The following is a 72089-nucleotide window of genomic DNA, read 5'->3' as shown; positions in this document are numbered from 1 at the left end:
GAAGTCTACAGAGAGCAAAGGCAGCAGAGTAAGTCAGTGATGAACTATGGAAATCAAGTGACATTTTTGAATGCCAAGTTCTATCCTTTCCGAGGCTGCCAAATTTCTCTGAGCTTTTCAGTTCTTAGAACAAATAAATTTCTCTTAGCTGCTCTGCGTTGAGTTGTGTTGATTGCAGTGGAAAGAACTGAAAGTTACTAATCAACAAATGAGAAATAGTTATCTAGTTATCTCAACATTTTGGCTTCTGTGACCTTAAACAAGCCCTGTTTTTCGCTTATTCAGTCATTTAGTGTGTGTGTGTGTGTGTGTGTGTGTGTGTGTGTGTGTGTGTGTGTGTAAAATTGTGTGCATGAGTTTATGTGAGTATGGTGAGTTTATGGATGTGTATATGTGTGGACAGAATTTCTTTTTTATTTTTTTATTTTATATGTAGGAGTGTTTTGACTGCATGTATATCTGTACACCATGTGTGTGCTTGTTGCCCATAGAGACCAGAAGATGGCATAAGATTCCCTGGAACTGGAATTACAGATGTTTGTGAACTGCAACATTAGTTCGGGGCATTAAAACCCAAGAACTCTGGAACAGCAACCAGTGCTCATAATCACTGAGCCATCTCTCCATCTCTACTTTTAATTTTTGAAATAACATTTCAAAGTTAGAAAAGTTACATATAAGTAGTAGAGAGAATTTAGACCCATACCCAAACAGACAGCTTCATGTTGGTGGAGTCTCTGGTTTTTTTTTTTTTTTTTTTCATCTTGACCATTCTGAGAGGCAGTGGTCAGGTACTTCCGTGGAATGTCCATTGTTTGGACTTTATCGTGTTTGCTGTAATTAGAATGCAATTGCTGGTTTAGGGAAAAGAGACACTCTTCAAGTTCAGTATTTTTCAGAATCTATCAGTGTTGCCAGAAAGCCTTGGCAACCAATGATTTCCTTAACGTCTCGATAGCTTTGCTTTTTACAGTACATATGTGAATGAAATAACACGGTACATAACCTTTTAAAAATTCTCTTTGCAAAGCATCACAAAATTAAAAGGGAGACAGAAATTTTCCACATGATCTTTCCTTTCTACATGTTTAGCTTTCCCATGTTTAACATCAGGTTAGTAAGTTCAATGGTACAATTGTTAAGCGTCTGCTGACCTACCATAACCATCAATGTTCTATCATTTACATTATGGTAACTATTGGTCTTGGGCATTCTATGACTTTGGAAAACTATAGTGTCATGTGAGCAGTATCAAACAGCTTTTTACTGCCTCAAACAATACTCTATGCTCTGCCTACATACCTGTTCTTCATGTCCTAACCTGTAAAAATCACTATTTTTTATTATCTTTACAATTTTACATTGTTGGAATATCATATATTTAAATCAATCAAGTATGTGATCATTCCATATTGGCTTGTTTTATCTAGTAGCATCAATTTAAGGTTCCTCCATGCCTTCCCATAACTTGTTAGGAGATTTCTTTCTACTGATGAATGTTGTGTTGTCTGGATATCACACACACACACACACACACACACACACACACACACACACACACAATCTCTAAATCCTTTCACCTATTGAATGGAATTTTAGTTGCTTCTGCACTTTGGAAATCATTGAGATGGCTAATAAAAACATCTTTCTGTGGGTTTTCAATTTCAATTTCAGTTCCTCTGGATAAATATCAAGCGGCATGATTATTGGAATGTATGGACAGGGTGTCTATGGATTTATAAAAAAACTACTAGACTATGCTGAAAATTCCCACCAGTAAGGAGTGAGTCTATTGCTCTGTTTTCTCCCCAGCATTCAGAGTTTCCAGGGTTCTGACCTTGCGCCGTTTTGAATAGGTGTGCAGTAGCATTCAGTGTTGCTTTCACTTGCATCTCTTGATGATTCTTGATAAGGAATGTGCTTGTTATCTACCACATTTTTTGCTTGGAGAAGTGACTATTGAAATCTACATATCTGTGTATGTAACAATAATCAATGGAAAAAGAAGACAAGAATTTGAAAGAGAAAGCAGGGATATGGGAAAGGGAGGGGAAGTGATGTAATTATATTATAGCCTCAAAAATTAAAGTAAATATTTTGTGAAAAATTTTTGGATCATGTTCAAGCATAGTTTTGGTCATATAAAATTTTAAGAGTGGCATGCATATTTAACAACTATTTACTAAATGTTTAGTTTGTGAATATTTTCTCTAAATATATATAGCTTGTTTTCTGATTCTCTTAATGTTATCTTTCACAGAGCATGAAAAATGTTGTCTTTAATGAATTCTAGTTCATCCATTATTTCTTTCATTGATCATGCACTTGATGTACATCTAATCTTTTTTTTTTTTTTTTTTTTTTTTTTTTTGGAGCTAAGGACTGAGCCCAGGGCCTTGCGCTTGCTAGACAAGCTCTCTACCACTGAACTAAATCCCCAACCTTGATGTACATCTAAGATACTATGGTATGCTCTTCTCCCATGTGCTTACAGGCCCTTGATAATGTTGTTGGTTTTCAGGTCTCTTCTTGGTTTTTTTTTTTTTTTTTAATAAAATTTGTTTTTCCTGTTATAGTTTGGTTTTAAGAGCTTTTCATATAATTAATCTAGTATGAGTTGGCAAAAGGTTTTGTATTCACCCTCTCAGTGGTATTTTGTTTATAGCACACTCTTTCATTTTTGAGGAAAAAATTCTAGGAATAATTCATAGGTCAGTAATTTATTCATAACTGTAGATAGAGGAAGCATGGCTGGAAAGATGAGCAGAGTCTAGTCTCACTGGCTTGCAGGATCCAGAGTTGTTCTTCACCAAGAAATAGACTCAGAAATATTCACAAACTAAACATTTAGTAAACAGTTGTTAAATATGCATGCCACTCTTAAAATTCTATATGACCAAAACTAAACTAAGTATGACCTGTACTTAAAAAGCTTTGTGGCTTAGCATTTAAATATATGACACAGTCTTGTACAGTTTGGGGTACAAGGTTCTTTTTTTATTATTAAGAAATTTTCTGGGGCTGGAGAGATGGCTCAGAGGTTAAGAGCACTGCTTGTTCTTCCTAAAGGTCCTGAGTTCAATTCCCAGCAACCACATGGTGGCTCACAACCATCTGTAATGAGATCTGGTGCCCTCTTCTGGCTTGCAGGGATATGTGCAGACAGAACACTGTATACATAATAAATAAATAGATTTAAAAAAAATTGAAAAAAAAAAAAAAAGAAATTTTCTATTCATTTTACATACCAACCACAGATTTCCCTCTTCTCCCTCCTCCCACCCCTGACAAGGTTCATTGTTAAATGAATTTTCCATTGATTGTATTGCACATATCACAAAAGACATCATTGATATTTGAAATAAGTCAGTTGTATACATCTGTAGGTTGCATCTGGATTCCCTATGCTCTCTGTTCTTGCTACAATTACTTGTACAGCTCTACCACAATGCATATCTTTTGCTTCATAGTATATGCATGAATATATTTGTATGGTTGATGAATTCAGTACTTCTGTGTTCTTCAGGATTCTTTTTACCTTACTATGAATTTTTCTGCTAAGTTTTAGAATCAGCAGCTTGATAACTTCAACAAGAGAAAAAGCTTTCAGGTGGTAATGTATTGATGTACACATCTATTTGTAAAGTCTTAGTCGTCATAATCCTAAGTCTTATAATTTATAAAATTGATATAATTTTCCATTTATTTGAGTTCTATTTAACTTCTCGCATATATATTTTAACTTTTGTGTAAAAATATTAGATTTGTTCCAGGAATTTAATTTCAATACATTTCTAAATATATTGACTAGAAACTGTCCACTGTTAACATTTCATTATTATATTCATTAATATACATTGAGAGATAGCTGGTATTGTTATTTTTAGCTTTTACTCTGCTTTCTTCTGAAAATCATGTATTATTTGAATTTATTGGCAGAAATACAAATGCATAATTATTTATTTTCTTTGTCTTGGGAAAGTTTCCAATATTTCTCAACTGAAGAAAATGTGAAATTTTTGTAAGCTTATGAAAATTTTCTTTTATTTCTAGTTAGCAGAGAGGGTGTTTGAAATTACAAATTGGTAATGATCATTATCACGTGTCTTTTGTGTTCATTAAACAGTACTGTGATCTTTCTACTTTGTTTTATAAATGGAATTGATTATTTTGTATTTGCAAAAGTTTGAATTTTTGCATGAATTTCAGTGCATTGTGATACATTTTCCTTTTTATATATTGCTGAAATTTATTTGCTGTTACTTTATTTTTTTCTTCAGTTTTTTATGTTCCTGAACTTCTGTGAGATCAAATATCACCATTATATCAAATCTAATGTTATCCTAAAAAAATAAGATTTCAACCTCCTTCATCCTTATAGACGCAAATCCTTCTCCAAATCCTCTCAGACTAAATCTAGTAGCACGTAAAAACTATTGTACACCATGACCAATGAGATTTATCCTGGAAATGCAAGATTAATTAGCTTTTTATAAAAAATGATCAGCAAATTTTCCACACTTATTAACTCAATAAAGGACAAATTCTACATAACCACTTCAGTAGGTGCTGGAAGTATGTTTGACAAATTCTAATATACTTTTAGAGTAAAAAGTAGACAAAATAGGATTTAAAAGGAACTGCCTCACTTGATGTGAGGCAGCTAGAAAACCCCATGGATAATATAATTGATAGTGAAAGACTAAATTCTCCCTCAGAGATCAGAGGAACAAGAAAGGATTGTCTGTTCTTGGCATTCTTTTTACTATTATAGAGGTGGTTTTCATGAGTGCAATTAGACAAGAAAAATTGGTAAGAAGTTGAACCTTAGAAAAACATGAGTAAAACTGTCTCTTTGAAAATGATGAGAGCTTTATCATATAAAATCCCAAGGATGCCATATAAAGCTGTCATAAATAATAATAGAGATCAGGAAGATCAAGGGATACAGCATAAATGCACAATCTACTGAACTTGTATAAGCTAGCAACAAACTTTCTGTTCCTATAACTATCCATAAACTGTAGTTGTAATCAGGAATTTATAAGCTTACTTAAATTATATAATACATACACATAGTTTAAATAGAATTAATCTACATGAAGTGATAATCCTGCCCCTCAGGATCCATGCACTACTTAATAGAAATTGCAGTGTCAACAAGGGATGCCTCTTTTTGAGTTGTTAGTCAGGGGTTCAGTCATCCCCCAAGACAGTATAGTCTATTGTCATTGTTCTTGGTTATATCATATAACTTGAAGGTAAGAACTTATTGCAGAAGATACTATATTGGTGAAATTATTTTGGCCACTCCACGTAGTTAAAAGGATATTTATTTAATGGCGTAACTCACAAATTAAGTAATGGGTAGGTCGCAGGGTCTGGGGAAGGTGAATTGAAATCCAGCAGTGTTCTCCGGAGCTCTGCACAGTCCACCTTTCACCGTTCAGCGTCCCGGCACCGAGAGAGCGCACAGAGAGAGTGCTGGCCCATCCAGCTCTCGGGTCCCCAGGCGCCTCCCCTCACCCCGCCTCGTAGGCGTGACAGTTGCCAGAGTGTCAATGGGGGTTGGAACTTCCAGATCCAAGCTGGAATGGCTACCCACTACATCTCCCCCTTTTTGTCTAAATAAGAAGGTTCTAAACTAATACAAGACTATATACAAAGGAATGGTTATCAAATATTGTCCAGAAATAATGAGGGATAATGACCTAGATAAGATGTAACTACAACCAATGCAAACAATATCAAGCAAGAAACACATATTAAAATCCAGAGAAGTATAGAGCATAGGTAAACGGCATGTTATAAAGATCATTCAAAGGTGTCCTATCCTAACGAACCTGAATCCAATACTTAATATGTTCTATCTAAGATATTATATATACTAAGTTGTAACTATAACTGCTAGTCTTCAATCCCATCAAAGACCTGAGAAGGAACATAATGGTCCCTGAGAAATGGTAGATGGATGCAAGCAACTTTCGGGAATCTTGCAAGAGTAGACCAAGACAGCTGGCAGCCTGGACAGTCACCTAATGTTTCTCAGCATTGTTGGTGCATTCAAATTGGCTACAGGCCTAGAGTATCTGACAGACCATTTTCAGAAGCAGGATTTCTGAAAGACCATCTTACCCTGTCTTGGCAGAGTACAGTGGTCGCTTTCCTTGTGTCCCGCTTGTCCAGAAAGGACAGCATTGCATTTGTACTGTCAGCCATCAAGGCAAGGGCAGTTCTTTGCCCAGTAGGCCATTTTGTGCCAAAAAGACAAACTTCCAAATGGAAATGTCTTAGAAGCCCAACATTCTCTCGGGATCAATTGGTGCAGCCAGGAGCAATTGTGTCTCACGTCAACAGAATTCTAAGTTATTTAAATGCCATATTCTCTAGGTCTATGAAGTGTTTGAAGATTACCTGCCCATCTGACCTATGTATCTGTAAATCTGGATAACCTAACTAACGTAACTATAGAGATGACAGGCATAGGCGACTATAAATCTATAAATCTTATCTATCGAAATAACTTAAGGACTAAGACTTCATGTAAATAAGGTAAACAGTCTATAAGCAAATGTATGGTGAAGAACGATGACTTCAAAATTGTGACAATACACAAGATATTTATAACAGAGATAGGAATATATAGTGCGATATGCAATATGACAATAATCTTAAATATATATCAATATACCGAATATCCTAAACAGAAGTAGAACATATATAAAGTATGACAGATATAAATTTACATTTGTATCAATATAAAAATGCCTAGTACTGTAAACACAACCAAATCTTACCCATGTTTGTTGAGGCCATGAACCATAGTGGAGAATTTATTATTACCACTTTCTTAAATCAGTATAATTCTTTTTTTTAAAGATTTATTTATTTATTATATATACAGTGTTCTGCCTGCATGTATGTCTGCACACCAGAAGGGGATGCCAGACCTCATTAGAGATGGTTGTGAGCCACCGTGTCGTTGCTGGGAACTGAACTCAGGACTGGAAGAGCAGCTGGTATTTAACCTCTCAGTCATTCCTGTTAATTGCATTATAAATTCTCATCTTCCTATCCGTAAATTTGGGAAGCTTTTACCCATCATCAAAGAAACTTGTTTTTGGAGCAGATATGTAGACTACTGCCAAAATCCATATCTGATCAAAATGCAGAGCACACATACCCACACATAACTGTGGGACGCCCACCTCCATTTGACACATCTACAACACAACCTTACACTTAAGGCTTGCAGAATACCACAAAAGATGGGCTAAAAAGATTTTAAGAGTCAGAAGACCAGAATATCTGATGCAAGATAGTGTATGTTATGATATATGGCATGGGAGTGCCACCCATGAAATCTCAACAATATGGTTGCCTCAGCAAGATGTTAACAATGATAGCACCAGTTGACCACATTAATGTCAATTTGAAAAGGGGACATCTCACAAGGCCTCACCCCTAAATGAAGAGCTACCAGCAATTAATAAGTTCTTTATTCATTAAGAATGTTTTTTATTCATTTTACATTCCAACCAAAAAGCCCCCTCTCTTCCCTCTTCTTGTTCCCCCCCAACACACAGCCTTCCCCCTCCAACCCACCTCCCCAGTCCCTCCTCCAAAAAGGTAAGGCCTCCCATAGGGAGTCAGTAAAGCCTGGTACATTCAGTTGAGGCAGGACCAAGCCTCTCCTCCTGCATCAAGCCTATGCAAGGTATCCCACCATGGGTGGCTCCAAAAAAAGCTAGCTCATGCACCAGGGGTAGATCCTGATCCTACTGCCAGGGGGCCCCTTAAACAGACCAAGCTACACAACTGTCTTGCTTATGCAGAGGGTCTAATCTAGTCCCATGAAGGCTCCATAGCTGTTGGTCTAAAGTTTATGAGTTTCCACTATCTTGGTTTGGTTGTCTCTGTAGGTTTAGAGAGGAAGAATCAGTGTTCTGAGAGATGACCCACCTAAGTGAGTGGTTATCCAATATAAGTGGTAAGTCCTATACACACACACATACACACACAATATATATATGCTACACTAAATCGACTGAACAGGTTGTATTTATATACATCATACATACATGCATACATACATATATACATCCATGTCAAAATAATAATAAGAATAGGTCATGAATTTGAGAAGGAGTTAGGGGACATGGAAGATGTCAAGAGGGAGGATATGGAGGGAGAATTATGTAAATAGAATATTACTATTTGAAATTCTAAAAATGAAAATGGTGGATACAGTAGTGTGCATCTGTGATCACAGCACTTACATGGTAAAATGGGAGGCAGAGACAAGAGAATTTCCTGGGAGCTAAAAGACCAGCTATCCTGGAAGACACAACACAGTAACAGAAACAGGGAGGTGGTTTCTCAAAACAATGTTGAAGGGAAGATTTGAGTCCTGAAAGTTTTCTTCTGCCCTTCACACATGGGCTTTGGCATGCATTCTTTTTTCCTTTCTTTCTTCCTCCCTCCCTCCCTCCCTTCCTGTCTGACACACTCTCTATCCCCCCTCTGTCTCTCTCTCTGTCTCTCTCTCTCTGTTCTCTTTCTCTGTCTCACACTCTCACTCATTATGAGTAAATAAATAAAATAAAATTCAGTTGAAAATTTTAATAACATCAGATCAAGAAGAAACAATGTCAATGTTTGAAGGAGGTCTTTTAAAATGTAACATTTATGCAATAGTAAAATAATACAAAATAACAAAGTAAACAAAATATTTGTGTCTTTGGCACATCTGAAGGCGAGAAAATGAAGGTGAATGCCATAGAAAAACTATTCAATAATATAAAATCAGGAACCACTCTAATTTGTGGGGTAAAGGAACTTCCATGTGCTAGAGGCTCATAGAAACAAAAATAGAACAGAACAGATTCTCACCATAGCATATTATAATCAAATCATTAAAAACAGGACAATTTCCAAACCTGACAGAGAAGCATCAACTAATATCTAAGGGGCATTCCATCAGATTAGTAGCAGATTACTCAGTAAAACCCTAGATGCATAGCAGGAATGAAATACCATATTTTAATCTGTGAAATAATAACTGAAAGACGAGATCACTATGTGTAGCAAGGGGATTCTTCAAAAGCAAAGGACAGATAGGACCAACCTTACAAAAGATACATACATACATTCATATATGAAGGAGAGAGAACTACCATTATAATAGCATATGAAACCACAGATCTTGGTTAAAGAGTAGACGCTTCAAGAGAAACAGGCTTCATACAGCAATCATCCAATTTTAAAGCAAGTATTTCTGATTACGTTCTGTTTTTGAGGAATGGCATGATTCCTTGAGCTTTTGGAACCCTAACTCAGATGACTGGTATGCAAAGTAGTGGGGTTATCTGCAACAGTCATATGCTACTGAAAAATCACAGATATGTTTTCAATTTTTTTTTCAAAAAATCCATGTTTTTTAAATAAACATATAACTTGGAAGTGTAGCCCACTAGATTTGATCCTGAAGTTAACTTTTCTAAGACAAATGTGTTTGTCCAGTAACTGCCAAGGGAGACTTGTTCATGGATTTTTAAGTAGCTTCTGTGATGAGAGAAGCTTTCACATGAAGCTTCATTTGACTACATACTTAGGTCTTTTCTTAGTGTATAGAAAACCTTCCTATTCAAGACAAATACAAGCCTATGTGCCCACAAAGTGGGAAACCTGTAAGAGGAGGTGTAGGATTTCAGCACCCTAACACTGTGAAGCTGGGAAGAAAGTTTTTTTCAGTGTGCTTACTGCTGAATTTTGAATGAACTGATTTTAATGTAGAGTATCATAAATAATTCATATTTGGGTGAGGTGTTGTGAAGAGAAAAATTAGTTCAATAAATTAATTATGACAGCCTCATTGAAGATATCAAAATTCTGAGAATTTTATACTGAGTGATGTTTGGTCCAGAAACACTATGTTTAGCTATTCCCCTTAAAATAATATCTGGGAGAAGAAGAAATATCAAAGAACCAAATATAATTAATCTAATAAACAAATTATAAGAGTCTATAATTATAAGTCTAAACAATTATAAGAAAATGACAGGCAATAGTCTTATAATGCCTGTAAATATAAATGAGTTAAATTATCTACTTAAAATACATAAATTGGATGAATGCATTAAAATCCTAACAATACACTGCTTACAAGACAATGTGACTCACCAGTAAACATACACACAAGCTGTAAGTGACATTGGGAAAACTAATTCACAATGAAACACACTTCTAAACCTTGAGAACCAGCTATACTTTTATCAATGAACAGAAAGTATAAGGAAAAAACTCTAAGGAGATACAATTTACCACAATCAAGAGATCAACTCATATAAGAGACACAAAGGCTATAAAACGAAATGTAGACAGTGTTGGAACCCATTTTTATTTTACCTTTTTTCATATTTGCTTGTTTGTTTATTCATTTGCCCCATGAGTGACAAGTGAGTCTGACTAATTTGCCTGCCCTTGGGACCCCTGTCGTCCTACTGCGTTGCTCTGTCCAGCCTTGATATGAAGATTTGTGTCTAGTCTTATTGTAACCTGTTATGCCATATTCAGTTGATTTCCTGGGAGGCCTGCTCTTTTCTGAAAGAAAAAAGAGAATAAGTGGATCTGGGGGATGTGAGATGGGAGGAATGGAAGGAGGGGAAACTGTCATCTGGATGTAATGTATGAGAGAAGAATTTTAAAAAGTTAGATTTTCTCATCCTGATTAGTTTCCTCTCCTTCTATTCTGCCCAGTTTCTCCCCACCTTCCCTATCATCTCGATCTACTATCTTTCTATCTCTCATTAGAAAAGAACAGACTTTTATGAGGTAACAACAAAAATGCAACAAAATGAAAGATAATAATGCACTATGAAAACCGTCACATTAAAGTTAGACAAGGCAAAACAACAGAAGGAAAAGAAGCCCCAGAGAAGGGACCAGAGTCAGAGACACAAACACTCTGGAGACACATAAACACACTAAACTGAAAGATAAAATATATATGCTAAGGACCTGGTGGAGACCAATGTAGGCCCTGTACTCCCTGTACTTTACTCAGTTTATTTAAAGGGGCTTGTTCTACTGGTGTGCTCCATCAACTCTGGCTCTTACACTCTTTTTACCTCATCTATCCCTGGGTTTTCTAAGCTTGAGGGGAGAAATTTGATATAGATATCCTATTTAGAGTTGTATGTTCCAAGGTATCTCTCTCCATGTAATGTTTGACTGTGGGTCTCTGTGGTGATATTTTATTTGTGCTGAAATGTGGTGATATTTTATTTGTATGTTAATAAAAGAAAGATTGCCTGGAGATCAGAGGAAATAGCAAGCCATTTTAAGTAAAAACAGAAGTCAGGCAATGGTAGCACATGCCCTTAATCCGATCACTTGGCAGGCAGGGTCTCTGTGTGTACAAGGCCATACTAGGGAACAGAGCCAAGCATGGTGACACACGCCTCTAATTCCAGTACCAACTATAGAGACCTGGAGGTCTGTACAGACAGGCAGAGACAAGGAAATGAGATAGCTGGGCTAAGAGCCAATGAGTGGACAGAATAGCAAGGCAATAAAAGCCAGGGTAGATAGGAAGTCATAGTATTTTGGAAGTTGTAGAGCTGGTGAGGTAATGTTGTTTGGTGGCTCTCACTGTTTCCCTGATCTCTAAGGATTTCACCCCTATGTTTGGCTCCATGTTTTTTATTTAATAAGACCGCTTAGAAATTTGGCTACAGGTCTCTGTATTTTTCCCATCTGCTATAGGAGGAAACTTCTCTGATGTTGACTGAATAAGGCACTGATCTATGAGTATAGCACAGTATCATTAGGACCCATTTTATTGTTATTTATTTATTTATTTATTTATTTGTAGACCATTAGTATTTGGTTTTACCCTAGGTCTTTGAGATATTAGTCTCTGGTTCTTGGTCACCAAAGCAGTGTCAGGTGTGGGTTCCAACTCCTGGAGTGGGCCTTAAGTAAAATCAGACATTGTTTGGTTGCTTTTATAAGCTTTGTGCCATCATTACTCCAGCATATTTTCCAGGCAGGACAGATTATAGATCAAAAGGTTTTGTGGCTGGGCTGGTGTTTATGTTGCTCTTTTGGTAGACTGCAGAATACCTTCCCATATCAAAAACACTAGGAGAGAAGGTTCTACGTAGGCACTAGCTTGATTTCTACATGTTCAATGAATTGTATGGGTGTTGTCTTCTGCAACTGGGGCCTTGCTGTCTGTCAGTTTGTGGAGAGCAGCCTATTCTCTTGGCAAAAGCCTGGTTTGGGATTTCCATGGAACCCCTCTGGCCAACAACTCAAATGGATGCAACCTAGTCCCACTACTGGAAGCTTAGCTTGGCGACAATAGATGGCCAATTGGGGTTCTGTTTCCCTCATTATTTGTTGACTTCATTAGGATCGCCTTCTGGTTTTAGGAAGTTACCACTGCACCAGGTTTCTGTACTACCTCTCAAGTGCCACTTGATTTTTTTTAAATAGTCTTTCCTCGCATTCCCTGCCTCAACTCCATTCCCCTTCTTTTTCCCACCTGATTGTCTTGTTCCTGTCCCCAACTACCCACTCCCAATCCAACCATAAAATCTATTCAATTTCCCCCTCCCAGGGAGATCCATGTGTCGCTCCTCCCCAGTCCCTTCCTCTATACCTAACATTTCTGAGTCTAAGAATTATAGCTTGGTTATCATTTATTTAATTACTAATATCCAGATATAAGTGAATAGGTACTACATTTATCTTTCTGGGTCTGGGTTACCTCACTCACAATGACTTTTTTTTTTTTAGTTCTATCCATTTGCCTGAAAATTTCATAATGCTAGTTTTCTAAGAGCTGAGTAATACTCTATTATGTGAATGCATCACATTTTCTTTACTCATTCTTCTGTTGAGGGACATCTAGGTTGTTCCTAATTTCTGGTTGTTGAATATGAATAGAGCAGCAATGAACATGGTTGAGCAAGTGCCCTTATGGAAAGATGAAGTGCCCTTCAAATATATGCCTAAGAGTTGTATAGCTGGTTCTTGAGGTAGATCAATTCTTGTCTTTCTGAGGAACTGACATACTGATTTCTACAGTGGTTGTACAACTTTGCACTCCCACAAAGAATGGATGATGGTTCCCATCCATTGCCAGCACTCCAAATCCTTTCTAGCATGACTTGTTTGTACCTAGGTTTCTCCTGTCCTGCCCCACCCTGCAGTCCCACAACTGCTTATAAAATAATCACTTGGAGGCTTAATATTATTTACAAAGTATATGGCCAAATGGCTTACATTTCATGCTGGCTAGCTCTATCATCTTAAACTAACACATTTCTAATAATTTATGTTTTGCCACATGGCTATGCTGGCATGTTGCTCCTTGGGCAGCAGGTGGGTTAGGGTCTCTTCCACCACTGCCTTTCTTCTTCCTCTTAGATTTCATGCCTGGCTATAACCTGACTCGCCATAGGCCAGAGCAGCTTCTTTATTAGCAAATCAAAGCAACACATATTCACAGCATATAGAAAGACCATCTCACAGCACTTGTCACATGTGTTATTCACCTTAGCCATTTTGACAAGTGTAAGAGGAATCTCTTCCAGAAAACCCAGTTTCAATTCTTAGCACCTACATAGCATTTCATAGCCACCTGTAATGCTGGTCTCAGGGGATCTGATGCCACTTCTGACTTCTACAAGTACTTCACACACATGGTGCCCAGACAAATATGCAGTCAATATACCTATACATATAAAAATAAAGGTTACAATTTTATTTTGAATTTGTGGAAGAAAACAAATATTAAAAATTAATGCAAAAAATGCAATAGAATCTAAAGAGATTTTAAAAGGGCCAATAAGAAAAACTGTTGAATCTTTGAAAAGAGAAAGAAAATTTTTTAAAACTTTAATTAATTAAAGAGGAATGTGGATTATGAAAGGGTACCTAATCACAGAGGAAAGTCTGTTTGCAGATGATATAATTTTATACATAGAAAAACCTAAGTATTCTATACAATGATTGTTAGAACTCCTAATCTAAGACAGTAGTAATGTACACACATATTGTGTAAGAACCAGTACCTTTTCTTTTACATTTTTTTGATTTTTGGAGACAAGGTAACCCTGTGTAACCCTGGCTGCTATGAAACTTGCTCTGTAGACCAGGCTGGCCTTGAATCACAGAGACCCACCTGCTTTTGCCTCCCAAGTGCTGAGATAAATGGTGTGCTCCAACAATGCATAACTGAGCTTGTACCATTTCTATATGCCCATAATTACTTCCCCAAAATAGCTTTATGAAAAGAGTGCTATATGAATAAGAGCCAATAAAAAATAAACAACTACTGGAATGAAACACATGCATAATGAAGATGCAAAATACTAGTGAACAATATTGACAATAATGCTGAAAGGCATAAAACCCTTCCATATTCATGACTTACAAGAATTAATATCATAAAAATGTCAATACTACTCAAAACAATCCATAGATTCAGTATAATTCCCATCATGTTAATGATACTCTTCACAGAATAAGTATCCTGATATTCATGGGAATTCACAAAAGACTCCAGATAGATAAACATTTTGATTGAAAAAAAAAAAAGTAAGATGAAAGTGGCAACATGTATGGTTACAGAGCATACAACAGAGCCATGATAAACAAAGAATAACCAAAACAGCAGAGTACTAGCATAAAGACAGATATATAGAACAATGGAACAGTTACAGATACCCTATAAAATGCTCATATCTATATCCAAGTTATTGTGGAAAATCTTGCAAGAACACATTGGGAAAAGGACAGCATTTTCAACAAATGGTACTTAGAAAACATGATATTCACATGAAGAATATTAGATTTGATTTGTTGGAAAAGTAGGCTTGTCAGTGAGATAAATACACCAGCAAACTGGTCCATGGTGAAGAAATGAGGGAGGGATAATATAAACCATAGACTGATAAGACTCCATTCACCATCAGATTATTATTATATAGAACTTCTGAAGGGCTTTGCTAGCTTCTGAAGGTTTCAGACTGTGTCTTAGAAACAGCTATCTGAAATGGAATACAAAAGAACATGTCAGAAGTTAAAGAAAATCCAAGATTGGCCAGTTACATGGACAGAGAAATGTCTCATAATTATGACAGAAGATTTTATAGAGGTCAAATTTATGTAACACATTGTGAAATAGGGCCAGATGACTCATAGAAAAGTCATTGATTTTAGGCTTCCCGTTTTTTACTTTTGTTCAAATATTCAACCTTCTCTAAGTGACTTTCCATTATGACAGTCACTCATGTACTTTATCCAATATTTTTTACTCACTGTACATGATAGCCTAGCCTACTATTAAACTTATATAAGAGGGCTGGAGATATACCTCAGTAGTTAATAATGCTGACTGCTCTTGCAGAGGACGCAGGTTCTGTTCCTGGAACCTACATCAGGAAGGTAACAATCAGCCAACCTCCAGATCCAGGAGATCCAACATTTTCTGGACTCTTCAGAAACTGCAGGTATGCGTGCACATACGTGCATGCACCCACACATACACACACACACACACACACACACACACACACACACACACACACACACACACGAAAATGAATAGATAATCAATTTAAAAACAGTATATTTTACAGGCAGCCAAAGTTCATATTCATTTTGGTAGTAGTAATAGCAACTAACATACACTGGTTGATTTTTTGATTGAGTCTGCACCATGCTAAGCAATTCAAATTTTATATCATTTAAAATTTTCAATTCTAGGAAGTGGCAGTTGTTGTCTTTGATATGTATATGAAGTTAATACACACAGTATTTGTAGCCTGGAAATGGTAGCATGATATTGAACTCAGCTACTATGACAGCAGTAGCAGAAATAAAAACTGGTGAAATGGTTTTCTTTATGTGGTATGTATGAACACTTGGGGTTTCCAGATATTTGAGCCCAACTGACTTCAAAGGTGTGTACAAGGATGTTTTCATGTGAATCTAGCAGTTGAATTAACGGAACAAATAGAGCTGACAGTGTTCTTTGTTGCATGGCATCCACTCCATGTTGGATTTAAATCTAGCAAAAGAGTTGAGTAAAGCAAATTGACATTCTTTGCCTAGTGGTTTGATTTTTTTACATTTTTTAAACTATTTTTAACCAGGGATATCAGTATCTTCCTGTCTATACTTTTACATCATCAACCCTCTGAATCTCAGGTTACTATATGTGAACAGGAACTACAATACCAGCTCTTGTGAGTCTCTTCTACTGTGTTGACTGCAGGATTTGAGACATCTCTGCCGCCCACCCCACCCCAATGCCTCTCTCATCAGTTCTCTTTCTCTGAAGAACTAACACCACTTGGTATCGGAATTCAGGTGTTTTCTATTCTCTTCATCTGTAGATGTAACTGTCTTATTAAATAAGAAACACAGAGCCGATACAGAAATGAAAGCCAAGAGGTCAGAACAATAGCTAAGAGCTAAAAACCTTACCCTTCACTGTCGCTGTTGTCCTACCCTCCTCTGAAAGAGAGCTACTTCCTGTGTGTTTGTGCTTTTTATTGATTTTCTATTCTACCTTCTCATTGGTTGTAAACCCAACCACATGACCTCCTTGTCACTGCCCATCTGTACAGACCTCCAGGTCTTCTATGGTTGGTATTGAGATTAAAGGCATGTGTCTCCATGCTGGCTGTATCCTTGAACACACAGAGATCAGCCTAGCTCTGCCTCCCAAGGGCTGGGATTAAAGGCATGAGCCACCAATGCCCGGCTCTGCTATGGCTTGCTATTAGCTCTGACCCCTCCAGGCAACTTTATTTATTAACATACAAATAAAAATCACATTTCAGTACAAATAAATTATCACCATATTCATCTCTCCATTTCTGCCTTGATGCAGATTCTACAAACAGCAGCATTTAGGATTCAAGTTGGAGCCCAGAACAAAACAGAATAGAAGGAAAGTACAGAATCCAATGAGTTGTCAACCGATCTCCACATGTGTGCCAGGGTGTACATGGCCATACACATAAAACACACACACACACACACACACACACACGCACACGCACACGCACACTCACGCACGCACGCACGCGCGCACACACACACACAATGCACATATACACAAATAAATAAATGAAAAAATTTTAAAATAGTATTTTAAAAGATTATCTTTTGCATATGTTCACATACCCATATACGCATACATACAAATATATGAACATTTATACACACATGTGCATAAACATATAAATATATTTGTATGCAGATATATGTTTGTACATATATATATGGAAGGAATTGAAAAAATAAACTAATGTTTATTCTGTCAAACTAAAGTTTATTCTGTCAATGCTTACTCCAGACATTATTATGTATCATGCCTTGTGCTGTGTGATGTGGAAGCAGCTAGTGATCACACTGGGAAGGGGAGACATTAAAACACAACATAAGATTTAACTATGATTGTTCCAATATAATACCATTCTGACTTGAGAGAGAATATCTAATGAAGAATCAATATCAGCTCTTTAGGGCAGAAAACATGGCTGTGGAATTAATATGTAAACTGAAACTTTGAGTTGTAATAAATTCAGAAACAACAATTAGTAATCTTTGTATATGACACACTCCTTAGATGATAAATTCTAGACTTTCTCATGGATAGCCTCTAGTGGCAAACACTTCAATGAAGGAAGAAACGTTAGCCATTAAATCTGTGAAATACCATCTAGTACCAAAGCATGCTATTTTGCAGCCAAAGAGGGATGAAATCAGTTTTTAGAAGAACATGTTATTTCCCCATTCCTGGGTTTGTTTCCTCCATAAATTATTTTCTCATTTTGGTGACCTGAGAAAGGACTATAAAATCGTGGGAAAAGCCATAATTGAACAAAAGGCAAATAATAAACTAGAAGCTATAATAGTGTTTGGTCTCAGGAAGTTCATATGTTTAGAAATGAAGGTAGACTGGTGTTGAAATAAAGCCAAAAATTCTCAGGAACTTGTGAAACAGGTTCCCTGTCCACAAAAAAGGAATCATTTTCTTGGCTCTGGAAGAAGGGACATGGCTCTACATTGATATGTGCTTGCCATTCCCCCAGCCCCTTCTCACAAGTACCTGTAATATATTCCAAAGCCCTCCTCACCTCCCCGGGCTTCCCTCCTCACAAATATCCATTTGTTCTCTATATCAAGGCAATGATTCCCTCTGCTAGCTATCTAGATTATCTTGACATTCTCTATCCCTTGCTAGTCCCACTCTCCTCCCTCTGCTCTCTAGCCTCTCTCACATATAACCCTGGCCATGTCCAGTCTGCTGGTCACATACAGTCTACTTTTTCTTTCCTTTGGATGATTCCACATGCCTCTGGATATTTTCTCTCTCTTAATTCACAATAAAAATCTTCCCCCTAATAATGGAGCAGAAATTTCAGTACTTTCTTTGCTGGAGCCCTCTTGCATAAAAACAGTATGTTTCTTGATGATGTGAATCTCATCTAACAGGTTTTGGAATATCCTAAAGAAACCTCCATTCTTCCAAATCTCATCCAGTAATCAGATGTTAAAAGAGGAGAGGCAAGATGGCGTTTTGAGATCTAGCTATTCTCCATGGCTTCAGAGTTATTCCTGAAGGTCGCACATCTGCATACCTGTCTTCCACACCACCATTTCCATCCAGATGCTTTCAAAACCTATGAGATAGCAGGGAAGAATTATGCAGCTCCCTTGTGCCTTTCAGACCTGCATATATTTCCATGTTCCCCAACTCACCAAGCCCAGGGGGAAATACTTTGTAGCCTGCTGAATTTTTTCTTCTTTCATATTCTTCAAACTATCTTGTTTATGCCACAAGCTTAGTGTTTTGTTCTTTTTTTTTTTTTTCTGGAAACAAGCAAGACAAATGTGTATTTTCTGTTTCCTAAGTTGCCACAAATTCTCTTCAGGCAAGAGAGGATAGAATTTGTTACCTGCTTACAGAAGGGAAAGGGGCAATAAAAGAAACATGAAGTAGAGTGGCATTAGAGCTTGTTAAAAGTCTGAAATATTTGCCAAGGAAATACGGAATGGTAGTGTTTTGGCAATAGATTTAAAGAGAACCCAGAACAGAAGATCTATAGCGGCTGGGATAAAATTGAGCATTCATGTGAGTCTCCAGATTCTAAATTCCTACAGCATCTGTACCTCTGCCTCTGCCTCTGCCTCTGCCTGATAACAGCCTGATCACATTGTTACTGTACACCTGTCATACTCTGCCTAGATGCAGGTACAAAATCTTGGTTTTCTTGTTATTTTCCTTTTCAACACAAGCACTTCAGTGTTTGGCACCTAATAGCTATACCTAATACCACTGAATATTTGCTCAATCAATGAATACAGAAAATCGATATTCCAATTGTGGTATTTCAAATATATGAAGGTCAAATAGACATATTGGCATAATGGTTAAGAGAGCCTGATAAATGAACAATAAACTTTCGATGACAGCATCAGTCATTTATGTTTGTATATTTGCAATCACAAAAGAAACAGCACATAATAGATTTACATGATGGCATTTAAGAAAGTGTGGCATACATTATGTACCCTCACTCATTCTGACTCTCTCCCTACTCCATTCTTTTCCTCTTTTTTCTCCTTTCTTCTTGCTCCTTTCATCCTTTCTTATTTCCATAGCATTTTGATCTCATACAATTTTCTTCTGACTGAAACATTTCCCTCTAGGAGGAAGGGAAACACTCATGAGACCGAGGAAGTGAATCCACTTCACTTGTTTTGGAAAGCTGAAACTTGGAAGACTCCTGAGGACTCTTTGCTATTGGTTATAGAAGCACTCAGCTGTTGTCGGAAGAGATTCTGACCAGCCAAACTCAAGAGGATATTCTTGGAGCTAGAGAAATGCCTGCAAATGTGCAGGACTTTGGAGATGTAGCTTTTATGACCCGGAGCTGTCACCCATATTGTGGTGGGCTTTTCATGGATGCAGCTGTGTTTGAATCATGTCTGCTCCTGGAAGTAACCCCTCACCCACACTCCCGTTAGTAACCCAGTGAAAGTCCATTGTGTTAGTAAGTTGACTTTGGTAATGATCATTACATTGTTCTGTCATGAGTTCCCACTCTGGGCTGAGTAAACATACTTCTCCCCAGGAAAAGTTTCTCCAATAAAACTGTCAAACTCACAAATCCCCCTGCCTTGGTCTCCTGAGAGTTGACATGATAAGTGTATGCCAATATACCTGATTGGTTTTATAATATAATATTTCAAATATTCCAGTGATAATTGTGAAAGTATGTATATGACATAATTATCTGTCATACCATACCCACACACATTATTGAGAAAAGTAGCATAACACTTAGAAAACACAATACATAGAGATTAACATATTTAAAAATCTGAGCTTTAGGACTAAAGCTGCTGTGTTGTTGCTGAATCTGGATATTTTGGAGAAGAGACTTAAATAGATTTAAGAGGGAAATTAATAATGATGGTGTAGCTATAAACAAAAGAATGTCAATGTAATAGCTATAAAAGTCTAATAATGCTTTATAGCAGAGAATGGAAAACTATTAAATTGTAGAGTAGATATTATAAATCACTAGGTAATAAATAGATTTGCTATTAAAACAATTGTATCCTAGTTAGGAAAATAAAATAGGTCCCTACCATTGCTCATTTACAAAATTATATTCTGGATAACTAAGTCTTTGAAAACTGAAACTATTGGAAGAAATATAAAAGAGATTTCAGCTCTTTAAAAGAAATACTTTACTAAAATGCCAAGACTATGCTGTTAAGGTGAAACAAAAATAAATTTGACCTTATTAAAATATCTGTCTGACCAAATGTGCCATATGAAGTAACAGACTGGAAAATAAATTACTGAGCAAAGAGTTTTCTGTCTGTCTGTCTGACTGACTATCCTATCTATCTATCTATCTATCTATCTATCTATCTATCTATCTATCTATCTATCTATCTATCTATCATCTATCTGTCTATGTTTGAACAACTGAATAACAGAATACAGATAATTTTTTTAAAAATCAGTAAAAGCCATTCAAATCTGAAAAAAATATAGTCATTAAATACTAAAAATAGCTTAAGCTTAAGGAGATGCAAATTTAAGCAAAAATGAGACATTATCACACACTTTAGTCATATGACAAGGAGAAAATAAGCTAGTACTGACTTGGAAGCTTTCTCTCTCATAGTTATATTTCATAGTACCAGAAAGTGTTATATAAGCTGTCTGGGGGGTCATTGACAACAGTTTTATCTAGCTGTTAACACTATACACTATAATGATGACCTACCTAGCCAGATGTGTTCATTAGTATTGCTTTGTTTTTTTTCTAGGTCCCCATCAGTTGCTTTCCCATCTCTCTAATAGAATCACTTAGATATGAAAGGAAACCTCATGCATTCTATCCTAACAGGGAACATTTTGACATTTAAAATAATATGAGCCAAGCATGGTGGCTCATGCCTTTAATCCAGCACTTAGATGGAAAAGGCAGGTGGATCTCTGTGAGTTCAAGGCCACCCTGGTATATATAGTGAGGTTCAGGATAGTCAGGACTACATAGATAGACCCTGTCTCAAAAGACCAAAATGAAACAAAATAACAATATGGATGATGTGATCTTAAACTTTGTTTTTTACCATTGTCTCTGAGATTTTTTTCCCTTTACAGGATAGTAGGTTTGGAGTTTGTACCCTACCCAAGCCAAGCAGAATCCACATTTAATTGAATGACATTCTGCTTGCTCTTCTGTAATATTGCTCTGGAGCTCATCATTTGGCTAGAGTCCAAGATATGGTCCTCTTCTTCCTATACTTCAAGCACCGGATACATAGGCAGATTCTAGGGCATGGGTAGCACTGCCAGAAGAGGAATCTCAGTGGTCCCTTAGTAGCCCAAATGGGTTTGTGCAGTTTTCTAAAGTGCTTATTCTACTCCATGGAGGTGTGAGATTCATTAAGCAGCAAGTTCATTAAGTAACTTCCAATTAGCTAGATTTTCCCTGCTGCCAAGAAAGAAGGAAAGGAACTCTACACAATCTAGGTTTGCTCTCTAGTGTGACACACAGCTCATCCAAATGTCAACACTGTGTTGTCATAATATGAAATTTTGCTTTTGTGAGACAAAAATGAGCCATCTTAGAAATAAGACCAAAATGCTTTCACCCTAAAATTAAGGCTTAAGATTTCTCCTTTTGGGAATAGGCCATTAGTTACTAAAACCAGTCAGTTCAGATTCCAGAAACCAGGAAGTGTAAAAGTAGAGAGTCACAAGATAGTCACGAGGCAATGCCTGCCAGACTATGAAATGTCCTCTCCCTGGTTTCCAGGGCAACTGACCACAGAAATGCCCCCACCTGAGGGCAGCCAATGAGAAATGGTGGCGGGTAACCACTCCCTTAGAAGTAATTTCTAGAAGTCCCTAGAAGCGAGCCAATCAGAACTGTACCGGTACTAGCACCCCTAAATGATGTAACCTTGTGATTTTTCCCTTTAAAAGCTGAGCTTGTAGATAGGTGGGCACTTCCTCCAGCCTCCACTGCGTTGGATGTATTGGACAAAGTCCCTGCCTAGGCTTGTATATGCAGAGTTAAACCTTGCTTTTGCATTCCGGCATGCTCGTCTTTGGTGGTCTCTCTGGGGGTCACGATCTGGGCACAACAGCTTTCACTTTGGAAAATGGCCTACCCAATTGCAAAAGCTAGTGGTAGAAATCTACTCAAGTTGCCCTGGGCAAGAAACATAAATTTAAAATAAAAAATACAGGGATTTCATAGGAAAGCTAATGATAGATAAGACACCCAGATTATGAAGGAGTTAAAATTAAGGGATGCTGTCAGATATCTAGGAAGTTGCTCTTAAAAGGTTTGGGTTGCAGGGCTCATTGCTGCTGCTCTCTGAAGGACTGCTTCATTTCTGTTCCTCCCCTTTCCTCTAACAGACCTTATGGATTGCCCAGCATCCAGGGAAGACACTACTTCCAGCATGAGATACTTGAGGGAAAAAAATCTACATACACTATGCTCTTATGTGTGTTAGTCCTTCTAACAACTAAGTTCTTATGCTTCCAGCCTCATCTTTGTCCTCTGTTTCTTCGCCCTCTATCTCTACTTGCTCTCTACTCCTGACTCTGATGAACTCTACAAGAGTTCTGCCTTACCATCTACAAAACCTCTGTGTTCTTACCTTCTCCCTGGTCATGTCCTTCGGTCCCCTCTACAGAAAACACCTGTTCCTTCTTCCCCTCCTGCAGTTCTCTGCCTCCTCAGGAATGTTGCTCCACTCTACCTTCCACCTTGATATGTAAAAACCTCTTTTGTTCTTAGTCAATTGCTCTGGAGAGCCTCAAGGCAAGGGGATGGTCTGAGCTTCATTTGCACAAGAAACAAAGCTATGCATCTACCATCTGCTTGACTTTGCATACTGGGACCTTATCCAAGTATTGGCCTGAGCAGGAAGTTCACACATACGTTCTATGAGAACTGTGAGCACAAGAGATTCATAACCAGGCACAGCTGAATATTAAGCTGTGTAACACCAAATAGTCCATGCTAGATGGTTTCCCACTTAACTGACCCTTGGCCTGGTCAAGATATAGCTTTAATACACAGCTAGACTCCTTATAACATATTCGTGTGGCTCACCACAAGACCTTTTATAGCTGTTGCTTGAAATAACTTTAATCCACCCTCCCCTATCACTATAGCCTCAGTAAATGATGCAGAGTCTAGTTTCTTAGCTCCGTTTCCAAATACCTAAGAGAAAAGATTTGATTTGGCGAAAGACAATGAAAAGAAAGATGATGATTGTGACAATGGTTGTAGTATTGTGGATGGATGCTTCATTTCTTGGTTACTATGGGTATGCCTATGAGAAACAACTTCATCTGTGTTTATTCCATCCTTATCATAGCCTATACCCCCATTTTATAAATAGGGAAGGTGGCACCTAGAGGGGATAAATCATTTGATTATATGTGTAGTAATGTACAGCATTAGTCATGTTTTCTAAAGCAACAGAGCTGATAGAATAAATGCCTATATATTAAAAAATAGATTTATTAGGGTAACTCACAGGCTTTGGTCCAGCTAGTTTAACGGTGGTTGTCCCCTCAGGGAAAGTCCAAGAACCCAGTAGATGTTCAGTCCATGATGCTGGATCTCTCAGCAGTCCTAAAAGGTACTGGTGTACTGGAGGATTCTTAGAGAGCTGTTGCTCTTCAGTCTACTTGGGAATCATGAGTAATTAGTTTCTAATACCAGTGAAGGAATGGACAGGATGGATGGATATTTGGACAGGATAGATGAACTTGCCAGTGAAAGTAATGGCTAGCAGATAAAAATCCAGAAGTTCTTTCTTCCATGTTCTTTTATGTGGGCCAGAAGACGTGGCCCAGATGTAGGGTGGTGTTGTGCCCAGATCGTAACCCCCAGAGAGACCACCAAGGATGAGCATACCAGAATGCAAAAGCAAGGTTTATCTGTTACAAGTCATGAGAGGGAACTCATCTCAAGCCATCTCAAGTGAGGCAGAGAAGAGTTACTCTTTCTTGGGGAAGTTAGTTTTTATAGGCAAAACCCATAAAATTTCTTAGAGGGGAGGGGGTTAGTACCCGTCCATCCTTGATTGGTCAGGTTTTTCCCGGGCCTGGACTTTATCTTATTCTAGCTTATCTGTTTGCCCTGTCAGGAGTTTTACAACTCATCTCCCGGGTCTGGTCATGTTATCTCCAGAGAGGGGCATCTTATGGTTAATTGGTTACCATCAGACATCCTGACTCTGTTCTCTTGTTCCTGGGGCTGGTGCCATCATTTCTGGGGACTTGAAACTGGCCTGGGTCTATCTATATTGAGATATCTTTGTCTAAGGCCCCCTTTTTGAGACAATAGAGTGAGGGTCTTGTTGTGCCTAGATCACGTCCCCAAAGCCTCCACTGGAGACTTTAGGTACAGAATGCAAACGTAAGGTGTTTTCTTCTAAGTTTACAAGCCTCCAGGGAGGCTCTTCCAAATCTCTCACTCACAGCAGGGAGGTTGGAAGGAGTGCTCCCCTTTCTTTGTGAGGCTAGTTCTTAAAGGCACAGACCATATAATTTATTTTAACCCACCTCCCTTTTTAGTCTTTTGGTCAAATATCCTGACTGTGTTTTCCAAAGTCCCTGTAGCAGATACAGCCACCTGGGGAAAAGGGGTCTAAGTTCTTATCTACACTTAGGAATCCTGGTTTAAGCTTCTCTTTGTCTGTAGGGGAGAAAGTGGGGGGTTTTACTGAGGTATCACAGTGGGTCTTCCCACTTCAAATGATCCAATCAAAAAAAAAAAAAAAAAAACAAAAAACAAAACAAAAACAAACAAACAAAAAAACCCTCACAGGCATGCCCAGCCTTTTGAGTTTTAGTTGATTCCAGGTATAGACAAGTTGTTATCCAAGATTAGCCATCACAGCACCTAAATTACTTAATCCCCCAATACTCAAATCTGCTAAAGTTCAAAACAACATCATGTAGCACAAATACAGAAAGGTCCTGTTCCATGTCTAGTTCATCTGTTTCATGACTCATTCATAGGGGAACTGTCAGGCATTATTTAGACGACCCCTCTGTAGTCATCTACAGGAGCCTGTTCCTTTTCCTCAGTTATCCAGTGAAGAACTCATCCTTTTAAAGACTCAGTAATCTCTTCCAAGCTTTTCATCTACCTCATTTCTCTTTGCTTCCTATATTGTAGTTTCTCAGTTACTAATATTTTTAAATGCAAGTACTGTCTCACCTCTGAGCTCCTCACAAAGCTCAGGGAAGATTTTTCCTAATGTATATTTGACTTCAAGTCTGAACTCCAGTCTAATAGACTACATTTTCTGTTTTCTATGGATTAGCCACTAGTCCCCGTCCTCTGCCACAAATGCCCCTTTACTCTATGTCTTCATTGCACATGGTTAATAATCAGTCTTTACTACTCAATAGTTTATCCTTCTTATCTATATTATAATAACTAGAGAAGCACTAGAATGTATACATTATGAGGGAGAGTACTGTGTCATAAAATGTCTATTCTCAGCATTTTTCATGTGTTTAATAAGTAAACATTGAACAGAACTGATGATAATTGAGAAGACATGAATTTGAAAAAGTCATAAACCTCTGCAAAAATGGATTCTGGTTCCTCAGTATTTGTGTTTGAGGTTTTAAATGCCTATTTCTCTCTACATGGTTGGGAGGCAACACAGTGCCCTATAATGGACTCAACAGTCCATTCCTATCCAAGCCAAGAACAATTTAAAGTAGTAGTCCATAGGAATGTCCCTTTATTGTCCTTTGCTTCCCAGAGCAATTTTATTTTTATTGCACTACAGCCCTAATAGGTATCACATGGGGATTTTCTAGAGTGTCCACTGAGATGGTAGGTATCCCTTAATATCAATAGAGGATTCTGCTGGTCCAGGAAGTTTAAGAGCGATGACTTTAGAAAATGAGTTAGGTCTGACATGCATAAAGCACAGTATATAAAAGTGTGCACTTTGGAGCTAGAGATAATACTACTCCAAGTCCTTAGAGTAGCAACACACGTTTAGTGAGTCTGCTTTTCACCCTTTGTAAAAACAAATCTGGAAATAGCTAACTTGCAGCATAGTTGAATAGATGATTGACAGTATCTGTGCCCGTGATTACCATGTAGTAAATGTTTAATAAATGCTCACCACTATTTGGTCCAGCACTCTAGCTCCTTCCTTCAGTTCAGTGATATAGTACATCTTTCACTCCCTCTTGAGTATATTCTGCCCCCAGAACCACCCCCATTCCTCTTTCTGACATGACCTCAAAGAAACTCACAGAGCTTTTAAATTGAAATATCCACTTATGTTTCTTGTTGAACAATTATTCTTTAAAACATCCCCAGATAGCCCCAATGTCTTACAGAATAATCACAGTGATCATATTAATTGCCTCTATAACATGCAACTCATTATTGCTGCTCCTTTGAACAGGACATTCATTTTCTCCTATAGAAACTGACTCTATCTTTGTGTGACTAAAACCCGAAGTGATTCATTTAATAGAACTGACAATTTTGCTCACTTCTGCTTGCTAGTCTTGGATTATATTTGGCTGCTTTTGAGGGATAATACTTTCTTTGGTTTTAGATTCAGGTTCTGCCACTTATTAGCTTAATGAGACTGGTTACAAGGTACACATATTTCTTATCTTTCCAATGAACTGAATTATAGACAGCTCCCAGAACCAATGGATGGAACTGTTGACAACATTTTGAACACTTATGCAAGTGTTGCAAGTGAAAGCGATAGTATATCTCTAGCCACACTTCACTACACTATGTTAAGACTCATATGAAGTTTATTACTGAGTGGGACTTCTTATGCATGGAATGGAAAGTAAGGCAAGTTCTATGCTCACCCAAGTACACATTCTTCATGGAGTTGACAGCAAGCTTCTGTTTATTCTTCTCCTATGCCTCTATATGCAATTAGCACAGCAAGTGTATCAGCAAGAAGAGGGATTGTCAACTGACAGTTCTGGACATTTTCTGTTTTTGGGTGGGAGGGTAGTTTATAAGAATAGTTTATAGCATACCTCATTTCTTAGGGAGTGTATGCCTTCTTCATTTCCAGAGAAGATGTAATAGAAAACACCTCACTAAGCCACCACATTTCCCAAAAATACATGTCTTTTTTTTGTTGCTATATTTTAATGAAATCATATACTGTGTCATAGTATGTTTGTCAATATGATATATATATATATACATATATTAATATATAACATGTGTTACAATATATGTTATATATTATACACGTAGATAGGATTCATAGGAGGGTATAATATTTATATTATAGAGATACCATAGTATTCTCATGGTGTCAAAGTCATGTAATGATGCGATTGTCAGAACATATCCCCATTAGGTAAAGCAAGACTACACTTGACTCAGGATGGGGATAGATTGAAGACAGTTGTTTTGCCCAGCTACTGAAGCCTCTTTATGGGTCTGTAGATGTGGAAAGTTGACTTGCTCAAATAGCCTGTGGAGACTGAATCGTATTTTGCTTATGACTGTAAAGGCTAGGCTAGTGCAAGCATGATCTTCTCACTGTGGTCCTCAATCACTGATAATGTCTGGCATCTTTGGAACATTTAAAATATTAAGGAGTATATTTGTTTATTATCATGCAAAGATATCAATAGCCATATAGTACTATAACAAAAGATTCTAAGTATTCTGATATGTAGAATAGCCACATAAAATGAAAAATTGCCATTACCAAATTGCAAATACAATATTGCACTGAAAAGAAATGCACTGGGTATCAACATTTGATTAACTAGTGATCTACTTAATGCCAATAGATGAACTTATAAGCTGTATTTCATTTACATTTAATTTGTTATTGATGATGATGTCTGTCTTTCATTCTTCTTGACCATGTTTTTATTGAAAGTTATTAAGAATCAAATACTCATAGATCATTTTAGATTGTCTGTTATTAATTTATTAGGTATGTAACATAGTAATCAGTTTATATATATATATATTTTTTACAGAGTCTTCTATGGGTTTCTTTAGTTTCTCTCAAAATGTGTTGTGTTTTATCATTTGTTTCAGAAATATGGGTCGTATGTATCATAGGCTAGCCTCAAACCCACAATAAGATCAGGGATGCCCTTGAACTTCTGACCTTCCTTCTTCTAACTTCCCAGTGCCAGGTTTACATGTATTTATCACTATACCAGGTTTCAAGCAGTGTTGTATTCGATGTTTTGTGTATGCTAGGCAAGCACTCTAACTAAGCTACATTCCCATTTTTTTTCTTTTGTTTTGGAATGATCCATGGAAAGGTATAGATAGAAGTGTGTGTTACTGAAAATGCAGTTTTATGCAGATACTAAATATTTCATTTTTATGTATGTATGATTATATGTACATATATTCAAATACATACATACATATATATGTATATATATTGTTTTGTATCTGAGAAATGCTATTTTGTGTTCAGTACCAGGTTTTCCTTTTCTTGCAATAGTTCCTCTAATTACTAATAACTAGTTGCTCACAGTCTTTGATAGTATGTGTCATATGCACAAAGCTAGGCCAATATGGCTGTGCAGGAAGCTAAAACATTAGATGGAAAGGGGATAAATTTTTTCTTATTTTCTCTTAAAAATTCAATCACATTGATATCAATATTGTTAGGAAGGATAAGAGTTCAGATTTGTCACTAACACAGAAAACAAGTAGCTGCCAAAAGAAGAGATCAACATAGATAGTTGTAGGATATATATTCTCACACTGTCCGAAAGAAGGAAATGGTGTCTGTAGGGGAGTTCTGATGCTTGATTTACAGTCAAAATGTTAAATAAAAGCTCAAATATTTCCTGACGTCATCACCATTTTCATGTCCTTGACTTCTTTTCTCTTGCTAGACCCGTGGAAATATTTACAGTGTCATTATAGGCTGCTCATAGATCTTGTTGGCCCAGTTCTGAGAGGAATGCATGGAGGAAGGATTTCACTTCATGTAGACAGTCACACATATGGTCATCTGAATGTGTGTGGGTGAACTTCACCACATGTAGACTTTCACATATATATCCTTCTGAATGTATGAAGCATGACCTTCATTGTAGATGTAGACACTCATACAGTCCAGAACTTGAGCATCTTAAAGATGGCTTGACCTTGCATGGTCCTCTAAATATCAGGTCCATCAGTGGAATAGCTGTAATTGTTTCATATATTATAACTTGTAGATCTTGGATAGGTATTTTTGTTGTTTGTTTGTTGCTTGTATTGTTTTTGTCTCTTACTATTAAAAATAGCAAAAGGAGCTCTCTCACTATTAATCTGTTACCTGTGGAACAATTTTTCTTTACAGGGATGTCTATAGTCAACAGAGCCAATGAAAATCAAAAAGAGAATCCAGTCCTAATATTTGACTTTTCTGTCAGAGCTGTGTAGGAATCCTTCTGTGAACCATAGAAATAATAAATGCTGAGCCCATTGGAACATAATCTCAATCAGCAAGATGCCACTGCCTTCCAGATTTCCTCACAGGCTCTGTTAATTCCATGCCAAAACTAGCCATGAATTTCTTCCTTTTAATATCCCCTAATGCCTTAGTTAATTATTGTCATTGTTCTGACTCTCCATTTCTCAACTGAACCAGTTAGAGGAGGCTGAATATCTGCAGGACTTAATCTAAGACCACAGAAGACCCCAGTCCATCTGAATTGACAAAACTAAGACAAAAAGAATAAAGAGAACCCCTAATATTTTCCTGGCAACTCCTTCATCTATTGGATTGCTGACTGGGCACAGGCTGGGATGAGGGATATGAGGGGTTTAGAAGAATTCTCCAGTTGATTGTCACAGGAGAGCTGGCTGAGGGGAAGAAGAAGCTGGAGGAGGGTTACCTGGCATCTCAGTGAACCATAGGATGGTGGTGCTTCTCCCCTGGCTGTCCATGATTCTATGGTAAGAAGATTTTTCTGACTTCCCCCCTTTTTTTCTTACAGGGAAGGGAGAGCATATATCCACTGGGTATATTTTATATTGCACAGTGAAATAAAACAGGAGTGGTGTGGCCGGTATCTATGATGGGGTAAAATAGCATCCATGAAACAAGGTATTTTATCTGAGGCTAGGTGTGAGAATTTTTGACTCTCCATCTTCAGGCTAGAAAATGCCCAAGCTCAACTTGAAGATGAAGGCAATTTCTACTCTGAAAACGTCAGTCGGATTCTTGACAACTTGCTGGAAGGCTATGACAATCGTCTACGACCAGGATTTGGAGGTAAGACACTGCGTTGTGCTTAGAGCAAATACTTGAACTTTCATTCCTCATTTATAACCCTTCTAAGACCCAGAGGAGTCAGAAAAGAGGCATTGATAGAGGGAGGGGTACCAAGACTTTCACACTCCTTCCTCAGTCATTGGCCCTATGTAAGTTATTTGAACTCTATAAGCTTTACTGTCTTAAACAGAGGTGTGTGTGTGTGTGTGTGTGTGTGTGTGTGTGTGTGTGTGTGTGTTGTGTGTGTGTGTGTCTGTATGTGTGTGTATGGACATCATTGACTCACAGGATTGTGTGATTGTAGAAAGAAAGAGCTTTTCCATGTGTGACATTTTTCTTTCTATTTGTCCTTTGAAAGCTGTCAATACAGATGTTATTATCATCATCAGTAGCAGTATTAATTATTAGGGCACACAGATTTTGTCATCTTCCACCCCTTAAGAGTTTCCTACTATGAATAGAATGACTTTAAAGTAATTATTGTATGTTTTCAAAGTTTAAAAACTGAAGGACATCTACTAGAGAGGGGTGGAAACAGGAAGAGCTTTAATTTTCAGGTATGTGAAAGGTTGTGTGGAATCACTAAGCTCTGGTAACAGCACACATGTTAATAGCCTCAACCTTCTTGGCTTATTTCAGGTGCTGTCACAGAAGTCAAAACAGATATCTATGTGACCAGCTTTGGGCCTGTGTCAGATGTGGAGATGGTGAGTACATTGGATACTTTCATTTAGGAAGGAGAGCTGCAGCTTAGGACTAATGATTATAGGTCTTGCCATTCATCTCAGCACACAATATGTATATTTATTTCCAATGGGAAGATGTGTAAACTAGAACAAATTACTGGCTCTGCTTGGACACTTGAAGACAAGCTAGTTTTTTAAAAAAATAGCCTCTCTTCCATTCACATATTATACAATGACTAGTCCTACAAAGAGAAGAATTTCTCCTTTTTTGTGAGGTCCTAATAAAATTATTTGTTAAGAAATTCTTTTTTAAAGCTTCTTGCCATGTAAACGTATCCTGCTAAGTATGATGTCAAGACATACCCATTGTTTGTTGTGCACCATCCTCAGTGCATTTTATCCAAACAGTGAAGAAGTCTCTTGGATAGGTTCATGCTTTCCACCTTGTACATTGCGGATGCATCAGTGGGTGTTCTGGAGACTCTGTTCCAGGTACAGATGGCTGTAGGATTCGTAAGAGGGTATTTATGGAAAGTGGCAAAGAAAGCTGAAGTCGTCTTTCTGAACAAAGTGTATCATATTCCTTCCCTGTTTTCAGGTAGTATTTTTTTTCTCCCAAGGCTAAAATACAAGCACCAAGACTGAAACTATCATAAATGTCTTCAAAGAAGGATGCCATTGGCTTTTCTTGGGAAATTTTAATCCTGTATAAATGGTTGCTGGTAAACTTCTTTTAGAAAGGATATGAGAAGATGAAATAAGTAAAGAATAGGTGGATAAAAAGGAAAGGAAATGGTAGCTAGCAGGACAAAACAAAAGGAAGAATGGAGAAAAAGAGGGAGGGAACGAGAGAAAGAGGAAGGGAGGGAAAGATGGAGAACGGAATGGAGAAAAGGAGGGAGATACAGATGAGGGGCAGAGAGTGGGGAGGGGGCTTTTTTGAGAAATAAAAACTTTAAGATTTGGAAAAGGAGAGTGGGTACAGGATACTTGTTATTTTAGTGTCATTTTTTTTCCCCTTCGAGTTCTGCATTATTTCCAGAAACCAAGTATTGCAGAAACTTGGTGCTACAATGCTCTAGTCTAGATTTACTTTACTTTCATTTTGATCATGTGTCTTTTCTTAGAGTACTTTTGTGTAATTGCATCCTTATGTTGCATGGTTTATGATTGTATAGATTTTATACTCTGTATTAAAATTTGCTTTTAAAATTTAATCACTATTTATAGAAATAAGTATTATATGGTAGGCAAAAATCATTGGCAATACTTCAAAATAATGGTAAGGCTTTTGTCATTGACTTCTGTGATAGCCTCATAATTATCTTTTAAAAATTAACATTATCCCATAAAGTCATGGTTTAAAAATCAAAATGTGGTATTTATATCGAATATTTTATTTTCTGTTTAAAATCATCTTGGTAGCATCTGCTTGTATGTTCTCTGACAACAACATCAGAAATCCATGGTATGTGATCTTAATTTGTTAGTCAATGAAAGTTTATATTGTTGGAACTGTACTGAATGGGAGTATTGCCCTCTGAACCTACTGTGAAGGTAAGTGAGGTGCCATGAAGAATTGCTAGACTAGCTAAAGGTAGGACGTCAAGCAGAAGCTTGAACTATAAATATTTTTATGTGTGTGTGTGTGTGTGTGTGTGTGTGTGTGTGTGTGTGTGTGTGTGTGTTTTCAAGTTAAAGGGGATGGCAGAGAAAAGACCATGGCTGCAAAGTTGGCTGGATGAATAGTCATGGATGAAAAATGTTGAGCAGATTAAGGATGGAGAAGGAGTTTGGTCCAGTATATTTTTCTTTTATAATCTTACAGACCTTGTGAGTTTGAGAAAAACAAGGAGTCACCCAAATCTGTTTAGGATTGAAAATCATTTACCGATTATAATGAAATATTGATTCTAAAAAATATTATTAATTACCAAATTATTCAGCTTCATTAAGAAGTTATTGGTGTGAACTTTGCTGTCTTGATTAAATTTAGAATTATGTATAAATGATGAATAAACTATTTCACAGGACATTTTCAATTCTGTGTGAATATTTGGTTTTTCTCTTAGGAGTATACAATGGATGTTTTCTTCCGCCAGACTTGGACTGATGAGAGACTGAAGTTTAAGGGTCCCGCTGAGATTCTGAGCTTAAATAACTTGATGGTTAGTAAGATCTGGACTCCTGACACTTTTTTTAGAAATGGGAAAAAGTCAATTGCTCACAACATGACCACCCCTAACAAGCTCTTTCGATTAATGCAGAACGGAACAATTCTGTACACCATGAGGTGAGTTGCTCTTTTATTTCTGCTGCCTTGAGGATGGGTCCACCATAGTAACCAGAAGTATGTGTTTCAATGTCTCCAGACTTACCATCAATGCCGATTGTCCCATGAGGCTGGTCAACTTTCCTATGGATGGGCACGCTTGTCCACTCAAATTTGGGAGCTGTAAGTTACAAAAAGTTTCTAGAAATAAATACTTATTTGGTTTTAGCTGAAGATTGGGAAAATGAAAGAAAACATTACTAGGAAACTCTCATTGTGAGTTCAGGAATATGTTTTCTGTCAATATTAGAAGTTTCCATTATTAAGATGTTTTAAAAAGCAACAAAATGTATCTTTCTCAATCAATGAGGCAGGTAGTGTTTATTTTGAATGAAAGAAAGCTAACCAGTCTTATTTAGTGTTGTGTGTCATTTGATTAAAAAATGCAGATGCTTACCCTAAAAGTGAAATCATATATACATGGAAAAAAGGACCACTTTACTCGGTAGAAGTCCCAGAGGAATCTTCCAGCCTCCTCCAGTACGATTTGATTGGGCAAACAGTTTCTAGCGAGACAATTAAATCTAACACAGGTAAGAATATTTTTAGAAAAACATCTAATACAACTCTAGTATATATTTTCAAAATATCTAGTATTTTATTTCATTCATATGAGACGTTACAGGCTAAATTTACTATTTTGAAGTGATGTCTTAAAAAAATCTGTTTGTGCCGGGCGGTGGTGGCGCACGCCTTTAATCCCAGCACTCGGGAGGCAGAGGCAGGCGGATCTCTGTGAGTTCGAGGCCAGCCTGGGCTACCAAGTGAGTTCCAGGAAAGACGCAAAGCTACACAGAGAAACCCTGTCTCGAAAAAAAACCAAAAAAAAAAAAAAATCTATTTGCAACTGGGTAAATAGGAAAACTTGGGTAATCTTGGAATGAATTGTTGTATAAATACATGACAAAAGGTGTCATTAAAACCAATAAACTGATATGTCTCTTTGCATATGATCAAGTAGTACTTTTATATATTTTAAGACCATGTCTTTGCTTGTTCTCTTCCAGACCATGCTAACTTTAAAATTTGCACATTTTATGTTCAATGCATTCATTTTTCTGTCAACAGCAGCCTGACTAATGAGCATGTCTTCCAACAGGTGAATATGTAATTATGACAGTCTATTTCCACTTACAAAGGAAGATGGGCTACTTCATGATCCAGATATACACTCCATGCATTATGACAGTCATTCTTTCTCAGGTGTCTTTCTGGATTAATAAGGAATCGGTTCCAGCAAGAACTGTCTTTGGTATGCCTCACACTTTGTGTTCTATTTCCATTCAGTTTTCACTTCCTAATGCTTGTGCTTTTGTGGTGAATATTGATGACTGTGTGTTCTCTTAATACACAGAAGAAATGGTCATATGTCAGATAAAATGACTCTCATCTTTTTATAAGTTGTGTGGTGAATCAACAAAAAAATTGTTCCTCCCAATAATTCTGGCTCTTTCCTATGACTTAAGTGTGTCTTAGTTAGTAGTGCTCAGCATAAAGGAAAAACCTGACTGGGAGGTGGTGGCACATGCCTTTAATCACAGCACTCAGGAGGCAGAGGATCTTTGTGAGTTTGGATCCAGCCTGGTCTACAGAGTGAGTTCCAGGACAGCCAGAGCTGTTACATAGAGAAATCTTGTCTCAAAACAAACAAACAAAAACCCTGTTGTGTACATCCAGGAGAACAACTGGTTAATATAGGGAATCTACTCCTATGAAATATATCTCACTTTCATTGGGTTGAATAAAGTGAAGATGACACTTGAAGATCCCAAAGTAGATAAATATTGACAATTTCCTATAACTTAGTCAAATGTTTGCTTCCACTTTTGAAGTATAAAATCACTACTTGATGGAGAAAACTGAAATAATAAAAGCAAGATTGGTAACTAAATACTATGAGAAGCAAAACCATGTTTTTCTTGCATTTTTCATTGCTATAAATTTAATACTCCATATGAAAGATCTGAGTTGAATCAGAATCTCAGATAAATCTCATATATATATATGATTTATTATATTAGAATGGATCTACTTTTCAAATTTATGAGAAATAAAAATCTTCATATGGGTACCATCAGTATTACATATCTACAATATCTACAAATTACATAAATTCTCTGTTACAATTCAAGCAGAAAAACTTCTGCCAGGAAGATGACAGAATTCTTTTTCTTGTGGATAAATACTTTATCTTTTTTTTATTGAATAACCTAATTTCACAATAATTTTCTACTCATTTGTAGTGAAAGATTCCCTCAACTACAGAAATCAAAGATGCAAGATTCTAAAAATTTAAATCATGGCAATTTGTTACATATTCTCAGTCAGTAAACAAATAGAACTGTCCACGATTTACATTTTACTCTAGTTAATTTAGTGCAGCAAATGCTTTTATAGAAAGTTTATTTTATAGGTCACTAGGCTGAGATGATACACAGATGGTAGCACCCGTGATAATGTATTACACTAACTAAAATCACTAGGGGGTTGCCGATGAGTGAGTCTCCTTACTAACTGGCCCTTATTGGATCTCCTTACAGGATTCTTAATGCTAAATAGTGCGTTTCTCCTTTTTCATTTCAGGAATCACCACTGTTTTAACCATGACTACCTTAAGCATCAGTGCCCGGCACTCCCTGCCCAAAGTGTCCTATGCAACTGCCATGGATTGGTTCATAGCCGTGTGCTTTGCTTTTGTCTTTTCTGCTCTCATTGAGTTCGCCGCTGTCAACTACTTCACCAATCTCCAGTCACAGAAGGCTGAAAGGAAGGCACAGACTGCGGCCCCGCCCCCTGTGGCAATATCAAAAGCCACGGAACCACGGGAAGCTGAGATTGTTGTGGTAATTGTTCCCTCTTCTATTGTTACCCAGCAGATAGAGAAAGCAAGCTCTCAGTGGCAACACACATACAAATAAGCAGTCCGAAACAGGATTTGTTGAGCATAAATTATATAACTAAAGTTGCTTCCCCCTTCACAGGGTGAAGCTGAAGAAAAGCCTTCATTTATCTTTGCTCTCAAGTTTTGCTATTCTTTCATCATCCTTCCTTGTACTGGCAGACTCTAGGCTCTCAAAGGAGACTAGAAAATTCTGCTTAGCCTTTAGAAGTTTCCTTTGAACAGGTTCCCTTATAGTGACTAGGGAAAATAATTTTTTTTTTTTAAGTCCTAATGAGGCTTCCAGAGTTTGAAGGAAAACAACTCCTGTGGCATGAGTGGTTTTGTGAGGAAAGTCCATGGGCTGCTTTATTTTGTAAGACAAAGAGGTGAATTGTGAGTATAGGTTCTCTGAATGAAGGTATGACCCATATACCCCAAGTCCATTAAAACATGATCACATTTACATGTGTGTATGAAGTACATGCATATCAGTTAGCTCATACTCAAAGTTTATTAGTACTGAGAAATGCTCATAAACTGTCTTTAAATGTGCTGCATGCAAGCCTTTATCTCCAAAATTTTTCGGAATCAGATAAATGATATTATTCATATTTAAAGGGTCATAGACATACTGCCAAATTTCATTCTCATTTATGAATAAATCCCTACCCTCTTTTAAAAATAGATTATAAAATTGATTGACATAGATTTTTTTATCCTAATACAAACTTCAATGAGCAGCCCTTGACTAAGAAGGAACATTTCTTCTGTAAACTTAAGTAACACAAATAATCTGACTCTGCAAATCATTATTCATTAAATCTACTGGATAGTTTCTAATCCAAAAAACACATGTTAGTCAGGAACCCTTAGCTTGACTATGTGATGAAAACTATAACACAATGTATCTTTTACTTCCCCAAGTTGGTGGCATTTATTGTGTAAAACGGGCCACAATTTGTATTAAGCCTTTTCTGTTTCATAGGTTGAGGGTTTTTGTTTGTTTTAAAGAATTGACATTTCTCTTGGAGTAATGAAGTCATCACATTTGGTGGAAATATGTAAATTTTTTATTCCCTAGTATTAATTTACATTAGGAAAAAGAATGAACGAAAGAAAAGAATGCAGAAAGGGAATAAAAGGGAAAAATGCCATCTATTGATCCATTCGAAATTTCCTGCTTTTACAAACAGGAAAATCCTGTCTCAGAGGTCATAGCTGAGCAGGCATTCTTAAATATCATGGTGGTTGCCAGAAATATGACCTGGTGGAAAAATCAATAATTGATTCCAGAATTTCTGTTGTCTACAACATTATAGGCTAATACCATTCCCTCTCTATCAATGTCTGAAGGAAACAAATGTACCCGAGCATGTACTGGATAAAACTGATTTTTAAATGTAGATAACATCATTCCCCCAAGTCTTCTTTTGACCTAGTGATGTTCTCTGTTTATAAATATATACAGAGAGAACACATATATATGTATATATATTATGAAAGAATTTATAACAAAAATATGTTCTAGGTTTAGTCTGATATGCTTGAAAAACATTTTCAGGCAAGTTAAATTTCAAATGTTTAAAAAATATTTTATGCTTGTGGAAAAAAATGAATTCTGTATGTATGTATACACATATAATCAACATCATCCAAAAGTATAATTGAATTTAGCATATATCTTTAAATGATTATTTATCAGAATTCAAACCTGTTTAATAAGAGGTCATTGAAAAGGAAGCAGCAGAAGTAATACACAGTGAGGAGCTAAAATCTGGTCTTTGCAGAGAAAGTTGAACAAAGCGTGGTCACTTCCCACTCTTCCCAGCCCCACCCTGCTAAGGTTTTTTGTTTTTTCTTTTTGTTTGTTTGTTTTTTCCAGAGAAGATGATAAAGTCTAAGTTTGAGGAACAGGGCAGAAAAGAAAAATAAACTCATCAGAAATAAGATAAATAAAAAGCAATTAAAATGATTTTGAATATACGCATTGATTTAATTTTGGAATAAAATGAAAAAACAGAAGTCAATCCCCTTTCTTTATTTTTGCAATATATAGTACCAGGAGGCAGGGGACCTGATTTCAAATCTTTGGAAAAAAACTTAAGAGTTATCAATACCTCAGGCTATTATTTTAAAGGTATGTTTTTAAAAGGTATAATATAAGATCCCAGGTATTCATATATAAACTATCTCTTATGATGCAAAAACAATAAGATGGTGGTAGGTCATCTAGAAAGCTACATTTAAAAATGCATTTAAATCACCTCAGAAAAAATTCTATTACAAGTTCAATTTGCCCTTATGAAAAATTCTATTTTCTTGAACTTTACTTAATATATTTGAAAACAGTGAACAGGATATTTTTTGTTTCTGAAAGGCTAAAGTGCAAAAATTAAAAATAAAACTTACCAAACCAAAAATATAAATCTTAAAGGTAACAAAGATCAAAATACATGTGATTATGTAGGACATTCATATTTCATTTGTTCATGGCAAAACTTAGCAAATTACTTTGCAGACTAAGAACAAATGTAAATTGCATATTGGCTATTTATGTTATACAATGGTATATTATGATTGCAAGGTCAGTTTATTTTTTTCCCAAATACCATGACATTTAAAAATGACTATTCAGTTGTAACCAACACATTATTTTAAAGAGCTTGCCATTGAAACTACAGATTAGTATGGTAAAGTTGAAGTACATTAATTTGCTTGTTTCCTTGTTACTTTAAAGGTCTAAACCCTCTTTGCCATATTCTTGAGTGTGAATACTCTTTATACCCACCACTGTTCCCTTTAAGAGTACTTTTTCTAATATGGCATGCATTCCTTACAAGAGGTGTGACAGTTTTTGTAAATCTGCATGTAAAATCTGCACATAAAATTGATCAAAATTTCATTAGCAAGAACAGACAATAACTATATATTAAATGTCCTTTTATATACTCTTTGCCACCCACTTGTTGAGGGACTATGGTACATTTTTCATACCTTGAGTATATGTAAATATTCTTTGGCAGAATATGGAGTGTCACCATAGGATCTTTCTCCAAATGAAGCCTTTTGTGCAGCAAGAAGAGAAATTCAATGGGAGAGTTGAGCCTATGAGCAACTGTGATTAAGGCTGTAGCAACTGTGAGATACAGGGTAGCATGAAAATATCTATGTGAAAGTGTCTAATTTTGGAGGAGTCTGCATTTCTAGAAGGGTGATTTCAAAGATGAAAAGAGAGATGAGCTTGGCTTAGATAGAAGCCCTAGGCCAATTGTTAGCAACTTGGACATGGAGAAGGATATAAAACTGTTCTTTCTACCTTCCTCTTCAAGGTGAAGATATATGCCATGCCCTGAACATGCTCTAGTCAACTATGCACAGAGATGTGAAGAAGAGAATGTCAAAAGTTACTTCTGCTGTTCCAAATTTGGCTAAAATGTCTTTGAACCACATGATTACTCCCTAGAAATAAGGGTTGAATTAAGACTATGAGAGACTCTGAAAAGCAGAAAGCTCCAGGTGCCCCTTCTCCATGATTGTTTCATCCATGAATTATGGGGAGACAGGAGTGGATTAGGTGAATTGTCATTTGTGAGACTTTTCTCCACATAGTCTATCAAATCTGCACACAGTTTTCCAGTCTGCACAGTGCAAACACTAGTCTAGGTTTCTTAGCACCGCTGATACATAATACAGATGCCAAGCAGCCATTTCTCAGAGGACATTCTGGAACCCTCTATGCTTTCAATAATACCTGCTCCAATATAAACTTTAAAAAAAAAAATATTAGTGCAGTTCTAATTTTGCCATAATATTACATAATGCTTTTGAACACTGTTTAATTTACAAATACTGTTTATTTGTTTTTTAATTTTGTCTTATTTTGCTGTATACATTGACTGGTTCTATAAATAATTGTTTTGTTCATTGAGTAGTGAGACTTGATTAGAATATCTCTGTTAGATATATTTGGGGCCTTGAAAGATAGCTCACTGGTTAAGAGTACTAGCTGCTCTTGCTAAGGACCCAGGTTCAGTTACCAGCATTGACATGGGGGCTCATAACCATCTGTAATTCAAGTTCCCGGGGATTCAATGTTCTCTTCTGGCCTTCTCAGTCATAAGGCACAGCACACACATTGTGCAAAACATACACACAGGCAGAACATGCATAGAAATTAAATAAAAATAAATAACTAAAAATATTTTTAAAAGATTATACACTTTGGCCACCTTATCTAAAGTAGCAGGCTAATATAATGTATTTCCTTAATACTTTATCCCTACATCAAATAACTGATTATCATATTGTCAACTTTAACTCAAGGTACCTTTGCAATAGAACGTTACTTAAAACAAAGAGGTGCTCTAAAAATACCCAGAGCAGGATGGCACTCAGCAGCAGGGGAGCCCAGGAAAATTTCAAAACCACAGGTGTTCCACTCAAAACACTGACAGCCCCAAGCTGAGCCCTCATCTGGACTCCGACAAAAGCCTATTTTACCGTCAACCTAAGCTCGCTTATAACAGAGCAGGTAGGGTCTGATGCAAACCTGTAGCTTAAAGGGTTTGCAAAATTTGCTCTCTTTTCATTTCAGACATGTGATGCTTTTCTTCTAAGTTGGCACCTACCATATTCTGGCTGCCAATTCTTAACAATCCAGTAGCTGCTGGATTAGCCAGTGCACAGCATGAAATACAGAACCCCTGCATTCCCTTTAGAATGTTACATTTGCTTCTGTTAGAACCCCCACCCAACCCCTACCTCCACTCCAACTCTTTACCCCATGTCCAGTCACTGTTGGGCAGGGAAACAAACAGGATTCTAAAACAGCCATTCTCAAGCTACTTTCCCAGCAGGCATTTGACAGTGTCTGCACATTATCACAAATTGGAGTGAAGGTACTATTGGTAACCTATAAAAAGAGGTCTTGCCATTGACCAATAACATGGAGGGCAGTCTTCATCCAGAAATATTCATGCTTTAGAGTGTGAGAAGCCCTGGGTAATGCTGGGGGGATGCAAAGAATAAGAACTGCTAAGGGTGGGATTTCTGGCACCTGAGAATCCAAGCCTCTTCACACATGGGCCTAAGTGAGCTTCCTTATTCCAATTTTTTTACATCCAAAATGAGCTTAATATGACATTAAAGATATTTTCAATGAGTAAGTAAAATTACTTATGTAAATTTCCTCATAGTGCTTGTCAACTCCTGGAAAAATATTTACATTTTTATTCATATGTTGATTAAATGTAAGTTTTAAAAATATACTGTGTACTATATACTGGTTAGGCACTCTTGGTTTTTTTTTTTCTCTGTTTTTTTGAGACAGGGTTTCTCTGTCTAATAGCCCTGGCCATCCTGGAACTCCCTCTATAGATCAGACTGGCCTTGAACTCACAGAGATCCACCTGCCTCTGCCTCCCTAGTGCTAGGATTAAAGGCGTGCACCACCACCTCCTGGCTGGTGAGTCACTCTTGCTTAAACGTAACGTGCCCTGTATCATTAAGAAGATGTCATGATATGAAAGAAGATAAGCCTATATAGAAGTAGTTAATTCTGGTAAAAGTAATATAATCTACAGGCATTCTAAAGAGTCAGGAAAAGTGTATGAAGGTGGCATCATCAGTGGTGATATTAGATGATGCATGAGTATGAGCTTTCTATCATATTTCAAGGTATGTTCGCAGGGGAACATAGTTCCTAGCAAAGAGGAAATTTAGTTCAAGAAAATGTTAAGAAAGGGGAACAGACACATACTGCAGATAAGTGAAAGGACACAACTAAGATTTGCTAAGCAAATATTTGTAAACAACCACAGCATATATTTTGTGCAATTTCATATGAAAGTAGAAAAATATGTGTGAGAACAGGTGTAATTATCCTACACTAAGGATGAGAACTGGGGCTTAGGTAGAGTCGGATCCTTTGATGTTAATGGCACATCTAAGCCATATATCACAAGTAAGTAGTAGATGTGGGGTTGTAATATGGGGTTTCAGACTCCTCTCTCATCTCCACGGAAATGTTCCACAGAGATTGTTTGGTGCAGAAGTGATGAATGGGCTCTTTCGTTCCAGGCTAACATTATTTCACTAGTTCTGAATCATACCTATTATCTCTGGACTAAGGTCACTTGGCGATCTCTGACAATTTGGGGATGACAAGATATTCAGAAAGAGCTTTTCTGCTCCAAATTACTAAACATGATGGGAAGAAAAAGAATTACATCTTACAATTTTATGATGTACTATATTTTACGGTCATGTTTTCACTCTCAATGAATGAGGCGGATCTGACCTCTTCTACCTGAAATAGAAAGACAAATTTCAGGCAGATAGTATGTGATGTTCAGAATGAAGGTGAGTCTGGAAAGAAAGTCTCTGAGGGTTTGCACTTTTCCACTCCATCACTGGATGAAGGTATTACTAGGGTAAACGATTTTAGTGTTCTACTTATATGGAAGCTAGATGGCTCATCTGAATCTCTCTTTTTGTTTTGAGAATGAAACAGTGACATTTTATGATTTCAGATAGATGATAATTTAACAACATTTTAATATGTAAAATAAAATTAGCTAATCAAATTAGAGACTGAGAAAATGATAGAGAACATTTAGGAAACACTGCCAATTTTATCCTTTAAGATCTAGTGTGTGATATGTGAGAACCAAAATATTGTCACTCTGGTAAAAACCACATTCTAGTGATCATAGGCATGTAGTTCTTAATATTACTTAGTTTTAATGGATAATGCCACTCTTTTCATGGCCAGGATGAAAAGTAGATCCTTATCTATTTTATAGTCTCTTTCCCTTCAAATCCTGTGACTTATTAATTCTGTAAAAATGCCAGCCATAGTACCAGGCCATTAGATAAGGCAATCTTCATATGAACTTCACTATGATTATATAAAATCAGACTCATTTTTTTTATTTTTATGAAGAGACAGATTTTTTAGTGGTTTCTGAAAAGCATAGTGGGCTTCGATTCTTTAAAATGACAACAGTTATTTAGAGGACCAGATATTTCCACGGCGAATCAAACAATGAAGCCCAGGGTAAAGAGAAAAGCCAAACCGAAACAAAAAGATTCTTAGAGTTGATGTTCCTGCAGCCCAAATGTCACCACACCAGCAGGCCACTGTTGTCCTGTGGATCAGCCAACACAGGAGAGGTGGCTGTCTCATCCTGTGGCTGCAGGGTTGCTGGCTTTATCTACAGGATTCTGCCCACATGAGGAAAGTAACATGCCATGCTCCAAAGCAGTGATTTTGTTGCCATGGAAGAAACAAGGCCATTTTACAAGATCAAGCTAGCATATACAAGCAAGTGTTTGAAGGTACATTACATTACCGTCAACACTTACAACAACCTAGCCCCAGGAAAGTGATTGTTACAATATGTAGACAAGAAACAGCAGGAAACAACAGAAACATACCTGAACTCAAACAGCATGGAAGGATTCTACATTGGACAGAACCAAAGTCTCTGAACTAGGCTCAATAGTTTAGAGCAAAGATTAAAAAAAAATGTGTTGCTATGAGACAAACATTGCATTAGACCTTTACAGCCATTGTTGTTTAAAGTACAACAATAAACAACATGCCCCCACTTTTTTGATCCCCACTTTCACAAATGTTAATTAATGCACTTAATATTTCTTTCAAAATTGTTATGTCTTATGGTTTTAGTAGGAATAGAAACTCAGTGATAGAAAAGAACATGGGACAACATTCAGGTTAGTGGATGAATTATCTGGGATGATTTCAGAGGAATAGAGGCTGGTTGAGGAGAATTCACTGGGATGGTGAAGGCTTTTTGTGTCCAACTACTAGGCTTAAAGGCAGACAGATATATTTCAGAGCACAAACATTCTCCCACTTGATTTAAAGCTTTTAGTATTGCTCTTTGATATACATTGGTTTTATAGACATTGGCTAATTCTTCTTTTCTTAAATTTCATCTGGTTCAAACTCAAAAGTGTGAGAATATGAAGATTTAGGATAGAATTGTTTAGAAGTCTGTTATCAGTGGACAGAACCAAGATTTTGTTGTGGTAATTGTCCACATGTTTTTTTATTATTATTATTATTATTATTATTATTATTATTATTATTTTACAACACCATTCAGTTCAACATAATAGCCACAGAATCCCCTGTTCTCCCCCTCTCGCCCACCCCTCCCCCCAGCCCACCCCCCATTCCCACCTCCTCCAGATCAAGGTCTCCCCCGAGGACCGGGGTTGACCTGGTAGACTCAGTCCAGGCAGGTCCATTCCCCCCTCCCAGACCGAGCCAAGTGTCCCTGCATAAGTCCCAGGATTCAAACAGCCAACTCATGCAACGAGCCCAGGACCTGGCACCAATGCACAGCTGCCTCCCAAACAGATCAAGCCAACTGACTGTCTCACCCGTTCAGGTGGCCTGATCCAGTTGGGGGCCCCTCAGCCTTTGGTTCATAGATCCTGTGCTTCCATTCATTTGGTTATTTGTCCCGGTGCTTTATCCAACCTTGGCTTCAACAATTCTCGCTCATATAAATCCTCTTCTTACTCACTAATTAGACTCCCAGTGCTCCACCAGGGGCCCAGCCGTGGATGTCTGCCTTCAGATTCCTCAGTCCTTGGATGGGGTTTATGGCACCACTATTTGGGTGTCTGGCCATCCCATCACCAGAGTAGGTCAGTTCCTGCCGTCTCGCGACCATTGCCAGCAGTCTTTTGAGGGGGTATCTTTGTGGATCTCCGTGGGCCTCCCTAGCTCTCTGCTTCCTCCCCTTCTCACCTTCTCATGTGGTCTTCATTTACCATGGTCTCCTATTTCTTGTTCTCCCTCTCTTTTCTTGATCCAGCTAGGATCTCCCACTCTTTCCCTCGACTGTCGCCCTTCATTGTTCCCACTCATGACCAGGCTATTCATGTAGATCTTGTCCATTTCTCCGTGTCTTTTTTTGGGGTCCCGTTTTCCAGGTAGCCTCACTGGTGATGTGAGTAGCAGTCTAGTCATCCTTGTTCCACATCTAGCATCTTCCTATGAGTGAGTACATACCATATTTGTCTTTCTGAGTCTGGGTTACCTCACTCAGGATGATTTTTTCTAGATCCATCCATTTGCCTGCAAACCGTGTGATGTCGTTGTTTTTCTCTGCTGAGTAGTATTCCATTGTGTATATGTGCCACAATTTATTTATCCATTCTTCAGTTGAAGGGCATCTAGGTTGTTTCCAGGTTTTGGCTATTACAAACAATGCTGATATGAACATAGCTGAGCAAGTGCTCTTGTGGTATGATTGAGCATTCCTTGGGTATATGCCCAGGAGTGGTATAGCTGGATCTTGGGGGAGATTGATTCCCAATTTTCTAAGAAAGCGCCATATTGATTTCCAAAGTGGTTGTACAAGCTTGCATTCCCACCAGCAGTGGAGGAGAGTTCCCCTAGTTCCACATCCTCTCCAGCATAAAGTGTCTTCAGTGTTTTTGATCTTAGCCACTCTGACAGGCGTAAGGTGGTATCTCAGAGTTGTCTTGATTTGCATTTCCCTGATGATTAGGGAAGTTGAGCAATTCCTTAAATGTCTTTCAGCCATTTGGGATTCCTCTGTTGAGAATTCTCTGTTTAGTTCTAAAGCCCATTTCTCAATTGGACTGTTGGTCCTTTTGATGTCTAATTTCTTGAGTTCCTTATATATTCTGGATATCAGTCCTCTGTCAGATGTGGGGTTGGTGAAGATCTTTTCCCATTCTGTAGGCTGTCGCTTTGCCTTGTTGACCGTATCCTTTGCTCTACAAAAGCTTCTCAGTTTCAAGAGGTCCCATTGATTGATTGTTTGTCTCAGTGTCTGCGCTACTGGTGTTATATTTAGGAAGTGATCTCCTATGCCAAGGCGTTCAAGACTATTTCCTACTTTTTCTTCTAGCAGGTTCAGAGTAGCTGGATTTATGTTGAGGTCTTTGATCCACTTGGACTTAAGTTTTGTGCACGGTGACAGATATGGATCTATTTGCAGCCTTCTACACGCTGATATCCAGTTATGCCAGCACCATTTGTTGAAGATGCTTTCTTTTTTCCATTGTACACTTTTGGCTTCTTTGTCAAAAATTATATGTCCATAGGTGTGTGGGTTAATGTCAGGGTCTTCAATTCGATTCCATTGGTCCACATGTCGGTTTTTATGCCAATACCAGGCTGTTTTTATTACTGTAGCTCTATAGTAGAGCTTGAAGTCGGGGATTGTGATGCCTCCAGAAGTTGTTTTATTGTACAGGTTTCTTTTAGCTATCCTGGGTTTTTTGTTTTCCCATATGAAGTTGAGTATTGTTCTTTCCAGATCTGTGAAGAATTGTGTTGGTATTTTGATGGGGATTGCATTGAATCTGTAAATTGCTTTTGGTAAGATTGCCATTTTTACTATGTTAACCCTGCCTATCCATGAGCATGGAAGATCTTTCCATTTTCTGAGATCTTCTTCAATTTCTTTTTTCAGGGACTTAAAGTTCTTGTCATATAGGTCCTTCACTTGCTTGGTTAGTGTTACCCCAAGGTATTTTATGTCATTTTTGGCTATTGTAAAGGGTGATGTATCTCTAATTGCCTTCTCAGCTTCTTTGTCCATTGTATATAGGAGGGCTACTGATTTTTTTGAGTTGATTTTGTATCCTGCTATGTTGCTGAAGGTGTTTATAAGCTTTATCAATTCCTGGGTGGAATCTTTGGGGTCACTCAAGTATACTATCATGTCGTCTGCAAATAGGGAAAGCTTGACTTCTTCCTTTCCAATTTGAATCCCCTTAATCTCCTTATGTTGTCTTATTGCTCTGGCTAGAACTTCAAGTACTATATTGAATAAGTATGGGGAGAGTGGACAGCCTTGTCTCGTTCCTGATTTTAGTGGAATTGCTTTGAGTTTCTCTCCATTTAATTTGATGTTGGCTGTTGGTTTGCTATATATTGCCTTTATTATGTTTAGGTATGTTCCCTGTATTCCTGATCGCTCCAAGACTTTTATCATGAAGGGGTGTTGGATTTTGTCAAATGCCTTTTCTGCATCTAGTGAGATGATCATGTGGTTTTTTTCTTTGAGTTTGTTTATATGGTGTATTACATTAATGGACTTTCGTATGTTGAACCACCCTTGCATCCCTGGGATGAAGCCTACTTGATCATGGTGGATAATTGTTCTGATGTGTTCTTGGAGTCTGTTTGCCAGTATTTTATTGAGTATTTTTGCATCAATGTTCATGAGGGAGATCGGTCTGTAGTTCTCTTTCTTTGTTGCATCCTTGTTTGGTTTAGGAATCAGGGTAATTGTAGCCTCATAGAAGGAGTTTGGTAATGTTCCTTCTGTTTCTATTATGTGGAACAATTTAGAGAGTATTGGTATTAACTCTTCTTTGAAGATCTGGTAGAATTCTGCGCTGAAACCATCTGGTCCTGGGCTTTTTTTGGTTGGGAGACCTTTAATGACTGTTTCTATTTCCTTAGGGGTTATTGGACTATTTAAATAGTTTATCTGGTCTTGATTAAACTTAGGTATGTGGTATCTATCCAGAAAAATGTCCATTTCTTTTAGGTTTTCCAGTTTTGTGGAGTAGAGGTTTTTGAAATATGACCTTATAATTCTCTGGATTTCCTCAATGTCTGTTGTTATGTCCCCCTTTTCATTTCTGATTTTGTTGATTTGGATTCTCTCTCTCTGTCTTTTGGTTAGTTTGGATAAGGGCTTGTCTATCTTGTTGATTTTCTCAAAGAACCAACTCTTTGTTTCATTAATTTTTTGTATTATTCTCTTAGTTTCTAATTTATTAATTTCACCTCTCACTTTGATAATTTCCTGGCGTCTATTCTTCCTGGGAGACTTTGCTTCTTCTTGTTCTAGAGCTTTCAGATGTGCTGTTAATTCACTAGTGTGCGATTTCTCCAACTTCTTTATGTGGGCATTTAGTGCTATGAATTTCCCTCTTAGCACTGCTTTCATAGTGTCCCATAAGTTTGGGTATGTGGTGTCTTCATTTTCATTGATCTCTAGGAAGTCTTTAATTTCTTTCTTTATTTCTTCCTTAACCCATTGGTGATTCAGTTGAGCATTATTCAGTTTCCATGAGGTTGTAGGTTTTCTGTAGTTTTTGTTGTTGTTGAAATCTAGCTTTAAACCATGGTGATCTGATAGAACACAGGAGGTTATTCTGATTGTTTTGTATCTGTTGAGATTTGCTTTGTGGCCAAGTATGTGGTCGATTTTAGAGAAAGTTCCATGGGGTGCTGAGAAGAAAGTATATTCTTTCTTGTTAGGATGGAATGTTCTGTAGATATCTATTAGGTCCAATTGGGTCATGACATCGGTTAAGTCCTTTATTTCTCTGTTAAGTTTCGATTTGGGAGATCTGTCCAGTGGTGAAAGTGGGGTGTTGAGATCTCCCACTATTAATGTGTGGGGTTTTATATGTGGTTTAAGCTTTAGTAATGTTTCTTTTACATATGTGGGTGCCCTTATGTTTGGGGCATATATGTTCAGAATTGAAACTTCATCTTGGTCGATCTTTCCTGTGACGAGGATGTAATGTCCTTCTTGATCTCTTTTGATTGATTTTAGTTTGAAGTCTATTTTGTTGGATATCAGGATGGCTACCCCTGCTTGTTTCTTAAGACCATTTGATTGAAAAGTCTTTTCCCAGCCTTTTATTCTTAGGTAGTGTCTATCTTTGAATTTGAGATGTGTTTCTTGTATGCAGCAGAAGGATGGGTCCTGCTTTCGTATCCATTCTGTAAGTCTATGTCTTTTTATAGGTGAATTAAGTCCGTTGATATTAAGGGATATTAATGACCAGTGATTCTTCATCTCTGTTATTTTTGGTGGTAGTGTGTGTGTACTTCTCTTCTTTGGGGTTTACTGTTGTGGCTTTATCTATTGCCTGTGTTTTCAAGTGTGTATCTGACTTCCCTCGGTTGGAATTTTCCTTCTAGTGCTTTCTGTAGGGCTGGGTTTGTGGATAGGTATTGTTTAAATCTGGCTTTGTCTTCGAATGTCTTGTTCCTTCCGTCTATGATGATTGAAAGTTTTGCTGGGTATATTAGTCTGGGCTGACATCCATGGTCTCTTAGTGTCTGCATTACATCTGTCCAGGTCCTTCTGGCTTTCAAAGTCTCCATTGAGAAATCGGGTGTTATTCTGATGGGTTTACCTTTATAGGTCACTTGGCCTTTTTCCTTGGCTGCTCTTAATATTCTTTCTTTATTCTGTACATTTAGTTGTTTAATTATTATGTGTCGGGGGGACTTTTTTTGGGGGTCTAGTCTGTTTGGTGTTCTATAGGCTTCTTGTATCTTCATAGGCATTTCCTTCTTTAAGTTGGGAAAGTTTTCTTCTATAATTTTGTTGAATATATTTTCTGTGCCTTTGAGTTGGTATTCTTCACCTTCTTCTATCCCTATAATTCGTAAGTTTGGTCTTTTTATGGTGTCCCAGATTTCTTGGACATTTTGGTTCATGACTTTGTTGGCTTTAGTGTTTCCTTCGACTGATGGAACTATTTCTTCTACTGTATCTTCAATGCCAGAAATCCTCTCTTCCATCTCTTGCATTCTGTTGGTTATACTTGCATCCGAAGTTCCTGATCTTTTACTCAGGTTTTCTATTTCCAGCATTCCCTCTGTTTGTGTCTTTTTCATTTTTTCAATTTCCCTTTTCAGATCTTGGACTGTTTCCTTTGTTTGTTTCATTGCTTTTTCATGATTTTCTTTCAGTGCTTTATTGTTTTCTTCCAGGATTTTAATGTTTTCTTCCAGGACTTTATTGTTTTCTTGGAGGGCTTTATTGTTTTCTTCTAATTTGTTTGCCCTTTCCTCTAGTTGTTTACAGCGTTCTTCCAATTTTCTTGTCTTTTCCTCTACACAAGCCTCTACCTTCTTCATGAAGTTGTCCACATGTTTTAATCTGAATGCACCCCCTACACACACATGTGCGAGCGCGCACACACACACACACACACACACACACACACTCGCGTGCACACGAGAGAGAGAGAGAGAGAGAGAGAGAGAGAGAGAGAGAGAGAGAGAGAGAGGGGTGACTTGATTATGTACATTCATTGGCTTAGAGATTTAAATATAATTTTGTAACTTGTATCAATTTTTCCTAATTGTACTATTCTCTATTTAATAGCTCAAACATACTTAATGCTTGGCATTTATTGTTGATGTATTAAATTTTTGGGACGTCAGATTGAAGCAAACGACTGTTTCTGAAGTGAGGATGGAGGTATATGGCTCAGTGATAGAATCTAATTCCCAGACAGCTCAAAAAAAAAAAAAAAAGGAAACAGAAGATTGTAGCTATCTTCAGTTTCTGCTTGAGGGCAGGATGTATTAGTGGTAAAGACATGGTCTTCATGCACAAAGCTATGCATTTAAATTCCAGCACTGCAAACACATACACAAAGTTAAAAGCTTTGTAAGTGTTGTAACTCTTGGAAAAATGACAATATAACATACTCTTACAAATTTGTTGAGGCTTTACCACACATGGATAGTTAATAAATATGTACCAGTGGTGAAAGTTATGTCTGTCTAATCAAGAGACCTCTGTTATTTTGCTATATTAACAATCTATTTTCCTTCCTCAGCATTCTGACTCCAAATACTACCTGAAGAAGAGGATCAGCTCCCTGACTTTGCCGATAGTTCCATCTTCTGAGGCCAGCAAAGTCCTCAGTAGAACACCTATCTTACAATCAACACCTGTCACTCCCCCGGTGCTCTTACCATCTGTTGGAGGCACCAGTAAAATAGATCAGTATTCTCGAATTCTCTTCCCAGTAGCATTTGCAGGATTCAACCTTGTGTACTGGATAGTTTACCTTTCCAAAGACACAATGGAAGTGAGCAGTACTGTTGAGTAGTTTGCAGCCAGGACAACCCGGATGCTGCAGTGTCTCGTTTTCCTCCCTGACATCACACAAATTATTAAGATTTGTGTAGATAGTCTCATTTCTGATATGAAGTGAAAACTGAATATCTGTAATTCATAATGTGGAATAAGCATGTACGGGCCAAAACAATGATGTTACTCTTCAAAATTGAAATTGGAAGGCTACTGAAAATATGGCTTTTCTATACAATAAAATAGTTAGTAATAATAATGTATGCATATAAGGTAGATTCAGGATGAGTTTGCCAACCTTTATTTTCATTGTTCAATATTTTTAATTGTCACTGTGAATAATATTTCCCACAAGGCAGACAAACTCAGACACGCTAAAGCTTGCATTAAATTTGTTTATTTTTGCTTAATTTCTATTCTAAATCTTTATTGTATGTTTGCTCAGCATGCTGGAGGCCTTTATGGCTTTACAAGAACTTTCAGTGGCATTGGACAGCTTATATTCAGTTAGACAGTTCTTTTTAACCTTGCTGTGTTCTTTTACCTCAATAAAACGTGGCATTATATACATATAAATAAAACATAGTTTATAAATTATGTATGCATATGTACATAGCTTTAGTTATGCTGCAATACTGTTGCTACTTCCCACTGAATTCATCTTTAAAAGTATATGCCTGCTATAACACCAGGAAGTTTTAGGAAGGTCACTCTGTGTACTATGACTGTATATTCTGATTGTGGTTACCACACATATGTTCCACTTTCCTAAATATAATAGTAAATAAAACCATAACAAGCCTGCCTCCCTTGTTCTGATTCATAAAGATGGAGAGACAAGTTTTCTTGAACTAGCTTCCTTTTTCCCAGTGTTAATGACACCAGTTCTGAGACACAGGAGGTATGAGACAGCCAGGCTCAGCCAGCAGCTAAGAAGCTTTGAGTCATAGTCAAACATTCACTGCTTCCTTTTGCTTCTCCACAATCAACAGTAAAATCTGGATGGGATTTCTCGTCTCTCTTTCCCCCAATTCTTGATGACCCCTCTTTGTTTCTCTTACAAAAATGACTCTAAGGAAAGAGGAGTCAGGAGTAAAAGAGGACATGCCATGCAGTCTTTCAAACAGACTCAATCTCATAACCCATCCACCAAAAAACACTTTGGCACTAATAATCTTGTCATTTTTCATGAAAACAAAAAAACCTCACCCACTACAGATAAAAATTTCAATTTTAATTGAAATATCTGTCTACTAAAGATAAAAGAGATAAGATCTCTATCCAATTATTTATTATTTCTTAACCAAGTATATTTAAACTCTTGTGGGCCCCATTTTCACTTGCAGAATAGAATAGTTGGGGTAGATCCTTCTAAAGATCTTTCCATACTGGAAGAAAAATATGCTATTTCTTTAATTTATATAAACAAAAATGGTATAATTACACAGGGTCCATGTCTGCTTCGAGGAGTATATTAAGTAATTAGAAGCCAGGTAGGTTTCTATCATCATCTAAACTAAGCAATATTGAGTTTTCATTTCAATTTCATCAAGCATATTCTGCTACTTTTCTCTATTTGAAGTTGAAGAAAACAAAGCCCCAAGGGAAGAGCCCCAATTTGTTATCCAATACCAAGTGGTCACCTGTGAAATCATATACATACAAGTAATATTATGTGGACTGAACAAGTTATATTTACATATTTATGAATGTATGTATGTTACATATATGTGTAACAATAATTTAAAAAACTAGATGCCAAGATTCTAAAGAGAGAAAGGAAAGGTACAGAGGGAGGGTTGGAGGGAGGAAGAAGAAGGTTGCATTTCCCCCTAGTAACTATATATTTGATTTCAAATTATATATATATATATATATATATATATATATATATATATATATATAAGAAAAAGACACAAAGGCCCCCAGAGTATGAAAAAGAAAGGTGTAAAATCAACTCTCATTAATGTGTTACAGCTGAGAATCATACCTAGGCATTGGTATCATACCATAGCTCATTCACTAACCTTAATCACACCTGTCCCAGTCTAATGAAATATGATTCTTCTTCCCTTTCTCCAGTGTTCTCTCACACTGTATTTCATTTTCCATAATTGCTCTTCTGGAATTTGGCATCCTCCATATCATTCCTCACCTTCATTCTGAATCTTAATACAATGAACATTACTCTCTCCCTCTCTCTCTTTGCAGTTGAAACACAAATAGAAACATGGAATGCCTAAAGATCCCTCCCTAATAAAAGGAGATTAAAAAATAACTCCATTGAATTATAAGGCTTCCATCTTTCTTAGGATTCTAGAGAATGCTGTTTCTCAATGTATGTCCTGGGATAGTAATAGAGAATAACTGAAAAGAAAACAGTTTCCCCAGTCAAATAATTTGGAAGAGAGATGCTGAGTCAATATTAAAACAGGTTTCTCTTCTGCTAGACTTCCCACAGTCTTTATTGCACTCATGTGTGGCAAGCTGCTAATAATCTGCTGTGGGAAGATACCATTTCCTACCTCCTTATGACTGTGAACTTCACTTTGTAAAAGAAAATCTTAGCAATAGAATTCCCTATAAAACAATATGGGAAACACAACTTTAGGTACTATTTACATGGTTTCCTCTATTAGCCCCAATTAAGCAGATACGGAATTGAGTGCGTGGATGGGGACTCTTGTTTCACAGCTATTAGAAACCATATTATGACTGTAAAACAGAAAACAAGCTATGTATTTAAGTAGAGAGGATTTAACGTATAAAAATCTGCTAAGGTACACAGAGAGGTTAACTCTAGGAAGCAGATAACATGAAGGAATGAAGAGGTTTACAGAATCCAGAAATCTAGGAAAGAGGCCCTCATAGAGTAGGACTCTGCCATCTCAGTAGAGGACACTGTCTAGGTTGTTACAGAAGCTTAGCCCTTGGTCCTGTAGATCAGCTCACTGGGTTCCCAAAGCTGAGGCTTGGCCCTCAGGGGATTGAATGAGAACTCCTGAAGATTGGGGACCACTTCTTGGGGATATATTCCTTGTATGAATGTAAAACACTTGGGAGGCATAAAGTATGCTGACTCTGGAGAGACAATGTTCTAGAGATGGGAAACAATTGCATCTCAAAATGAAAGCAACTTCGAAGGGCAAAGTCAGTGAACAAAAGGGAACAGATTCTTTCCCTACACTCTTGCTTTCCTCTGTCCCTCCAGCAATCTTGCCTGGAAGAACCTATAGGAAATTCCAATGTTGGACAAAAGAAAATACAGTTTTAGCTCAAGCATCAGAAAAGTTAGACACTGAGCCAACAAATCCTTGTACAATGATCCTTTACTATATTAATACCATATATATAATTTTGTGCCTATTTGTTCTACTTTGCAATATTAAGATGCAATTATCCTTCATACAAACAATGTACAAACCTGCTGTGGGATGTTAATGTATGTCCTGTGGGAGCCCTTCTTGGGTTCCTTGTGGCGTTACCCAGCAGGTTTGCATAGAGGATGATTAGGACCATGGGCCTGAGTGCAGGTGTCTGAGATGGTCTGCACTTGGCTGTACTGGGGGATGGTCTGTATGTCAAGTTGCTCTGATTGGTCAATAAATAAAACCTGATTGGTCGTGGCTAGGCAGGAAGTATAGGCGGGACTAACAGAGGAGAAATAAAAGAACAGGAAGGCAGAAGGAGACACTGCCAGCCACTGCCAGGACAAGCAGCATGTGAAGATGCTGGTAAGCCACGAGCCACGTGGCAAGGTATAGATTTGTAGAAATGCGTTACTTTAAGATATAAGAACAGTTAACAAGAAGCCTGCCACGGCCATACAGTTTGTAAGCAATATAAGTCTCTGTGTTTACTTGGTTGGGTCTGAGCGGCTGTGGGACTGGCGGGTGACAGAGATTTGTCCTGACTGTGGGCAAGGCAGGAAAACTCTAGGTAAACAAACCCATATCAGTTTTTAAAAGCATATACTCAAAATCCTGAAAGTCATGTGCGTGTGCCTCTGTGTGTGTCTGAATGCAGATGAACAAATGCCATGGTCTACATGCAGAGGCCAGAGAATGACCTCAAGTGTTTGTCTTCACCTTCCATCTGGTTTGAAACAAGATCTTTTTGGTATTTGCTATTGCATATGTCAGAGTATCTGGGCCATGGGCTTCTGGGGACTTTCTTATCTATTCTTTGGAAACACTAGCATGGCAGGTGTGTATTTTATTACCCAATTTTATCAGGTTCTGAAGATTTGAACCCAGGTCTTCATGCTTACACAGCAAGTGTTTTGCCTGCTGAATCATCTCCCCCATCCTCAGTCATTTTATTTCTATCTTTACACATCATATATATATACATATTTCTGACTAATAATATTTATTCTTCTAGTAAAATGATAACTTGACCTCAATACTATTTTGAAAGATACATTGTGAGGCTATTTGTATGGAAACAGCACATATATTTAAAAAAATTAAGACAGAAAGATAAAAAAGCCACCAAAGCATATTATTTCCTATAAACTTACCATATATATGTATATATATTTTGCTCAAATATATATGAATATATGTATATATATATGTATAACATACATGATTAATAATAAGGAATATAATATGCAAGGCTACTGCATTCTCTATTTCTGTAATTATTTGTTACCATCACCCATATTTGCCATTCATAACTGCTCTTCTGTTAGTCTTTCCTCTCAGTCAGCATCTTATTTGGGGTTCTTTACCCAGAAAAATTAATAAAGGTCCTGATGAGGAAATAGGACATGATCATTACACTCAGAAAGACTCCTTAAGCCAAAAACTCTCAGGAAGCTTTCAGTTCTGAGATTCCCAACCTTATCTGTTGCTGGTTGTTTTCTTACTCTATATTCTTTCAGCTCTTTGTTCTTTTTTAGGGGGAGGCTGCCACCCAGCTCCCAAATAAATCACACACGGAGGCTTATTCTTTCTTATAAATGCCTGGCATTAGCTTGCCTTGTTTCTATCCAGCTTTTCTTAAATTATCCCATCCACATTTTGCTTCTGGGCTTTTTCCCTTTCTTACTTTCACTTTTACTCTGTGGCTGTCTGTGTATATGGGTGGCTTGCCTCTAGTGTCCTTCTCTGCTTGTTCTTTTGAACTTTGCTCTCTTTTTCTCCTTCTGTTTAGTCTCTCTGTCCACCAGCCCCTCCTATCCCTTTTCCTGCCCTGCTATTGGCCATTCAGCTCTTTATTAGACCAATTAGGTGTTTTATACAGGCAAAGTAACACAGCTTCACAAAGTTAAACAAATGCGACATAAAAGAATGCAACATATTTTTGCATCATTAAAAAAATGTTCACATCTTAAAATAATATTCTTCAACACTTACCTGAGTCCACTAACTTGTCAGAAAAGGTAATCTGGCATATTGCTTCTAGTCAAAATAACAACTATAAGAATTTGGTATGGGAGATAAATAAGTATCTCAGGATACTTCATTACCATAGTGATCATTTTAATTGACTATGATGAGTTTTCACATCATGAATTACTAATGGCATTTCCCCCATTTACAATGCAGTATGTCATGGTCATGACCAAATAGAACCCAACATCTTCTAGAATCAAATACAATCCAGACAGAATCTAGTAATTATTCTTAAGGGTTGGGCACAAATAAAAGACATTTATGTTATCTTCTTGAGATATGATCTGCAATGAATTGGAGCCCAGAACTTCAAGAAAGACACAATCCCTAAGCATGATGAAGCCAATGCTGGGAAAGGTAACATGGCCCTAAAGTCTGAACTAACTGCTGTTGCCAGGCAGAAGGGTAATTTCATGGAAAGGTTTCATACCACAACAGTATTAGGGTGTAAAGTGGATGTTGCTTCCTCCTTTTTCCTCTTGTCTATACATTATATTAGCAGAAACAAGATAAAGCATCTAAAGAATAAGCTGTGCATTATGGGCCTAGTGTTTTAAAGTAAAACATAAAACGGTAGGTGGATTTCTAAGTGAGAAACAGAAGCATGTCAACTGTTCTGATATGCATTAAAAAACATTTAAAATGCTTTTTTAGCAGTTATATTTAAGGTGCTATACTGAGTTGCTGAAGGAATCATACACAAAATAGCTTTTTATCATAAAGTACTTATTGGTAAAACCCCATTTACATATATTATATCAAATGAATTTATATATGTAAATTACTCATCTTATTATATACTACTCTTTTTGCAGTGTGTGTGGGGCGTTGAAACAGGGTTTCTCTGTGTAGTTTTGGTGTCTGTCCTGGATCTTGCTCTGTAGACCAGGCTGACCTTGAACTCACAGAGATCTGCCTGGCTCTGCCTCCCGAGTGCTGGGATTAAAGGCATGCACCACTACCACCCAGCTATATACTACTCTTAATCACAATTTATAGTTGATAAGATTATGGTTACAGACATTGTACATCAATGTAAAATAGTCCAGCCACTGTGGAAATCAATGTGGAAATTCTCAAGAAATTAAATGCAGAACTATCACATGACCCAGCCATAACACTTTTTGGTACATACCGAGTTGACTTCAAGCAAGCACACTAACAGTTACACAAACAGGCTCATGTTTTTGTAAAATTCTCCATACTGTCCAAGACATAGAATCAACCTAGATGCCCATCAATAGATGAAGGTATAGTTAAAATGTGGCAAAAATGCCAAATGGACCTTTAGCATCCATAAAGATGAATGCAGCCACCCATTTACAGGAAAATGGGTAGGATTGGAAGTGATCCTACTAAATAAAATGAGGCAGACTTAGGAAGATAACAGCCTGTATTTACTTTCTGCCCTAGTTTGCTTTTCTATTGCTGTAATAAAATGGTGACCAAAATAAACCTGTGGAGGAAAGGTTTATTTTACTTTATAGGTTACAGATCATCATTGAAGGAAGTCAGAGCAGGGGCAGTTTTCCAGAGGCAGGAATTGAAGCAGAGATCATAGAGAAGTTGCTGTTTATGGACTTGCTTCCCATGGCTTGCTTAATTTGCTTTCTTACACAACCCGGTACAATCAACAAAGGAATAACACCAACCACAGCCATCAGGGTCCTCCCACATCAATCATTAATTAATTACCCCACCCCACCTGAGATGGGCCTATGTCTTAATTTATGGAAGAGGCAATCTCTTAATTCCGTCTTCCCGATGACTGATTCTAGGTTTGTTTTAAGATGACAAAAAGTAACCATTTAGAACATCAACACAGCACGTGACTTCTTTGAAAATATCTCTTTGTTAAAGTAGTTAAGGCAAATAAAAATGCTTTGGCTTTAATAATGACTGACAAAACTGACTTAGCATGTGTTTTGCTACAGAGCCAAAGTTTTGTCTAGATCACTTGGCTGCTTTATAGTAAGGGATATTCATTACAGTGTAACACCTGTAACACTGGGAAAAAGCAGTAGGCAGGTGGGTGTATGGAAAAGGGAAAACACAGGACTTGTTGCTTTACAACAAACTAGAAAGAACTCACTCTCACAATAAAAGTGTTGCTATTTATGAATGACAACATCAGCTATTAATTCCAACCCCCAAAGCAAACCCTTTTGTGTGGCTACAGGCCATGTTCAATCCATAGCAGTATGTATATGGTATTTTGATTTGTGTACATATGTTCTTTGATGCAATATTACTTACAACAATTCTGTGAAGTAGATCACACTCATTCACAATGCACAAATAAGGGACTGAGTTGCAGATAGCTTTCATTTCTTCCAATATACCATGTTGAGGAAAAATCCAGAACTTTGATTAATTTTTTCCTCTACAAAAATATCAAACCGCTTTCATATGAAGCTAGATCTCTTTTTGACCATCTCTTGAGCCACAAGCTATACATTGCTATTCCAGTCACAGGTCATTGATGAGGAGGTTTGGTCCATAGCTCAGTTGTATGCAGTCACTGACTGCTGTGTACTAATGCCCAGGTTTCTGCATGGATACTCAAGGGATTTCACATGATTCCCAGTCTGTACTATCACATGATCTCAATACTCACTAAGGGTATGCTGACACTATCTATCTACCCACCCACATTTTATCTATCTATCTATCTATCTATCTATCTATCTATCTATCTATCTATCTATCTATCTATCTAACATCTATCTATCTATCTATCTGACTATCATCTATCTATGTATGTCTCATTTTCTACATTTGTGTTAAATAAATATGCACAAATATCCCCCATAACATCTTGATAAGAAGTTATCTCATTTCTCCAAGCAGTTAACAGAGAAAATAACACAAGAGATAATATCTCATAGCAGAAATTCTGGACTAAAAATGTACCCTTGTACAGTGAAATGTGTTTTTAATATGCCTCCTCAGGCAAATCACAAAATTTTTGAACATTTTATGAATTAATAATTATTCTTAGTTTATATCATGGTTGTGAAAACCTAAATACACATATATAACACACATAGTGTTAATGTTGTCTCAGAGATATCATTTATTAGCCAGTGACAGATATTTTAAAACTAGTTATTATGATTGATTTCTTTTTATTTTCCTAGTGTCTAGTACAATATATAATATTTTACTGATGTTCCATAAATCTTTCTTAAATAATGTCAATCTCCAATGTAATGTTTTACAAAATGTCTTGAATGTGTAAAATATCAGCTTTGCCTACCTGAGAAAGATGTTATGGCTCCAGGATCTGGCTCTGGTCCCTCCATTTCCCATTCATGAAACCTTCTGATGAAAGAATTCAGAGCAGATACACAGACTGTAGTGTGGAAGGCAGGGTTTACAACAGAAGAAAGAGAAGCACTATCAAGGATTGGAACCAGACAATGGCCAGAGAGACCATTGTGAAAATTAGGCAGGTTTTTGGCTATTTGTAAAGTCCCTAAACTACACAGCACTTCCTTAGAGGTATTTCCCTGCCCAACTGATTGATAGACACATTTGGGTTAATCCTTAATAAAGGAAATGATGGCATATCCTTGCTTCTTATCAGAGAGCTTTTGGATAGCTAGTAATCTAGTATGATTTAGATAGTTACCTACTAATGACCTTCTAGGAAGTTTAGAATGTCATTTCTCCACCCAGGCACAGAGATGGACCCAGATCTCATTCATCGCTCAAGTAGTCAGGGTCTCTCTACAGCAAATAGAGACCATTTCACAAGCTACTGATTATGAGGAAGGGTCCATCCCCAAGGGCCTTCAAGTTTGGTAACATAATTAGGTGACTAACAGTTGCAGCTCAAATAATGTACTAAGCAGTTTTCTTTTTGAAAAAAATCTCTTGCAGGAAGTTTTATTAAGACATTCCTCATTTCAGCGACAGAAAGTTATATAATTTGTCCACTATTAGAAAAGAAGAGTAGAAATAGCTTCTTCTGCCTGATGTTGGAGATCAAAGCCAGGGTGCCAAGCACACTGGGCAAGGGATCTACAGTGAACTGTATCCTAATCCCTAAAAGCTAGAGTTTGAATTCAGGTCTACTTTATGTTTGATCAAAAATATTTTGTTGCTGCTCTCTGCTAGCCATTACAATCTAAATGACCAGAGGTCTAAGAATGCAAAATGTATTAAAACAAAACGTACTTGTATATGCTATAGAGTTCCTGGCAGTGGCCACTTAGCAGCCACCTTTTCTGCATGAATCACTCACCCTGCCCCTCTGTTTATGTATCTAGCATAGTCATGGGGAAGCACTGTGCAGCAGAGAATGGATTAGGGCAGAGTGCTCTTGCCATTGGCCCACAGATAATACAAATGGGCCTATTATGCAGTACGTGCATTATTCATACCCTTTCATCTTTCTAGTAATTGTCCAACCTCTGGTTCTTTTCTCACTGTTATTAGTGAAAACAGATTTAGATCAGGCTATTATGAAATTCATTAGCAGGTCATCTGAAAGTCAGATGGCAAAAGAGAGAAGGAGGAATACATATGTACAATTATCTGTGAATTTACCCTGGTCATTTCTTCCCCATCATGCTTCAGTTTTCTTATTTGTAATATTAGGATACAAAACTTCTTCACTTTAATTGTCAGGATTAAAATTTAAATACAGAAATTACATGCATTCAGAGATTAATAAACTATAGCATTAGAGGAATAAGAAGTGATATTATGAGTTGCAATTTTATAAAAATCAAAATATTCACAGAATAATAAAAAATTTGTGGTTCAGTATTTATCTGCTATACAAATGCTAATACGCACATCAAATGTGGTCATCAGTGTTAAAGAGTGCTCATGCACTCAAGGGTGTGAGAAACAAAGACTTTTCAAGGATACAAATCGTGTCTTTCAAGCAGTATCTTAGCCATTGATTTCCTTCTAATTCAATACATAGTGCCTGTATTGCTTTACGGATTTACTTTTATTATGAACACATTCTCTGTTATTAATCTAAAACATAAACTTCTTCATCCATACAGGGAACTCATCATATGCCAGAGATGCAGTGAATTAATACAAAAAAGAAAACAGTAATATGTAGCTTATACCTTCAAAGTCAGTCTCAAGGAAAGAGAATTCAAAAGATAATTGCAAGCCACAGAGGAAATAGTAAAGGAGATAATTACAGTGTGGTAATAATGAGGACAACTTGGGTAAGGGAGTGCTGAGTTATGCTAAGGAACACTATGAAACATAGATGGGAGGGTATTCTTTGCCAATTTAGCTCACTCCCAAACATGTTCATTTTATATCTCAGTAGAATTTACTACAATGGAAAAGAAAAGATATGGATGCGAATATTCTGTAGGCTGTGTTAATAAAGATCACTGTACTAATTACTTTTCTATTGCTATGTTGAGACACCATGACCAAATAAATGTATACAAGAAAGAATATAACTGGTGGCTTGCTTACAGTTTCAGATGATGAGCCTATGGCAATAATGATAGAGAGCATGGCAGCAGGTAGGCAGGCATGGTGCTAAAGTAGTAGCTGAGTGCTTACATCTATCTGATCTACAAGGCAGGAAATGAGGGAAAGAGTGAATAAGGGAGAGAGAGAGATAGAAGGAGAGAACCATAATGGGTTTTGAAACCTATAAGCCCATCCACAGTGTTATACCTCTCCCAACAAGGCCACAACTTCTAATACTTCACAAACAGTACCACCAACCGGTGACAAAGCATTCAAACATATGAGCTTATGTGGGGCATTCACACTTAAACAACTACATCTTCACCCATCGTTTATTCAAGGACACAAACAAGGAGAGGGCAATACAGAATTGCTACTGGTGGTTGCTATTTGGACCTGGTATTTCCAGGTGTTTGGGAATTGAAATAAGTGCACATCAATTTTAAAGTAACAAGTGATCATTGAAAGCAAATTGATAGTACAGATTAAAAATGAACTGTCAAGAGAGATACTTAAGGGCCCCAAGTTATTGCCTGGGTCTTCTTTTGCAAGACCTAAAGGAAAGAGGGGCTGGTTACTAAGGGGAGTAATTTAAGTGATCCTATATGCTGATTTACACTTTTGAGTTACATATTTTTCCTACTGTTCATGTCCTCTTTCATGATGCATCTGATTTTAATTATATGCACATCAAATTACATAGAGGCATAAAATGTTTAATAGAATATTCTTGGACAGATTTACTCTTTTTTTTCCTTTTATTTTATTTTACAATACCATTCAGTTTTGCATATCAGCCATGGGTTCCCCTGCTCTCCTCCCTCCCACTCCCTCCTCTTACCCCCAGTCCACCCCCCATTCCCACCTCCTCCAGGGCAAAACCTCCCCTGAGGACTGAGATCAACCTGGTAGACTCAGTCCAGGCAGGTCCAGTCCCCTCCTCCCAGACTGAGCCAAGTGTCCCTGCATAAGCTCCAGGTTTCAAACAGCAAACTCATGCAATGAGCACAGGACTCTGTCCCACTGCCTAGTTGCCTCCCAAACTGATCAAGCCAATCAACTGTCTCACCTATTCAGAGGGCCTGATCCAGCTGGGGGCCCCTCAGCCTTTGGTTCATAGTTCATGTGTTTCCATTCATTTGGCTATTTTTTCAATAATTGAGTAAAACCGAAATTTATTATAAGCCACAGTTGTTCTAGGGACCTCCATGCTGTATATATAGCCTCCATGGTTCTACGGGTTGTGGTCTGATTGTTCTTTATTTTATATCTAGAATCCACTTATGAGTGAGTATATACCATGACTGTCTTTCTGGGTTTGGGTTACCTCACTCAGGATGATTTTTTCTAGTTCCATCCATTTGCCTGCAAATTTCATGCTTTCATTGTTTTTCTCTGCTGAGTAGTACTCTATTGTGTATATGTACCACATTTTTTTCATACATTCTTCCATTGATGGGCATCTAGGTTGTTTCCAGGTTCTGGCTATTACAAAAAGTGCTGCCATGAACATAGCTGAGCATGTATCTTTATGGTATGAATCAGCATTCCTTAGGTATATGCCCAAGAGTGGGATGGCTGGGTCTTGAGGTAGTTCGATTCCTAATTTTCTGAGAAACCACCATACTGATTTCCACAGTGTGCAAGTTTACATTCCCACCAACAGTGGACGAGTATTCCCTTTGCTCCACATCCTCTCCAACATTGACTGTCATTGGTGTTTTTGATCGTAGCCATTCTGACAGGTGTAAGGTGGTATCTCAGAGTCATTTTGATTTGCATTTCTCTGATGATTAAGGATGTTGAGCATTTCTTTAAATGTCTTTCAGCCATTTGTGATTCTTGTTTTGTGAATTCTCTGTTTAGCTATTTAGCCCATTTTTTAATTGGACTGTTCAGTATTTTGATGTCTAGTTTCTTGAGTTCTTTATATACTGTGGAGATGAATCCTCTGTCAGATGTGGGGTTGGTGAAGATCTTTTCCCATTCTGTTGGCTGTCTTTTTGTCTTATTGACTGTGTCTTTTGCCCTGCAAAAGCTTCTCAATTTCGAGAGGTCCCATTTATTAATTGTTGTGCTGTTGGTGTTTTATTTAGGAAATGGTCTCTGGTGCCAATGCGTTCAAGAGTGCTTCCTACTTTCTTTTCTATTAAGTTTAGTGTAACTGGATTTATGTTCAGATCTTTGATCCACTTGGACTTGAGTTTTGTGCATGGTGACAGATATGGATCTATTTGTAATCTTTTACATACTGAGATCCAGTTATGCCAGCACCATTTGTTGAAGATACTTTCTTTTTTTCCATTGTATAGTTTTGTCTCCTTTGTCAAAAACCAGGTGTTCATATGTGCATGGATTAATGTCAGGGTCTTCAATTCGATTCCATTGGTCTGTGTGTCGGTTTTTATTCCAGTAACAAGCTGTTTTTATTACTATAGCTCTATAGTAGAGTTTGAGGTCAGGGATGGTGATGCCTCCAAAGGTTGCTTTATCATATAGGATTCTTTTAGCTATCCTGGGTCTTTTGTTTTTCCATATGAAGTTGAGTATTTTTCTTTCCAAGTCTGTGAAGAATTTGATGTGGGATTTTGATGGGGATTGCATTGAATCTGTAGATTGCTTTTGGTAAGATTGCCATTTTTACTATGTTAATCCTACCTATCCATGAGCATGGTAGATCCTTCCATTTTCTGATATCTTCTTCAATTTCTTTCTTTAGAGATTTAAAGTTCTTATCAAAAAGGTCCTTCACTTGTTTAGTTAGTGTTATCCCAAGGTATTTTATATTATTTGTGGCTATTGTAAAGGGTGATGTTTCTCTGACTTCTTTCTCAGCCCTTTTATCATTTGTGTATAGGAGGGCTACTGATTTTTTTGAGTTGATCTTGTATCCTGCCACTTTACTGAAGGAGTTTATCAGCTGTAGGGGTTCCCTGGTAGAGTTTTTGGGGTCACTTATGTATACTATCATATCATCTGCAAATAGTGAAAGTTTGACTTCTTCCTTGCCAATTTGTATCCCTTTGATCTCCTTTTGTTGTCTTATTGCTCTAGCTAGAACTTCTAGTACTATATTGAATAAATATGGGGAGAGTGGACAGCCTTGTCTTGTTCCTAAATTTAGTGGTATCGCTTTGAATTTCTCTCTGTTTAATTTGATGTTGGCTTGCTATAAATTTTATTGTGTTTAGAAATGTTCCTTGTATTCCTGATCTTTCTAAGACCTTTTTCATGAAGGGGTGTTAGATTTTGTCTAAGGCTTTTTCAGCATCTAAGGAGATGATCATGTGGTTTTTTTTTTTCTTTCAGTTTGTTTATATGGTGTATTACATTGACTGATTTTCGTATGTTGAACCATCCTTGTATCCCTGGGTTGAATCCTACTTGGTATTGATGGATAATTATTTTAATGTATTCTTGGATTCGGTTTGCCAGTATTTTGTTGAGTATTTTTCCATCAATGTTCATGAGGGAGATTGATCTGTAGTTCTCTTTCTTTGTTGCATTTTTGTGTGGTTTGGGTATCAGGGTAATTGTAGCCTCATAAAAAGAGTTTGGTAGTGTTCCTTCTGTTTTTATTGTGTGGAACACTTTGAAGAGTATTGGTATTAGTTCTTCTTTGAAAGTTTGGTAGAATTCTGCACTGAAACCATCTGGTCCTGGGCTTTTTTTGGTTGGAAGACTTTTGATGACTGTTTCTATTTCTTTAGGGGTTGTTGGTCTATTTAAATGGTTTATCTGGTCTTGATTTAATTTTGGTATGTGGTATTTATCCAGAAAATTGTCCATTTCTTCCTGGTTTTCCATTTTTGTGGAGTACAGGTTTTTGAAGTATGATCTGATGATTCTCTGGATTTCCTTGTTGTCTGTTGTTATGTCTCCCTTTTCATTTCTGATTTTGTTAATTTGGGTGCTCTCTCTTTGCCTTTTGGTTAATTTGGCTAGGGACTTGTCTGCCTCTGCTGGGCCTGTCTACTTTTGCGGGCTGCCGCCAGGCCTGTATGTCTCTGCAGGCTGCTGCAGGGCCTCTATGTCCCTGTGGGCCGCTGCCGCTGGGCCTGTCTACCTCTGCAGGCCACTGCTGTGGGCCTACCTGCGTCTGCTTGTCTCTGCCCTGGGCCTGTCTCACTCTCTATTTCTTGATATGAGCAGCCATTGTAGTTAAAGGTGGAGGGAGAGGGTAGAGAATCACACCATACCTCAACTCATGTGAAAGGTTTACTGGGGGGAGGGAAGAGGAAGGGCATAGACCAGAGTTACTGTTATTGTAGCTAATTTAGGCTGGATGAACCCCTTCCTCTTTTACCTGGATATTACTAGAAATATGTTTCAGTAGAGACTGTTCATAGTTGATGGCTGTAAATGGGAGGAGACAAATATTCCACTGTTTAGAGGGGAATGGCTCTGCAGTTCTATGCTGTTTGGTGGGGAGAAATACTAGTTTTCTGTGTGCATTGTTAAAGGGAAATGTGTGACCAATGCACATGCAGGGACCTAAGTTGCCATGTGCACTATTAGAAGAGACTTGTTGAGCAGAGCCAAAAGCAGGTGGTTTCCCAGGCTTCTGAGCTAATCTTTATGCTTGCCTGTCCCAAGGGAGTTCATTGTAAACATCCAAAAAGAATGCACCTAGTGGCTCTATGATAAAGAAGCCCATCCCACCACACACACACACACACACACACACACACACACACAGACACACACACAGATAGACACACAAACAGACACACTGACAGACTGAGACACATAGAGACACTCAGACACACATATACAGTCCCACAGATACATAGACAGACAGATGGACACAGAGACAGACACACAGACAAACCCAGACACACAGAAACACACACACAGAGACACAGACACACACACAGACCCACATATACATAGACAGACAGACAGACAGACACACACACAGACATAGACACACACAGAGACCTGTAGATACACACAGACCCACAGGCACATAGACAGACAGATGGACACACACACACCACACCGCACTTGATTTTTCTTACTGTCTGTGCCTTGTTATATTAGGGTTCAAAACATTGCTATATGAGATGTATTCTTCTAGCTACATTGCTAGTCCTCACTTCATCTCTATTCATCTCCAGTTTTCTCTTCTCTTAATTTTCAGTATTCCAAAGTTCTCAATACATTGTTTTATTTACCACTGACAATAATTTAGAAATCATCAGCTTGCCTATAAAGCTAAAAACAATAAGGTTTATATTTTTGCCAAGCCTATAAAGCATGTCAGAGGTAGAGTTAGAAATCAAACTCAGATTTGACTCCACATACAATTTCTTAATGATTCTCCTACAATTTCAACATAGTGAAAAATAAGAGGACACATTACTATTGAGATTGTTTCAATTCTAGCACTTTATAGATTTATAAATAACTGATACCTCTAAGGTTGTTTGTCTTTATTCCTGTACTATCCATAATACACTGTTCAATGGCAAATTCAGAAACTGGAGCCTACGAAGATGTGTGCTTGTCCACACATTCTCATTAAGTCACAGAAGTTTCATTGCAATGTGGTTTGAAACACCTCCTCATGCTGTGGGATGTTCTGTATATTAAATGTGTTGCTCTGATTGGTTAATAAATGAAATACTGATTGGCCAGTAGCCAGGCAGTAAATATAAGCAGGACAAGGAGAGAGGAGAATTCTGGGAAGTGAAAGGCTGAAGCAGAGAGAGAGAGAGAGAGAGAGAGAGAGAGAGAGAGAGAGAGAGAGAGAGAGAGATATGCTGCCACCATGAAAAGTGAGGTGTAAGGTACCGGTGGCAACTTATAGACTAATAGATATGGGTTAATTAAAGATGTAAGAACTAGATATTTAGAAGCCAGAGCTATTAGGCCAAACAGTTTAAATAATATAAGAGTCTGTGTGTTTATTTTATAAGTGGGCTGCGGGACTGCCAGGGCTTGGTGGGAGCTGGAGAGAAACTCTCCAGCTACATCCTCATGGCTTCCACTGGCGTTTGACTTTTTAATATGTGAAAGATTGTATCAGATACAATGACTATAGTGTTTTTTTAAATTTGCATGGTGCATTTAAGAAGTTAAAACATTGAAAAATTTTTATAAATCAGAAAGCATTAAAGTTGAACTTGACAAGAATACATGACAAATCTGATTCACAGAAACTGGTAAAGTCAACACAATTAATCAATTCTTATTTTTTTTTTTTAACAAAACTAGGAAGAACTTGAAATTTACTAAGCTGGGGTACAGATTACATGTCATGAAATGTCAAATACTACATAAATATGCAAGATACTTGTGCCCACAGAAAGAACATGAGTGGTTTAATGCAGAGAGCTTCATCCTACTAAAGGAGGTAAACAGTTAAAAAAAAATAAAGCAGGGGACTCTGCTTAGAGTAGAGTGAGATGCTAGTCGGGTGCTTCCAGCAGCTCCACTCCCACAAGAGGATGTTATAATGAATTGGATGATGACTACAGAGCGGCTTGTAAAAATGAAAACAGACAAACAAAGAAACAAGCAAAACAGATACCTAGTTCTTATCTTCATAGCTTTGCCACAATTACCTTCAATTTTTCTTATCTAAAATTTTAACAGTCTTTCTGGTTTCTCTAAAGAAAACAAGAAGAAAATCATGGAATGATAGATCATACAGACTTCAAGAGTTAATAGAAAAAAAAGTGCAAATGTGAGTGATCCAGGCCACTATTTTGTATTTAAAAGATAAATGGAAAAGCAGAATGTTACAATGACATTTCCTGTTCTACGCTCTCGCTTGCTGGACTCTGTTGAATTTCAATGATTTTTTTTTTCCTCTTCAGTGTGATATCTGAGTTGTTCAGGTTTAGGTGCCCATAAATACATCAAGAATTCCATTTATTTATTTATTTATTTATTTATTTATTTATTTATTTATTTATTTATTTATTTATTATTTACATTTTTTAACTTCATTTCCAGTATGTAATAAGGATTCCTCATGGAATGGATTTGATTATGACATATGAAAACAATTACGGTCTAGATCAACAGTTGAGCATAGCAGCTCAGTAATTATCTACAGCTGAAGGATTTATACACTGATAACTCCTGACCATATATCATCACAGGTATAACAACAAGTGCTTGGTCATCACAGATCCTTTCATAGAAATGTAGACAAAGACCTGAGTTCTGAGATAAAACCTCAGAATATATTTTCTTGGTGTCTTCAGGGTATTACTGGCATAGTTAAACAACTAGCTTGTGCACAAAAAATCAATGATACCAGTTACTTTCTAAAAAGTTTTCTTGATGGTTTTGTGTGGCACGCAGATGTGCAGATCAGAGAACAACCCGCAGAGATCATTTGTCTCCTAGTACTGCGTGGATCTCTGGTGTTTTAGTCACTATGCTATTCCTGTGAAGAGATACTATGACCAAGAAAACTCTTACAAAATAAAACATTTAATTGGAGCTTGATTGCAATCTCAGAGGTTTAGTCCATTATCATCATCACGGTGGGGAGCTTTCAGGCTGCTGAAGCATAGCTGACAGCCACATCCTGATTGCAGGCTGAGAGAGAGAGAGAGAGAGAGAGAGAGAGAGAGAGAGAGAGAGAGAGAGAGAGAGAGAGAGAGAGAGTGAGTCATTGGGTCTGGAGTGGGCTTTTGAAATCCCCTAGTCTACCTCTATTGACCCACATCTTACAGCAAGGACACACCTATTCCAACAAGGCCACACCTCCTAATCCTTCCAAGCAATTTACCAGCTGGTGACTAAGCATGTGAATATATGAGTTTATGGGAGCCACTCTCATTCAAATTACTACACCTGGGATCAAACTCAGGTTGTCAGGCTTGGCGGCAAGTGTATTTGCTCACTGGGCCATCTTACCAGCCTCCAGTTACTTTTTATATGTAAGAAACACATTTACATTGGATATTTACTATGATGGTATATCTAGAAAAGGTAATATTCAAACTGCTATCAAAATATTAAATTGAAGGCTGAATTTACTCATCCACTCATATCTCAGCTGTAATACTGAGGACCTACTATGGACTGGGTGCCTTTTCTAACAAAAATATTTCTCACAGTTTCAGAGGCTGATCAGGTAAAGATTAAGGAACAGGTAAGTTTAGTATGTGTCTTCCTGGGTAGCAGACACCCTCTCTTCACATATTAGGGACACAGTGATTAGCTACTTTTCTTTTTTCTTTCTTTTTCTTTTTTTTCTTTCTTTTCTTTTCTTTTTTTTTGTTGTTTTTTTTGTTTTTTTTGTTTTTTTTTTTTTTTTTTTTTTTTTCAAGACAGGGTTTCTCTGTGTAGCTTTGCGCCTTTCCTGGAACTCACTTTGGAGACCAGGCTGGCCTCGAATTCACAGAGATCCGCCTGCCTCTGCCTTCCAAGTGCTGGGATTTAAAAAAGTCACTTTTTTTTAAAGCCTGTCCTGGAACTCACTCTGTAGCACAGGCTGGCCTTGAACTCACAGAGATCCACCTGCCTCTGCCTCCCGAATGCTGGGATTAAAGGTGTGCACCACCACAGCACTGCTGATTGGCTACTTTTCAATGAAAGTCACCAATCTTGTTATGAGGGATCTACCCCCATGAACAAATTGCCTTCTAAACCTTAACCTCAGAAAATCTCTACACTGGACATTTTGGCTTCAACATATAAATTTTGAAGAAATGCAGACATTCAACCCACCTTACTCAAGTTGTGACATGGTAAAATTGCTCTAACCTAGAAGTTCACTAATTTAATTTTTCAATGTCCTTTGTACATAAATAAGGTATTATCTGTGGAACCAATTATTAGGTGGTAAATCCATGAAGTTCAAATAATTTTAAAATACTTTTTAAAAATACCATGTTAAATGAAGGAACAAATATATCTAACAATGTCATTTTGAGCATTTCTTTCAAGAAGCATTTTTATTATCTTGTATTTATATAATTCAAATAATTTGCATAAGGGGCAGGGGATAAATAGGAAAATACCTTTTCCTTCCAGGATTGTTAAAGATATCTTACTTTTTTTAGCTATACTTTTATTACTTTTTCATTTTTTCAAAATATTTTTTGACTTATTCTTCACCCTCTACCAAGTCCTCTCAGATCCTATCCTACTGCCCTTCCAATTTTATGTTCTTTCTCAGCAAACCCAGCCAAAAAGCAAAAAAGAAGGACACCAAACAAAAACAAAAACAAAGACAAAAATCACTAAGGCATAGCAAACAACAACAACAAAAAATACACAGCACATCATGACTTCCATTTTGTATTGGTCAACCACTCCTGAATGGGAGACCTGCCTTAGAATGTGGTTGGTATAGCCAGATAGAAATGGCTACTTGCTGCTGAGTCACTGGCCAAAGGAATCCAACAGACCCTCCCCAAATAGTAAACATTTCTTTTAATTTCCGCTAGTAGTTTATAAAATTTAATCAATGATAAACTAAGAATCTCTGAATTATGTCAACAATTTGCTAGATTTTAGAATAGCTCAAAAGATGCAAACCTTTTCCTGCTGTATGGTGTGCTCTTAGAATGATGTTGGCCTCAGAATGACTTACAAATGTTCTCTCTCATCAATGATTTTGAAGAATTTGAG

General features: G+C 37.3%; 1 protein-coding gene across 2 annotated transcripts; it reads left to right on the top strand.

Annotated features, from left to right (window-relative positions):
- The first annotated feature begins 30495 nt into the window (after positions 1 to 30495).
- Positions 30496 to 51646, top strand: Gabra6 (gamma-aminobutyric acid type A receptor subunit alpha6). 2 transcript variants are annotated; one of them, XM_076578182.1, is made up of 9 exons: positions 30496 to 30533; positions 30734 to 30852; positions 31492 to 31559; positions 33641 to 33831; positions 33911 to 33993; positions 34260 to 34403; positions 34970 to 35122; positions 36454 to 36713; positions 51371 to 51646. In XM_076578182.1, exons 1-9 carry the CDS (start codon positions 30496 to 30498, stop codon positions 51644 to 51646), a joined length of 1332 nt encoding a protein of 443 aa, XP_076434297.1. The 2 variants fall into 2 exon arrangements, with proteins under 2 accessions (XP_076434297.1, XP_006971682.1); XM_006971620.4 differs by having other exon boundaries at positions 33611 to 33831.
- Positions 51647 to 72089: the final 20443 nt, after the last annotated feature.

Source organism: Peromyscus maniculatus, chromosome 8 (genome assembly GCF_049852395.1).
Source record: "Peromyscus maniculatus bairdii isolate BWxNUB_F1_BW_parent chromosome 8, HU_Pman_BW_mat_3.1, whole genome shotgun sequence".
NCBI lineage: Eukaryota > Metazoa > Chordata > Mammalia > Rodentia > Cricetidae > Peromyscus > Peromyscus maniculatus.
The sequence above is the reverse complement of the archived record's forward strand: the minus strand, read 5'-3'. Positions and strand labels throughout refer to the sequence as shown.

Coding starts and splice junctions, on each gene's coding strand:
- Gabra6 (XM_006971620.4), top strand. CDS start 30,496: ATGGTGGTGCTTCTCCCCTGGCTGTCCATGATTCTATG. Junction 30,853..31,491: donor TCTACGACCAGGATTTGGAG/GTAAGACACTGC, acceptor GGCTTATTTCAG/GTGCTGTCACAGAAGTCAAA. Junction 34,404..34,969: donor GACAATTAAATCTAACACAG/GTAAGAATATTT, acceptor GTCTTCCAACAG/GTGAATATGTAATTATGACA.